Raw genomic sequence first — 72,089 nt, forward strand, 5'->3', positions numbered from 1 at the left:
TACTATAAACTAATTAAAGTAAATTTATAGTAATTCAAAATATAAATTTGAACATACATATCATAAATATATATATATATATAATACAAATATTTATAAAAGGAGGATTAAAATAAAACAAAAATCTATCTTCCTCAAATGTTTCTCATATACTTCTACATATACATCTTCGTATATATAATACAATCATCGTAATTCATAATACAAACAAATATATACACTAGTTATTGAAATAAATTTCTGATATACAAACATATAAATAAAAAGAAACAATTAGATTAATAATTCATAAATAATCCAAATTCTTTTTCAATCAAACATAGACATGCAAAATACATGTATCAACCACATTAATCCAATTTCATTTCATTACCAATATACAACAATCATACATATTACACTGATCAATACATCAAGAACATTCAACAAGCGTATAGATCATACATGGATCTATCCATCAAGGATACTCCACAAGCAAAATATCAGTTCATCCCTGTCGAAAGATCTGTATTAAGTGTGTCCTACTAGAGATTAACATTTTATACAATTCAATTAGGGGTGAAAATGTGGGGTGGGCCGGCCCGCGGTAAAAAACGCGGGGCGGGCTGACATTTTCAACTCGCATTAGCTCGCCCCGCATAATCCGCGGCCTGCGCGGGGCAACAACACTGAAAAACACTTAAAAACCTAAGGGTTTAAGCATCACGATAATTGTGACTTAATGTTCTAACATCAAGTCTAGTGATATAACACTGTTATGGTTAACTATCATATTTGAGGTATCATCTGTTTTAAAGTTCAAAGTTTCGTCATGATTTTATCTTTTAAAGGCATCTCGAAGATGTATTTAAATTATTTTTTATCTCAATTTTTAAGCATGTAAGATTATTGGGTGTACTAGAATAGGCCTCTGGTAGAGGTCCAAAATTTATCAGTTATGTCACAAATTGTGATAATAAACTTTCTAAATTTTCTAGAAGCTATTGTAAGTTAAATAGATTGTTTTTATGAGTTAAATATTTTTTAAAATTCTTAAGTACTATTTTTATTTTAATTTATTAAATTATTTCTTAAAGGCTAATTGATTTATTTTTTATTCTCTAAACTTTAGCGTTATAAAATACCATAATTTTTATGTATGTACATTTTTTAAATATGAACTTACAAAGGAATCTAGCTCTTTAAAAAGTAAACTCTCTAAATTCTTTAACTTTGTGAAAATACCTTTACTGTTATATCTATAAAGGGAAAGGGAGATAAAATAATTTATGTTATTATATGTTATTTGTCCTCACTACCATGGAAATCTTGATTTTACAAGTATATATTTGATATTTTGTAATGATCTTATTTAGTCTTTAAAATTTATTTTGATTTTGGTGCTTTATACTTTTAAAAAACAGTCTCTAAACAAATAAATAAAATAACATTTTAATTTCTAAATGCTAAATTCAAAATAACTTAGCCATATATGACTATAAAATTAGAACTACACTTTCCAAAGTTGCTCTCAAAGTTGAAGTAATGTCTGCACCAAAGGTTCAACATTATCCCCAAAAATGGTTTCTTCACACACTTTCTCCTAATTATAAACAAGGGAAATGTCTATTTACAATGCCACAAGCATGCCCACAAAAACAGTGGTGGCCAAAGACCACAACAAATAAACTTGGTTGCAATTTCTAACACCAAAGCTACTGTCACGTGCTGCTGCAGGGGAAGGAGTTGTTTCAGCCTCAGGTACCTCACAAGCTCCAAATGTCATGTTAGCCTGCACAAATCCAAATTCGTTATTACTATAGAGAGGGAGAGGAAATTTAATGTGTAGCATGTTTGATGCAAAACCTTGCAGATGGCCATGTTTTCACATCCACACACTAGATGACCATTAGCAACATCTAGTGCTTCTGAAGCTCCTCCTCCATCACTCCTCTGAAACATCAATGTAATGAAAAGTTTACTATGTTAAATTCAGCCTATGTACAAATGAATTTGTAAAAACTGCTATGAAATTTTACTTTTAACTTTGTCTAAGCTATGTTTATCTTACAAAAAACAACTTATTTCATTTTTTTTTCTCGTTATTATGGAAAAAAACTGGTACAAATAGTTGCTCAGTCTATAAGTTGGCAATGCCAATCATGGCTAATATTGTAACACCTTGTAGAAGTCGACAGTAATGAAATTAGGCCAACGCTTGCCAGCTGCTCCATAGCATGTATTGACCATGTCAAGCAAAGGACCTGAATTGTCTTTGCAAGACTTGGTTACATCAGGAAGATCTCTAAAGAAGTTCAACAGAACTAATGATCTTGATGTTGTGTTCATAGATGGTGACTCTGCACGATTTGGACATGAACCAACCTTCATCCCTCCATTTCCATCTGCAAATCGCATTCTCAAAACCCCATCAGTATTTGCTCAAGAGGGTACTAAGAATGCACCATTTTTAATATACTCGGTATCATTGATTATAATTTAGTATGATTCATACAAATTTATGATTTTTCATGAAGTTTAATCAATGATAAAATTCTATTTCAAATAATGTGTTAGAGGGTGTGTCGAAAATGGTAAACTTAAATTATAGGAACTTGTACTTACATTGGTTTTCTACTAAATATCGCCATTCGTAGGCTATCCCTTCAGAAGATTCCTTGGATGCTTTTGAAGTGAAGACCACTAAACGCTGATTCTTCTTGACCATATCATCAATTGTTGGCCAATTTCCACCATTTTTGGGCATTCTAGACACTGGAAACCAGTATTTTCTCAGTCCAGCAGCATCAAACACCTTTGTTAGGCCTTTTGGAGATGTAACGTAATCCTCAATGAAAATAGTGACAATCTCTGATGGGTTTGCGTCTAGAAATACTTGAATCTCTTTGAGAACATTAATGGCAGGTTGCTGTATTGTTCATATTTCAGACAACTATTGATTACCAGATTTCATGGTCACAGAGAATACAAATTTTTAATTGCATTATCATTAATTCGGAACACCAACAACTAAGCTATTTCCTACTTACAAAAGCTGTGTAGTTGTAGCACTGGCCACCAAAAGAGTGACACAGCCAAACATCATTCTCGAAGTCATACATGTCAAGCATCAACCCTCGTACTCCATTCTACAAGACAAATGTGAAATATAAGCATAAGGTGCCAAAGTTCTTCAACTGAAATCAGTTTAGATTCCTTCTACTTGAAATGTGAAATGAAATGTAAATTCACAAGGAATAGCTTCTCTTTCATCCACTTTGAACCATGTATCTTAGATTGTAGAGTATTTTAAGAATGATGTTGTTTGATCTATTATATATTATAGGTGATCGATTATGGATCGTCTATAAGATAAATTCTCGTTAAGATAAACTTTGTCGGATATCATAATATTAAATTAAGAAGTGAAATTAAGTTTAATTCAACCTTATAAAACCAACTTATTATAAAACGAAGTTTGCATTGCATCTACTTAAATAAGATTTGAAATGTTCTTAACTTTTAACTTTTGTTGGGTCAATGTGGAATCTACCAACTCTAACCTCATTAAAAAGTTATATTAAAAATAATTAGCTTTCACACAAGGGCCATAACTAATCAAGTTAAACTAGAAACAAGTTGCAATATTGAGAGGGAAAAACAATCCTAATTGTTTAGTCAGATTAAAATATAACTCCCTCTTGCAAGACATTCTTTGTGTCTAGTACAACCGATAAAGCCATCCTCGTCACTGGTGGGCTTCAACAATGCAAGTATCTCATTAAAGAAGTAAAAAATAATCCATTTCACATAATGTCACTAACTAAACTAGTAACCATTTGAACTATTCAACTGTGTAAACAAATTCTAGTTGCTCAATTTATTTAAAATGCAAATTATCGCGTTAGAAAAATCCTGTGCTGTTTTCAAAAGAGCGATTAATAGCCAACCACTTTCTGACTTTTCAGTTTTAAAGAATTGAAAAGAAACATAGTGGGGACCCTCCTCTGTTCTTAGAGAGGAGCAGAAGGCAGAAACTTTACTTTCTAGGTATGTAAAATGGACACAATGAGAGACACGACAAATGCTCTTCAAACAACTGCTTAAAGTTTCAAAGATCTTTCCCTTTCTTTACTTCAACGTTTCTGTATTTCAAATTTTTTTAGTATCCAAATACCATCATCTAAAAATAAAAGTACAAAACTTAGATACACTTATTAAATGTCTCTGACATTGTTCTCTCTAAGTAAAACAAAGATTGATATTTTACTCTATCAATTAATCAAAAATCATTTTCAATATAAGTTGTTAGTATATTTATCTTATTTCAGACCATGCACAATTTATTATAATTACAAGTTTTTAAAACCTTTTTTCTATATATAATCTTTTCATAGTAGCTGTATGATTTAAGTCAATTAATAATATTGTTTTGATAAATAATTAGATAAGAAGTTCTATTAGTTGATAATGGATGGAAAAACATGAAGATATAAGCAAGTTCATATAAAGTTTTTCAATTAAAGAAGAAAAAAAATGATGTAACAGAAGAGGACTCACATGAAGTTGGCTAGTGATGGAGTCCTGCTGATTGGTGGGAGCAAGAAGAACAGAACCCTTCATTGGTTTCTGACCCAAAATCGCAAATGAATTATGCGTGGTCAGCCATGAATACCGATTAAACGGCAACCCTTTTACCTGTTCAAAAAACTGAAAACTTCATCGCACACCACTTTCACGCCACAACAGAACAAAATTCAAAAAGCACAACGACAGCAACAAAAAGGTGAGACCTTTGAAGAGGGGTTGATGGGTTGAATGCGAGTGCATCTTGGTCGCACGTTCCCATTGGCCACGCACGTTTCGCAGTGCAGACCCGAGTCGCAGTTCCTGTCTGCCACGCATGTTTTTCCTTCCTGTTTAAGAGAGTGGAGTTGGGAGACAAGTTTATCGAAGTTAGAGGCAAAAGGGGTTATCGAAAAGGTTAAATAAAGTTGGTGTACCTTGAGAGCGAGTGAGGAGTGGACAAGGAGCAAAATGGCTAAAAGGGTTGTCGCAAGTGTTGGATTCTGCGAGAAAGAAAGAGAGGAAAGTGAAGTCTCTGTTTTGGAACAGAGGAAGAACAGAGGATGAGGAAGAAGGAAGAAGGAAGAAAGGGAATTAGATACCTGCATGATGATGATGATTATTTGTTGTGTTGATAGTGTGAGAGAAAAGATGAGATATTACGGCCTTTATCTGTCAGTTACAAAGATTGAAGGCGAAATTTGAATTCCAAAGAGTGCAACATTTGAGCTGAACGTTAACCATTTTATAGCAGCTTTACTTGCTGCATGCTGTTACAAATGATCTTCCTCTAACCAACCTACACCCTTTTAATAACACAGCAAAAATATTTGAGGTAGATAACTTCATCTAATGTCAAAATTATTATTAGATGTATTTTAAAATATAATTATTTTAAAAAAATAAGTTGAGAGAATGAAAATAAATTATTTCTTAAACATATTAATTTAAAAAAATATTATTTATTACTTTTTAGTAATACTTAAATATTAATAATTATCGATCATTATTTGTTAATAATTAAATATTATATTAATGTTATGCGTAGAAGTAATTGTTGTTTCTTTGCAAAAGAAATGAGAATAAGTCAAGAGTTTGTTTTGTTTCTTGAAGCAATATTTTTTTGGAACTCTCTTTTGAAACGGCATTAACTATCTCAAATATATGAGAGAGCTACATTGCTTCATTTCACACGTGATTAAATACGTTTACTTTACAAAATTATCCCTTAATAAAATATTATATTATAATAAAATAATAATATATGTGATAAAGATATTTAATAGTATATGTCACAGAATAGGTTTTATAAAAATTGAATTAAGTTTAAAATATTTTTTAATATATAATTTTAACTTATATTTTTAAAAAAGGTAAATAATTTCCATGACGCTACACAAATTTATATTCATCTAAGTCTTTCTATAGAAATGTCATTAATACCAAACTCATTCTGGGTTTTTGGTTCGGGGAATTTTTAAATATTAATTACATTAATTTTCTAGTAATCAGATTTGTTTTAAGTAAATTATAAAATTGGCTTCTCAACTATCACTTTTAAAAAATCATTAAATAAAAATTTATTTTATAAAAAAAATATCATTTTTAAAAAATTATTAAATAAAAATTAATTTTATATAAAAAAATAACTAGTTGTTATATTGACTAAATTAGATATTAAAAAATTATTGATATTTAAATTAATTTTTATTATTTATAAATATTTTCTAAATTGGTATCTATTTAGTTACCAATTGTTTAGATTCTAAAATTAGTAATTAAAACTTTACTAGCTAATTAAATACTAATTTAAAAATTATTTATTAATAATAAAAACTAATTTAAATACTAATAATTTTTTAGTTTATAAGATGGTATCTAATTTAATTAACATAGTAACAAATTAGTTTGATTTCTAAAATTAATTTATTTATAATAATTTTCTTGTAATAATTAAATATCAAACAAATAATTTAGATACAGGATTATTTAGGAATTATCTTCACTTCACAAACACAATTAAACTTTAGCATGATTTTGAATTAAAATATAATACATAATTGGATGACTAAAGTCCAGAAAATATGTAAATTACTTTAATATTTGTTTTTTTTTCTAATTGTAATCATTTTTATTATTTTAATATTTATTATTTCATGATATATCTCAAATATTATATATGTTTATTCAATGGAAGTAGATAATGTTTCTTTCTTCCATCTCTAATATTAGAGGATCTAGTAAATATTATTATATATCAAAAGAAAATTTAAGAATGTGTTAAAGTTAGTTCATGCTAATAATTTTTCTAATGAGGACTATCAATCTTGTAGGTTGTTATGTTTTACTCTAAGTTGGATAAAAATTAGTTAACCTATACCTCATAAGTTATGTCATTGAACAAGAGATATACAATGATGTATGAAAAACATTTAATACATCTTTAACTTGAATGTGAACATACAATAGATAGAAGAAGACTTCTCTATGATAATAATTACCCTTTATAACACACACAAAAAAAAAAAAATTACATTATACTACTAATTTTTTTAATATTATAGAAATTTATAAAAATATGGATTCAGATTTAAAATTCAATCCAAATATTTAGATTTGAATTTATAAAATCCAAATTATTTTTAAAAAATATAAATATAAATTTTATATCTTATTCCAATATTTAGATTTGAATTGGATTTGGATTAAATCCAAGATCACCTTTACTCATTTTTACTAATCTAACTATATCTTTCTAAACTAGTAAAAGTTATCTTTTGAAAAATTTGAAAATTTACTTTGCAGAACTATGATTTGGCATCTAGAAACTTGTTCAACAATTTTTTTTCCTTAAGCATTTGAAGAAGTCTTTTTTTTTTTTAACTCAATTTAACAACTTAAACTTGTTTGCTATTTTTTTTGGACTAAAACATTCCTTCTTTAGAAATTATAAAATGTTAGTTACTCATAAAAATGATTAATTTTTAATGATTAACTTTAGCAAACATAAAATAATATCATAATTAATTAATTAATGGGAACATAGCAAAATTATCATAGAAAATTCACACCCATCAGATAGTCTTTTATAAAAAAAAAAATCTTTTAAGCAAGTTTCAACTATAACATTAATTTGTGTGTGAAGTGGAAATAGACAAGCTTTCTAGTTATTAAGTATGATATCTTCATCATATCCAACAAAAATCCCAAGATGATTGCAACTAGCTTCTTTTCTCATGTCTGAAACAAGTTTTTATTTGCCACATCTAATGCTTCTGGAGCTCCTCCACCATCGCTTCTCTATATGTTTCACCCACATAAGCTCCGTTGAATAATATATATTGAACATGAACATGAAATGGTTTTCAAAGTGTTATGAAAATTTTACCTTGTAAAAGTCAACAGCAACATAATTAGGCCATCGATTACCTGCAGCTATGAAGCACATATTCATCATGGTAATCAAAGGAGATGAGTTATCCCTACATGTTTCTTTAGAATTTTGGACATTTCGAAAGTAGTTCATCAAGACCAATGACTTTGTTGTTGAGTTCATTGGAAATGATTCAACTCGATTTGAACAAGAACCTCCCTTCATGCCATCATGTCCATCTACATAAAAAAAATGTATAAATTATTAGACCCATTTCATATAGATTTGACCTAGAAAGAATGGTATGAGACTCACAATGATTTTCTACAACATAATTCCACACAAAAGCAATTCTTTGGTAAGTCTCCTTAGTAGCATTTGAAGTGAACACAATTAACCTATGATTCCTGCGTATCATATCTTTGACTATTGGCCAATCACCACCATTTTTGGGCATTTTCGACACAGGAAACCAAAATTTCCTCAGCCCAGCTGCATTAAACACTTTATTCACACCATTTCGTGATGTTACACGATCCTCAATGAATATGGTGATGATTTGTGTTGGATGTGTTACAAGGAATGTCCTTATCTCTTTTAGAACATGAATGGCAGGTTGCTGTTAAATCATACCTCGTATTTCAAAATTATAGGATCCTTAAGAATGTCAAATAAACACATACCAAATCAAACAAAACTAACACACTTTAACTTTGATTTAGAAACTTTTACAAAAGCCTTACAAAAGCTGTATATCTAGAGCACATCCCTTGACATAGCCAAATGTCATCTTTGTAATCATCCATGTCCAACATTAATCCTCTTACACCATTCTGCAACAAAAATTGTCTACCAAATACTATAAGCATATGCAGTTGTCTTGAAAATTTTAAACGATATTCATCTTAAAAATCATATTGTTTCTCACATTTTGAAAAACATATGAATTGTCACGGTTTGGAACATCTGGACTTTAAGAAACAATGTCATTTTTAATAAACACATACCAGATAATCAACAAATTTTCCTGATGGTTCAGGTAAAAACATGGACATGATTAAATGCTAAATTCTCATGGGTTTCATTCTCTTATTCTGACTGGTGTTTAAACCCTATTACTTGCATCCAAATGTTAAGTTAACATCATCAGACCATCAAGTCTAGATTCATGATTTTATGTTGTGGGTAATATGAAGGTGACTTGAACACTCATAGCAAGAAAATATTATGTTGTAAAAGGATCCTGTGATGATTAATGAAATCAAATAGGAACTGCAACAGAAGTACAAACTTCATACTGATATGTTTTCTCTCTGGAATGAAGGGATCTTAATGTAGATACTATAGGCATAAAAAAAAAAAAGAAATTAACTCTTTTAATTTTTTTTGTTACCATGTTGTAAAGCATTATAAAAGGATTTTATGTTTTTTGGGGTTTAATCTGGTTTTGATGCTTGTGAGTGTTTTGAGGAACTATTAGGATATGCACAAAGAAAAAGTTAAATTGTGGAAGAGTTTGTTATTGGTTCAAGATTGTTAGGCGACTAAAATACATTAAAACTTTTTGTAATGGGTTGAAACACTTTTAATACTCTCATTTATTTTGTTTTTTATTACTTATAAAAAAAATATTGTTTCTCACATTTACTTCATCTTTAATGAAAAAATTGAAATGCAACTTTGTTGCATACCTTGAGTTGATCTGTAATGGAATCTTCTTGGTTGATGATGGCCAAAATTGGAAAACCAATACTTGAATTTACTCCCCTCCATGCAAATGAGTTATGAGTTGTAAGCCATGAGTATTGATTAAATGGAAGATCCTTCACCTAGACATCATTCACCATATATACTCTTATACAAAATTTATTAAGAGGTATAAGAGAGGTTGATGAACATGGCAAGGGCTAATAAAGACCCTTAAAATAGGACTTATAGTTTGAATACGTGTACACCGATTTTTCGAGTTGCATTCTATGCACTGCAATCCCATGTCACAATCATTAATGTCTCGAGAACATGTTTCTCCCACCTATTACAAGAAGTTTAACACACACAAAAAAAAATTAAAATATGAATGAATTAGCTAATGATCCATGTCAGATAAGTTATCATAAATAACATCTAAAACATATAAATAAAAAATGACTTAATTTTGTTTTTAGTCTTTAAAATTTAAAATTTAGGTAAATCCAATTTTAGTTGTATAATTATGCTAATAGTTATATATATATATATATATATATATATATATTATTACAAGAAAATCATGAAATATAAATCAATTTTAGAGACAAAAAATAATAGTAGCTATAGTGACTAAAAATAATTTTTGGTTTCTAAATTAGTTTTTATTATTGTTAGATGATTTTTAAATTTGGTCTCTAAATCCTTGATTGCTAATTAGATATCAATTTAGAAACTATTTAACAATAATAGAAACTAATTTAGAAACTATTTTTTTTTTAATTTTTAAAATAATATCTAATTTAGTTATATTTTTTTTAGCAACTAATTATTTTGATTTCTAAAAATTGATTTCTATATATTTCATGATTTTCTTATAATAGTGACACAATTTCAATTAAATTTTGATTATACTGAAGTCTTGTTAAGGTAAATAAATGTTCTGATTTCTGCGATTATTTTTTAACAAGTATTGCCGAATATCAAAAACTTATTACGCGAAATCCTATTTTTTTAGAACGGGTTGAGGGCGTAGGTGTCGTTGATGTAACACAACTTCAATTCAAATACATTAAAATTGTGTTATTTTAATTATATTGAAATCATATTAAGATAATACATTAAAATCGTATTATCTTAAGATTAATTTTTTATAATGAAGTCGAGTTACTCCTACTACGACCTCAAATACTCTAGGCCAGTCCTATCGGTGCTTATCGGTGACTTACTAAATGTGATTTTTAAGAAACTTATGTAAAAGACTTGAAATATGTTAAATAATTGCTTTTCTTAAAAGGTAAGATTGATCATGTAGAAAGAAAAGGAAGTGTAATATAATACAACTGCTTAGATACTATATGAGAAAAGCTATCTGGTTTAGCAGAATTTTGAACAACATGAAGAAAACTCATTGAATAGTGTATGATTTTTCTGACAATATCCTTTATAGCAATGATCAATAACCATCACTTTTATAAATCACTGAAAGCATATTCAACATATTCATTTTATCATTGATAAGGTGAAGGAAGATACTGAGCCATGACTTTTTGTGAAGCTTTTTTTTCAAAATAAATTTTATATTTTTCAAATTGGCATGAAATTTTATGAAATATGAAGTACCAGGAGAATATATATTGTAATTAAGATAAAGTACCATGAGAACAATGTAGCAAGCAAATACAAGACTTGTGCTGATCAAAGTAGCGATGAGAAGGTAGTTCTGCAAAAGAACAAAGATGAAACTGTGAATATAAAGCAATATGCAGACCAGAAATTTAACAATGCAAATGGAACTGGAACAACCTCCATTATTTCCTGTTCTATGCTTTACTTAGACAACATACTCTAACATATATATATTAAATTGGAAATGAAACTTCGTATATTTGAATGGCTACGTATATTTTTAATCATATTTCGATTGCTTAGAGTAATTTAGGAATGTTTTGGTCTTATGATATATAGCAAGAGTATGTTGTAAAAAATTAAAATAGTTGTAACGAAACAATAATGTCATGATGGTGACCCAAGAATAAAAAAGAAAAAAATGAAAATGACTACAAAATGGGGAATTATTCAATTATTATATGACAATGTATCACAGATCTACAGGACTAGTATAGTAAGATGTTCCTCTTCTGGGAATAAAATGCAAAAAATAAAAGTGGTTTATGCAATTGTTCCTAATTCTATTATATGGAACATACAAATTAAAAATTAATTATTATATCAGCTTTATATGGAAATTATTTTATTTTCACTAAAAAAAAGTTATTTATTATAATGTACTGATCGGTTCATCTAAATCTTAGAGATTAAGGTTAAAAACACTTTAAATACATTTTTCTCTTCATTAAATATTTTTTTAAATCAGATCGTTTTTTAATAAAAAAGTTATGATAAAATTTGTGTTGAACAATATATTAAATATAATAATTAATCTTACTAATCTTATCTTAACATATTTGAAATTGTAACATTTATGTTTTTATATCCTCTTTCTATAATATATGATAAAATTGCAAAAAAAATTAAAAAGATATGTGTTTTTTTTATCTCTGCGTTTAAATAATACAATATTCATCTATGTAGGATGTTCACAAGCAAAATCATTTTAGCTTTTTATCACATGGATGAAAACAGTTGGATAAATCAAACATGATACGTCTCAAGAGGAAAAGAAAATTAGAACATGATATTTGAATATTAGAATTTTAAAGGAAAGAAGACGGGGTAAGAAGATGCTCAAATTATATGCACCCTTCAATTAAATAAGTTTGATGTATTAATTAATTAACTAACTCATAAATATTAAATGGGGGAGGCCGAGGAACTGTCTACTCCTACCCAAATTTGAGTAGGTTCCGATAGAGATATATCCCGAGAACAAGGTATTGCCTAAAACAGCCTACTTGGACCATGGTCATCGTAAGGAGTCCAGGTCACCCCAACATGGGTAACACCATCTATTTGGACGCACACATCGTTAACTATGTAGATATGGCATCCGGTAACATCACATGATGCCCAAGAGACATTCTCCTCATATGTGGGATTCATATCTCATTCTCACCATTGGAAAGTACTCATATATCCACACATGTTTCATCATGATCAAAACATTATTGATATGTTCAACTGAGAATAAATCTAAGGTTTTCAAATAATGTATATTATTTACCTATAAAAGTGTGGCATGACCTTTGAAATGCTTCGTTTGGGAAAAGGAAGCATCCCCTAGCTGGTTAAACATTTGGGTGAGTGCGACTGCTCTCCATAAATACCCACCATACATCCTCAATTTACTAAAAAGAGATAAGTACGACACGCTCACAAATGTTACACTTTTATCTATAGATATTGTGCATCCAACAAGGTGCAACAAATAAGACTGAGTTATGTACTCCCATCTCTGGTGAACAATGCACTCCTCGTACACCTCAGTAACCAACTCAATCTGACGTGAGCATCACAACATTGTCTCAACTTTGTTGTGCCATTATCAAACTCCATCCCAAGGAGTTCAACCAACATTGATGACACTGATGTGAAATTCAACGTCACTTAAGAACAAAAGTGTTCCGGAGATACAACGTTGGAGACCCATCCTCCAATGTGATAGTCATCTCACCCAAAACAAGGTGGAAAATGTTGGTGTTGCAGTGTCATCTTTTTATAAAGGCTGAAATAAGACTCTTATCAGCGGTCTCATAACTAATGTTGCAGAGTGGCAACAACTCAATGTTAAGCATCGTGGTGCTCATTTTGGGGATGAGGGATCCAAACTTACTTAACTCATGTTCATGAGATACCAACTTTAATTCGCCTTGATCCTCACTCTTCCAAAGTCGTATGGCAACATGGTTAGTGTTACTCACTAGAAGGGACGTATAATAAGGGATGCGAACAAATAAGGGATGCGAACAAATCTTGCAACTACTAGCAATACATTCACATTGGGTGTAGTGGTAACTTGTTCCCTATCTCTTCTACGTACTAACACCATCAATGTCTGCCAAAATACATTTTAAATGCTCAATCTAGAATATATTAGAAACATCAAATATGTTTCAGATCAAATCTTGCAATACTAGAAAAAATGAAATAAAAAACAAAAAAAAGGAACTTGTTCTATAGTGGCAATGGTGCGTTGAAATTGGCGATGATTCTTAGGAGGGCAATAATGGCCTGGCAAGGACTCTCACACTTAAGCATGATAAGAAAGGGGTGCACCAGCGATGGAGGAAGAATAAAAGGGGAAGATAAATGAAAGGTAGGGTTATATATAAATTGATGTGAGGGTATTCTTCCCATCATTTCAGAGCCCCATGGCGTGCACATTTAAGTGATGGGTGCAAAAGGAAGAGGCCTAATTTCTTTATCCATGTTTGATAGCCCAAATTCGACAAGCATTTAGCTCGAAGATTCATTTACGAGGGGACGAATAATGTTTTTAAAATAACTAGCAATGTCATAATTAAGATGTTTGATTCTAAAATATATTTTTTTCTTCCTGCATCTCCATGTCTTGTTACATCTCGTACTTCTTAAAATACCAAAAGTACCCTTTGTTTTATTGATATTTTTCATTTCGAAATGGATGATCTAGGAAAACTATGGATTATGAAATCTGGATGATATTTTCGGTCTGGATTCTATATTCCATAATGATTTTAAAAAAAATACATTTTGACTTATGAAATCCAAAAGTATTTCTGGATCATAGAATTCAGAAGGTATTTCCGAATTCAGAAATACCTTTTGAATTTTGTAATCCATAATATATTTTCTTAAAGAAAAAAAATTATGGATTGTATAATCCCTAAGGTATTTTGGATATGGAAATACCTTTCACGTGCTACAATCTAGAGGTGTAAATAGAAAAAAAAATACATTTTCAGATTATAGAATTTAAAAAAAAATTAAAGATAAAATAGTCTTTTTAGCCTAACCTATGGAGTACCGGAAGAAGCTACGGAGGTGCAAGAAGAAACAACCTAAAAGTAGTTGAATGTACATGTGTGATTTTGGTATAGGTTATAGTAACGAGTTTAGACTATTTCTTCCTGCACCTCTATATGTTCTTCTGTCACCCCATATAAAATATGAAAATACCTTTTTATCTTTCTTGTGTCACTCCCATAGAGTAGCTTTTGGATTATGTAATCCGAACATGCATTTGAAAAAAGACTTTTGGAATACATAATCCAGAAGCTAAAAAAGACTTCAAGATTATGTAATCAAAAAATAATTATGCATATGAAATACGACTTCCGAATTATGTAGTCCGAAAGTTAATTACGAATTTAACAAAAGACTTATGGATTATATAATTCAAAATATTACAAAAGAATATTTTTGGTAAAATGAAAATTTATGGATTGAGAGAACAACATACGGAGGTGCAGGAAGAAACAGTCATGGGTTTATAATACATTTTCAAAATTTGTTGGGCCAATTTAGGTAATTTTAGTCGTTGGGTATAGCAGGCTGATAGGTTAGGGATGGCAAAGCGGGGCGGGTCATGCGGGCTGACCCGCGGCCCGCAGGTAAAAAACGCGGGGCGGGCTAACCTTTCCAATCTGCTAACCCACATTAGCTCGCCCCGCATTAGCCCGCGGCCCGCACGGGCCAGCAGTGGGGTGGGGCGAGCTGCCCCGCTAACCCGCAAGAAAAAAAAATGTCATTGTTTTAATGTGTGCAGATGACGAAGAAGATTATAATTATGAAAAAATGAATGAAAGTTCTTCTAAAGCGACATCCAATGTTATTGAAATGGGAGAATGTCAATAATGTTTATGTTTAATGTTTTTTAATTAATGTTTATGTTTATGTTTATGTTTAATGTTTTGGAAGTAGAAGAATAGTGATATTTGATATTTATCTTAATGTTTAATTTTTTGATGTTTGACTATGTTTGAAAGGAAGAAAAAAAAATTGGATTTGATAGTAACAAATATATAGGTTTAATTTGACAATTTTTTAAGAACAAAATGTAAAAAAAAAAAAATATTTAATTTTTAAAAAAAAACGCAGGCTGACCTACAAACCCGCATGCCAGCTCTTTGCGGGTAATTCTAACCCGCAATAACTTTGCGGGGCGGACCAACCCACTCTGCATTTTTGCGGGCCAAGTGCGGGCGGGCTGGCCCGCTTCGCCACCCCTAATACTGGTACAGTATTTTTTCAAAAGAAAATTATTTTATAAACATATAAAAATATTGCAGTTAATTTGTATAAAACATTCATATAAACTTATTATTTTAGAGTCATATTCTATAATTATCGTTTCTATACATTAAAGTATTATTTATTATTATTTGACATTCACTATATTATAACGTAATGGAACCCATCGAAAATGTAAATTAATTTTAAATCTTCTTTATGATTATAATATTTAAATTTATTCTAATATACAATATTCAGTCCAGATAACTAGAAAATTAAAAAAGGAAAAGAAAAGATGAACCTCGTGATGGACTATCATTGTGCATTAGGCAGCGTGGGATTATGTTTTTCATATTGAACTAAATTAAAGGACTCAAGCAAAAAAATTGTTCAAAACTAATTTCAATTTTATTATCTACTATTTGAACATAGTCATAATATATGTACCAAGTAATTGAAATTAACATTTTAATTTGATCAAATTTAACAACTTATAGAAATAAAAGTAGTTCCGAAAGAGTTTATACATAGTTTATTTAATCTCGTGAAAATTATTTATATTCAAAAGAAGTTACGACGAGATAGTTTTATTTGAGTTGAGAATATGCACAGCATATTTTACAATTGTTTAAACCTATAACTTTCTTTAACTTACTTTGATAAGTTTTTGGTTAAAATTTTAAGTCTTCTTTAGTAAGGTTATTGATAAATTGTATATGTTTTATGTGTTGCTACTCTGAAATGTGTTTATGATAAACTTTAACAAAATTTCCAATAATATAGAATAAGAATATAAGAATAAAAACAATTTCCAATCACAAATTGAATTGTTTAATGAAAGATTTTCGAAAATTCTAGACAAGAATGAAGATTAATGCAGAATCATAGAAGAAGCGATCAGATCAACCAAAAAACAAAACTGTTTTAATTTGATTCCAGAAAATCAATCAATTGTTTATGGGAATCAACCGATTGTTTTTATCAGCACTTTGCAAAAACACATATTAAACAGTTTTAATAACAGTGAGGGATAGAGAGATTCAACACACAAAGTTTATACCAGTTCACTCTTAACCTGAGTTACATCCAATCCCCAGAAACCCCTGAGTATTTCACTAAGTAATCAACCACAAATTACACAACACAAACACCAAAGAGGTGATCTTGAACCCATCAAGAATACTCACCCTCTTTGAAACATAAACACTACAAGTCAGAACACTCTCTAACTGTAGACACCAGTATCTTACAATTTTAGAAATATGAATTGAAACACAAGTAAAAACAGGAAGGATCACACCTGATACAAAACGAATACAGCAGATCCTATTCCAATCTTAACCAATTCAAAGCTTTAAGAAATCTTACAATCTTTGGAAAACTTTTTAATCTTTTGTAATCTGATCTCTCTCTAATTAGAGATTTAAAAACAAGTTATATAGCCTAAAAAATAGTCGTTTTAGACTTTCAATCAGGGGCCAAAACATATTTGAATCAAGCAAAAACATATTTAACCACTTTTGTTAGGTTTTTAAAAAACAATCGATTGAAAAGTACGAATCAATCGATTGAATTGGCTTTGACTGTGAGACCAGCCAATTTCAGTTTTTTCAAATCTTTTCCAAAACCACCAAGTGTAAAAGAACTTATTGAAACGACAAATCAACAAGTTATATTTTTCACTTACTTTTGAAAAACACTTTTCTTTTAAAGAACTTGGTTGATTCAGTTTTGGATTAAGCTAAGAGTGGATTGACAAATTCTAATCTACCCAGAACCCATGCCCACAAGCAGCAACCTAGTCTTCAAGCAATCTTCGTGGATTTGGACACATCAAAGCTTCAAGTTCAACATTGACAACTTCACAAGAATATTGTACGTGTTTGAATAGCAAACTAGTAAAGTGTTTAAATCTTGTATTCATTGAAAGACACGTTTTCTCCACCTATAGTGAGCAAAAAGTTGTGATCTTTTATATCACTTCCTTTATTCACCAGACCCATAGTCAACAATGTTTTTTTTTTTCTAACAATACTCGTGTTTAGCCAAGAAGTTATAAGTTCCAAACAATACTCATGGATTTAGCAAGGAGAGATTGAGTTCTAAGAATACTCCGTTGTAGTTAGAAATGACTGCATTCCAAACAATACTCAAGACTTTTAGTAAGAGTGGTTGCATGATCAAATAATACTTGAATTGTTTAAACCAAAGGTGATTGGGGTCAAAATAATACCCAAATGTATCTTTGCTGCATTAGCCTACTTAATGAAACTTAACCAAGTTGGTCAAGAACTAAATATAATTTGCATTTACAAATGAACATGTATAAAAAAATTTCAACGTAAATCCTTCTTACCCTTAAAATCTTATATATTACATGTTACAAAATTTAAAATTTGAACTAACATAGGAATGAGAGTTTTTCAAACAAAATCTTTTGAAAAGTTTTAACAACAGGTCATCTCTTAGTTTAAAGTTGCATCAGACTCTACACTATTAGACGTAATAGGGCAAACAATTTTGTCAAAGTTTTTATATACACAATTTAATCATTTTTTTTTGTGTATTTCACATATTTTCACAATAATTAATATCTTAATTCAAAAAATAATTTTACTAAACATTATTTTAAAAATAAAAAAAAGGTAAGGATAAGTTAGAAAGGAAATAGATTAATCATTCAGTAAAAAATGAGAATATAAGTCAATTTATAATTATTATTTTTTTTGGAAAATTAAAAGTGTAATGATTATAAAATGAAATGAGTAATAGAGAAATACAAAGAAAAAGATCACAATAGTAATAATTTTAACATGACGATAACTATTACTATAATTATTATGATAATAAGAATAGTAGTGAGAAAAAAATAGTAATAAAGATAATAATAGTAATAATAATAATAATAACCTTTTTAATTTAGTTTTTTATTTTCCAAAGTATAAACTTTCAAAAACAAAACCGTTCTATAAAAATATAATTGAATTTATTTTTAATCTTTTAAAACACCGAGTCCAATTATTGAAAGTAGAAAATAGTTTAATTTTGAATTATTCAGCCAAAAACAGATAAGAATAGCTGGCACACATGTTGTAGTAGAATATTTTATTGATCCGGTCTTGTTGCAGTTTTTCTTTGCCTAATTTTGCACACTAACCTATATTAATATTTCTTAATTCATACTTTAGTATTTACCCTTTCATTTGCTTTGCTCAACTTCATTAATTGACAAATGCATAATGAAGTTTGTCCTTTCTTTCTCTAATTATTTAAAGGAAATATCTATTACCAAAACAGGTCCAATAAATATTGTTGAAAAGAGAGAACAAGTTAAGATGTTGAATTGAAGTTTCAAAAATTTCTTTGAAAACCAACTTAGAAGGAAGTTTTAAAAAAAATCAACTTATTAAAATATACTCAAAATATAAACAACACATTAAAATTGATATATATACTACAATAAAATCATGAAATAGAAACCAATTTGTAAAAATCAAAATAATTAGTTGCAATAGTAACTAAATTAGAGACCATTTTAGAAACTAAAAAGAAATTTGGTTTCTAAATTAGTTTCTATTATTTTCTATTATTGTTAAATAGTTTCTAAATTGGTATCTAATTAGCAACTAAGGTTTTAACTACCAATTATTTAGTTTCTAGATTTGGTAGCAAAAACCTTGGTTGTTAATTAGATACCAATTTAGAAACTATTTAACAATAATAGAAAATAATAGAAACTAATTTAGAAACCAATTTTTCATTTAGTTTCTAAAATGGTCTCTAATTTAGTTCCTATTATAACTAATTATTTTGGTCTCTAAAAATTGGTTTCTATTTCATGATTTTCTTGTAGTGATAGACTTATAGTTCATAAAAACAACAAAATCAATCAATTAAATTTGTCTGAAAAGAGAATTAGTATATTATTAAAAAATTATTAACTAAAAATTAATTGATTACTATTGAATAAATTAAATATTATTTTATAGATTAAAAAATTATTAATATTTAAATTAGATATTAATTTAAAAACTAATTTATAATTTTTTTTAATGATATGAACTATACTAATAATTTTTTTAGTTTATAAAATAAAATTTAATTTAATTAGTATAATGACTAACCAACTTGAAAAGATTTACAGGGATAGTAACACTTGAATTGTTATGACTTAAGAAAACATTCTTCAACCAAGAGTATGTGATAAAAAAATTCAAAAGATTATTCCAAGAATCAGATTTTTCACACAGTAAAGAACTTCTCTCAAAGGTTATGATTTTTTTTTTCAAACAGGTTTCAAAAAGTCTCACTAAATCATAAAAAAATAAAGTTTTATAAAAATTGAATTTATTAATTTTAATGGATTAGAACTTTATTTTAATTTATTAATTTCACTTAAAATGAAAATAATGAATTATTTTAAATTTTTAATATGTTAAAACTTAATACACAAAAAACCTCTTAAAAATTTAAGAAATTTCAATCTATTAAGAACAAGTTCTAACAGATTAAAAATCCTTCACCTAACCACTTTAAGTTTTAAGTGATTTTAACAAATTTATTCGATAAATAACCAATTAAAATATTTATTATATTCTTTAAAGACCCAAATTAAGAATATTTTAACATATTAAAATATCCTTTTAACCCATTAAAATTATCTTAACACCAACCATCAGTTCTAAATAGTTAAAAAATGATAAAATTTGTAAAATGAAAATAATTGAAAAGTAAAATATAAAATTAAGAAGAAAGAAATAAAGCTAAACAAAAATGAAAGTAACCCAAACTAAAAACACTAAAATTTAATTAACTTGTTGGACAGAGTTGCATATAACTTTAGTGAACAAAATAGAAAAAATGAGTGGCAAATACTGTATTTGCATGAAATAATTTGGACACATTTCATTTGGAAACCCTGAGCAAAGAGAAACAAATATTCTATATTCAAATTGAAATGTACATAGATTCCCAAATAAGTTTTATATTAGATAAAAGTGGATAAGAAGAATAATAAAAAATATATAGAAATCTAATCTAAGTGTGAGTTTAAAATAGAAATAAAAAAGGGTTAATAATAGTCAATAAAAAACAAAATTTATAAGTTTTGAGTTGAGAACACTCTTACAATTTCGAGTTACAGATAATGTTGTAATATTTTATATGAGTATATTCATAGTTTATTAGTTTTACACCTTTTTAGTGTATTTCTTTGAAAACCTAACACTAATATTAAAATCGATCATTTGTAGGAAATGACACAGTTCATTATTAAGAAACAACCAACAAAAATATCTATGATAATTTTTTTATTTTAATGGTTGAGTTGAAAGTAACGTGTGTGTGGTGGATGTTTATATTGGTTTGGTCATGTTAGAGTTGAATCTGTGATAAAAAAATGTCCAAACATGCTTCTTTTTAACACCATATACAGCCATTGGAGGATGGCATTCTAGGGCATTGTGTGCTGTAAGTGGCCACCAAACAGAAGACAACAACCACATAATATAGGCACATGTATGTAGGAAGTAACACAAGTCATAGGTCCCACACATCCTCACATGGTGATGCAACTAAATCCATGACACATTTTTTGCAAGATCTAGGAGATGATGTTGACTTCTCACTCCATACATTTAATACACAGTTCAAATTAAATAAAGAAACAATTTACACCCACTTATATATTATGAATTTTTTTATTTTTTAATACATTAATCTCCAACACCGTTGAGTGAGCTTAATCATGTGTTCTTTTTATGATAGTTGCTCGTGTGGATGTAGATTGCAGTTGTCGACCGAACCGCGTTAAATTTTGTGTCGTTTATTTTTCTGCAGTTGATTCATGATTGTGTGTTGCTTTTGCGTGCGTTTTTTTCCATCAAACACACCCCTCTCATGTCGAGAGTGAGAGCTCGTGCATGGAATAATATATTATGAGTGATCTGATAACGGTCCGATAGCGGGTGACCTAATAAGCCTAACAAACACTTGTTAGAATAAGCTCGAAAGGACTCTGATAGCATATTATAAATGGACTTTAAGTATAATTCAACCTTATAAAACCATCTTATGAAGTGAGGTTTACACCCAGTTATATACTATGAAATTTTTTAATTTTTAATCGATGTAAAATATCTAATATATACGATATTACATCACAATTATAAATTAATGTATTTTATTGTATTCAGTCTTATAAGATTTTTCTATTTAAAACTACTTCTCTTCCTTTCATATAAACAAAACCAAACCAAAGAAAAGAAAATGAGTAAGAAATCACGTAAAGAATTGTTAAGCTTTTACGTTCCATAAGAAAAGAATCTCACTGCCGACGCTCCACTCTATTATCTATCACACCAAACAAATCTCATCAAATACGTTCTTATCCTTCTTTTCCTTTCTTACTTTTGGTTTAACCTTTTTAAATTCACCAATTGCTCATTTGGTTTTACTTCTTAATTCAAAATTTCACTAATCTTAGTCACTAAACTTTTTTTTCTCCTTTAACACTTTTAGTTTTTATAATCTATTATTCCAACTAATAATATTGTTGGCACTCTAATTACTTGTTTTGTTACATCATCTAACAAGTTTGATAGACCAATCACATGTATTTTTCTACAAACTGTGATTTCAATTCTCATGCAAGATACCAAACTCGTTGATGATTGATTAAAGATAGAATATTAAAAAACAATTTTATTAAAAATATTAATAAAGAAAATATTTAGAAACTAAGATCAATTAACATTTTGATTAATTAAATAAAAAAATTAAAATTAAGAAACAAAAAAGGTAATAGACCTTTTAAAGTATTTATATTAAATTAAATTGGTCATTTGCACTTTTTTTCTAAAAAATATATTAATTTGGCTGTAGTAACAAATGCTTAGTTAATGTGATATTTTTCAGATTTTGTCATGTATTAATTATCAAATTACAACAATAAATTAATGAAATAATGAACTTCATCTAATTAAAATTTTAAAATCAAACTAAAATAATAATAAAAATATAATTATATTCCTTTCTCTCCTTTTTATTTAATGATGAAATCAAGAATTTTGAAAAAAAATACAAAATCTTAATTAAAAGGAAACAATATTATTTTCAGTTACATTGATTACTTTTTTTCTTTTAAATAAAATAATTTAAAATAATTCAATGTTTATAAATGATCATTAATCTCAACTCCTCATTAATAGTAATGTGAGACTATATTAGGCATACTAGAATAAGTCCCGGTCAAGGACGGAAGGAATGAGTGTTTGATTCCCATAGACGACGCCATTGTTTCGACTTATATATTGTTGAATTCGAAACTCCATCCTTAAAATGCGCCTCATAGATTTAAAGGAGAAAAATATATATAAATTATCATAAGCTTTGATTCCTCATCAATGTATCCCTATATTAAATATACCAAAACAAAATCTAAAATTAAAAATGATTTAGTAAGAAACAAAACTAAAATATAAAAATTATAAAAAATAAAAAATACACATATCAATTTTACTCAAAACCTTATCATAGTATGTATTGAACAAATCATTAATAAAAGATGCCATCAAACGTAAAATAATTTTTTTTTATTAAAAATCAAAATGAAAATAAAATTATGAAGCCAATTTTGCCAGAAAAAAAATATTTAAGGTTTTATTTGTTTTTCCCTATAAGCAAATAGTAATTTAGCCATTAGTAAAGTAGCAAAGGTGTCTGAATGATGCTTTGGCATTGGCGGCGGCTAAAGAAAGAAGCTCAAATGAGATGATGAAAGAGGAAATGCATTATCACACACATTAAATTAAACTAAAAGAAAATGAAAATAGTAAGCAAATTTAGCCTCAAAATTTTTGTCTCAACTAGTTAGGACACAATCACAGCATTGTTTCAACAGAGGTAACATTTTCATTCAGGTAAATTTTTTCTTAATTATTATTATATGCTCCATTAAGCACAATAAAGATTTCAAAGTTAATTTAAAAAACTCATAGTTATGAGTTCTACTATATGAAGCTCGGACACTCCTCTTAAATAACGTGTCGGTATCTGATATTTGTATCGGACACCGACACTCGTATGACACATGTAGAACACGTATCCGTGAAGTGTCAAATTCAAAAAATATTTGGTAGATTTCTGACAATTCTAGTACGATTCTAACACAATTTTAAAAAGAAAAAATACATTAATTTTCTAAAAATTCAAACTTTATTGTATAAATTGTTATTATAATTATAAAAATAAGAAACAAATCCTTGTGAATTAGTCATGAAAAAACATCTTTCTGCTCCAAAAAATAATCTAAAATACACATAAATCTTTATTATCAATTTATATAATTCATAATTATATAATATATAAATTTGTGTCTCCATATTTTATATTTTAAAAATTTTACGTATTTTCGTATTTTTGTCTGTGTCGTATCAATATCCGTGTCGTGGTATTTAGCTAGTAGTTAGCAAGATTGAATTTCTTTTTGGTTTATGCGTAGTCTTTTGCATTAGGCTAAAGCTTTGAGGTTTGAAGAAGAATGAGAAAAGTGAAGGGGTAGCCTCTGGTGTACTGTAGAATCTGAAACAAATAAAGGTATACCCCACCAAAGCATCAATTAAAATTGTTGTTCTTCCTCTTCAGTGCGCATTTATTCAGAGCCAAACAAACAAAAGTACAAAACCCTCTCTCTCACACTCTCTCTCACTCACGCACACACACACTCACACGCCCACACACCCACCGGTCTTTCTGAAAAGTCTAATAAAACCTATTGTAGCAGCCAGAACGTTGAATGGTGTTACCAAAATGGGTGGTTAAGACACACAATACACATAAACACACTCTTGTTGTACCTTCAAATCCTCATCTTTGTTCTCTACCAACTACTCCACCATGTTCTACGGGCTTGCACCTTTGTTGGGAATGTTGGCTTTTCTTGGAATGCAGCTTCCTGTCATAATGGCTGGTTAGTCCCTTCTAAAGTTCTTTCCTTTTTTAGCTTTGCTTCAATATCTTCCACCCTTGTGCCTTATAACGATACTGGGTACACAAACTGCTGCATTGATTTCTGGAATATGTCTTTTACCCATCACGGGTAAGGAATGGTGTCGAGGTAGGAATGAATGGTAACGGGTATTTAATAATGCTAATGTGAACACTTGGAACTTGTGTTTGATGTTCTTGGCGCATTTATACATTTTTGGTAGTTATGATTGCTTTCCCCGTTGCATTGCATTCTTGACCTATTGGGAAACTTGAATGTGATGAGAAAGGATTGACAGGTGTTAATGAATCTGGACATTTGTACACATTGTCAATGTGTTTCTAGCATTTCTCTCACCTTGTTTCCCTTCCCTTTTTCTACACCAAAATCACAGTTAGGAGCAATTATCTTGATGGAATTGTGGTACAACATAAGCTTTTACCACAGGAATGGCTGCAGAAATTAATACACAAAAGCTTCTATCTCAAATTCACAATTGCTCTAGGTTTGCCCATAGAGAACCCTGGCTTTTTTTACCTTCTAAGAGCAGAAAGTAGAAGCATTTGGCCACATTTAACCCATACTAGAAATAGATAAGGCTATCCTGCACATCCGACATTGTTTTGTACTTTTTACTGGTATATAAACTATATAAAATGGAACTGTTCTGAACTATGATGAAATTGAGAGCATGTTATGGGTGACACGGAATAGTTACAAGGCTTTACCGAATAGTACTTTTATGAAAGTTGGCCTTGAACCAATAGTTCATCATTTCTGCCCTTATTATTCTACTTCAAGTAAAGTAAAATACACCCCTAACTTCTCATTTTAAAAGTTACCCTCCTCTCTATTCAGACATCAAAAGGTTTGCACTTTACCCCATTTTAGTATAATGAGCCTGTGTGATGGTGATTAACTGTGAATTGGCCTCCAAAGAGTGTTTTTCTTTTTATTCCAATTTTTAAGATCACTGATAACTAGTTTTGAAATTGTTATGAATTTTTTACTTCAGTAAATGAAATGATGGTTTGTGAATTCATGTAACTTCCAATCTTATTCTGTTCCCCAGCAAAAGGATAATAAGTGAATTCATGTAACCTTACTATAAGAAGGCTCTCGGGTAAAAAAAATCCATAAAATCGTTACAAGTTCATTTTTATTCCATTATACGTCACTCAAATAAAATGTATGCCTATGGCTTATGAACATCAGACCCAGAGCTTTCATTGGAAACCTAAGCAGTATAATAATTTCATTGGGATAGATGCTGTTCCACAATATTTTGACATATTCATGATCTATTCAAGGGGAATCATGACATGGTCAGGGAGCCAAAAACTTTCATAATGCACATATGGTGACTGTAAACACTAAACAGTATTCAAAACTAATACCGCAAGAATGTCATGAAATGAAACTAAGATTGGACCTGTGTTTGCAGTGTAGTTTTCTGTCAAGCAGTCTGAAAACTTTCACAGAAACTGAATTTATAGTTTCTCTAACCGTTTCCTTGAGGGAAATGGTTAAGGTATCGACTAATTGAAAGATTTTATTTGAAATCATGGTAGAGATGCATTGGTAATATTTGGAAGTTATATTTTTTAGTAAAATTTTCACTTTTGATTCCTGAACCATTCATTTCCTTTACCGTAATGGTGAGCAAAACTGCTATCTTTATCTTGAGAATTGCAGCTTCTTAATAAATTTATTGGAGTTAACATGACTGATCAATCTTTTAACTGTACTATAGTAAATTGTTGGCAATACAGGTGAAGGATTAAATGTGATTTAATGGTCGAATTGCTGCTCCTTTTGCAGACTGCCCTTTGAATTTTACTGGTTCAAACTTAACACTGGCATCCTCTCTGTGCTCTAACCATGGTGACAGAGGAAAATGCTGCCGCTACATTAATGCTAATGTTGCAATTGCTATTTCTCGTTTTGCTAATGCAACAGGCAACCTTGGGGTCTCTCAAAATGCGTCTGACATCTGCCTCCAAACCATATTTCAAACCTTGCAACTTTATGGAGTTGCACAAAATGCAACAGCTTTCTGTGGTTTCGGAACAAAAATTCCTGTTAATTATGAATGCAAGGGGAGAACTAGTGTTGTCCAAATGCTGCAATCGCCCAGATTTTCAGAGGTCACAAAAAATTGCAAAGCGCCACTTGGAGAGGAAAGTAAATGTAAGAAGTGCTTAAATGCTGGCATTGGTTATCTGCATCATATCGGAATTGAAGATAATATAACACTAAGTACATGTCGTGATGCTACTTTTGCTGCACTAGCAAGTCAAGTTGATGAGATATCTACTATTGACATTGCAATTTGTTTCTTTGGGGTTCAAGGACTTCTCAGGCTTCCTGGTAAGAATTTTATAAAATAAAAAATGATAATCACTGTGATGCTCTCCCTCTTCAGGTCTGTGTGAATGAGTTCCTTCGTGTGTTAATGCTACTGCATGCATTATATGATTATGGCTTGAGATTTATTATGATGTGAAGCCATTCAAATGGATGAGATCTCTACTTCAGAATGTTATAGGTCTTCTTTGTAATTGCTTCTAACTAAATAAGCAATTGTTGCACATATCCTTTTCATTGGTAAATGACAAGAATAGAAAACAGTATAACTAAACTATGGATTGAGAAAACTGTTAAAGGCTACTAATTAGTACTTACAATAATTAATGTGTGCCAAATGAAATCTGTATTGTTTTCTTTTTACACTAATAAATATTCATTTCAGGAATGCAATGAAGTCTGTGTGTATTGTTACCAATAAATTAAAACAATTTAGCTGATCGTGCTTTTGCAACTGTGATGTCAGTTTCGGAGTCGATCCCATCCTTGCCTGCTCCTAAGGCTTCTCCAAGCCAACCTATTTCTGATGGCCCGAGTCAACCATTGTTAAGTGCACCTTTAAATGGAAAGCACCATTCATATCATTTGACATTAGTTCCAGGTATTGCTATTGCAGTTACAGCTGCTGCTGTTATCACACTCATAGTCTTGATAGTTCTAATTCGCCAGAAAAGCAGAGAGTTAGACAAGCCTGATAATTTTGGTAAACCCTGTTCGAAAACCTTACCTCCTTGTGCAACATGGAAATTTCAGGAAGGTAAGGTTTCGGTTGATCATCTTGTTCTGCTTATTTCTGTCTTAGCAGTCATAAATTGAAACTAGCACTTTTTTTTCTTATTTTGCTTCCTGGTTGGAGTGGGGGTGTGTAGGTTCTTCTTCTATGTTCCGAAAATTCAACTACAAGGAGATAAAAAGGGCTACAGAGGATTTTAGCACTATGATTGGTCAAGGGGGATTTGGAACTGTGTATAAAGCGCATTTTTCTGATGGCCTGGTCGCAGCAGTAAAACGGATGAACAAAATCTCTGAGCAGGGGGAGGATGAGTTCTGCAGAGAAATTGAACTTCTTGCCCGGCTGCACCATCGGCATCTTGTTGCCTTGAGAGGCTTTTGCATTAAAAAACATGAGAGGTATCTGTTTCTCTGTGCTTGTTGTATTCTTTGACATATATACCAATGAATCAAACCCTTCTGCATGTCTATGGCAGGTTTCTATTGTATGAGTACATGGGAAATGGAAGCTTGAAAGATCATCTTCATTGTATGCCTCTCGATATCTATAGATAGTTGTTCCTTAAAAAAACAAAAACATACACTGACGCTCACTGTTTTGAGTAATAAGATATTTTGGATAATATTTTGTCAAATTACAAATGGCACTTCTGTCTTCATCCCTTGTGCTTGTATCTATTATGTGGATCTTATGTGCTTTCTTTCCTGCATCTTTTTTCTAACTCAGCACCTTCAGCCATATTAAACATGACAATTAAACATGTCGTGCAACAAAATAATAGCATTTAAATAGCGAGGACACAGATAAATACCATTGTTTCTTTTCCCTATTAACCCCTTAATCTCACGTGAGATATTTTGTCCATTTGTACAGCCCCTGGTAAAACACCTTTAAGTTGGCGAACAAGAATCCAAGTTGCGATTGATGTGGCCAATGCACTGGTAATAACTGCCATTGGTTTAATTTCAAGCTTATCTCAATCGAGTGGCTGACTGTTTTTAATCCTTTATTATCTTTATTTTATGGATTTTACTTTTTAACCTCAAATTCTTTCATGTGCAGGAGTACCTCCATTTCTATTGCGATCCTCCCTTGTGTCACAGAGATATTAAATCTAGCAACACTTTACTGGATGAGAACTTTGTTGCCAAGGTTGGGTGATTTTCGCACTGCATGCCACCATTTCTCCCGTTAATATTCACTGTCTTTTTGTAGCCCGAGTTTGAAACAATGCAAACAATTTGTGATGTTATATATGGATAGGGCAAGATGCTGTTAAATTGTTAACTAACTCCTTTATTCCTGTATTACATCATTTCACAGATAGCTGATTTTGGCCTTGCACAAGCTTCAAAAGATGGATCAGTATGCTTTGAACCTGTAAACACTGAAATTCGGGGAACTCCGGGTATCAAATTCTTTTCTTCACTATATTTCACTTAGCTGATTTTGTCCTTTTATGTGATTCAAAGGATGGTTCTATAGCCAGGGAACTACAGCTACAAGCCTTCATCATTGACAATACTACTTAATTTTGGATGTTAAATTCAATTCCAGGTTATATGGATCCTGAATATGTTGTTACTCAAGAGCTCACCGAGAAAAGTGACATATACAGTTTTGGGGTGTTACTACTTGAAATTGTGACAGGAAGACGAGCCATTCAAGATAATAAGAATCTAGTGGAATGGGCCCAACCATACATGGAATCAGATACGAGATTATTGGAGCTAGTAGATCCCAATGTGAGGGAGTCTTTTGACTTGGATCAGCTCCACACAGTAATCACTATAGTAGGATGGTGCACCCAGAGAGAAGGAAGAGCAAGACCTTCAATAAAACAGGTACTTAGGCTTCTGTATGAGACATCAGAACCAATGCACAGTGAGTTTCTACAAGCTGTTGAAGATGAAGAATGTCAGGGAAGTCAGCATAGAGGCAGAAGAAGCAAGGGGAAAATGCTCAGAAATGAGGCATTGTTTCACAGCGGAGAGGGAAGATATCTTGCTTCATCTTCAAGTACATCCCGGTCATATTGCAGTAGAAGTTTTTTACTTGAGACTGGCTCTCCACAGTCTCCGCCAAATATGTTCTCTGTCTGAAACAATCGTTAGATTCTTCAAGTTGACTTGAATTTTGAATTTCTCATTTACTCACCGACTTCAAATTTGTGGATTGTTAGGATGTAGGGGAAAGTCTATATGAAAATCTTGGGAGAAATGAGAAATATAGTACTTCACTTGCTTTTATAAGAGAATCTTTCGAACCTACAGTGCCTGTACCTGAGGCTTTTAGAGTGACAGATTTCATTTTCATCGCCATTCATGCAAATTTCCTCTCTGCAAGGCATAGTTCCGAAACTAATATATTCATTGAGAAGCTGTAAACTTGAAATACACAAGTGTTTGGAAACACGAGAACGTAATTTTTCATGTCCAACATTAAAACAAATGTAAAAACAAGAACTGGTAGCATTGGCTATAACGTAACTCTTTTAACGTCAAATGGGCCTCTCAAAGCCATCTTTTCTTGACTACGATCCTCTCTCTGCCACCAGTATGGTCACCCATGCCACAATTTTTGTAATGGCATCCTTTAGTGACATTTGTAGAAGCATTGGTAAACATTGATATTAAAAGAACGAGTACACAGGTTTTATTACGATATTCAGTAACGACTCCCACCTAAAACTTCTAGGTACAGGAAGCATTAAAAGGTATGATGTTTCTACCAGTAATCAGCATCAAAATAAGTCAACATGTATGGAAGAATTGTATATTGAAATACGATACAAGATACAAGTACAAAAGCTATTACTTGTACACGTCTCCCGATTTCTGTAAGTAGGTAATCGGTTTCAGAGACTGAAAATAAACACAAATTGGAGGGAAGTTTCAGATACATGCAGGACAGTGACTAAAAAAAAAACACATACGTCCAGCGTATCGTTTTTACAAGTCTTCTAAGGAATAAATAACCTGAAAGGGCTGAGGTTGACTAATTCCTGAGCATAAGTTTAAAACATCAGAACGGTTAAAGTAAATAGCAATTTGTTGCCAAGTTTTCTAACCACCCACAGCAGCCAGGAACTTGCTCCTGCTTACTGGTTCCTCATGCAATACCACCACATCACTCACTTTCTCAATCAAATCTTCCAACTTGTCCACACCAAATCTCTTATATTCCAGTTGTTTTTTGTATCGCTGCTGGTATATATCCTCAAAACAACCAAGGGATATTCGACAAGAATAGCTTACTAGAATCTCTTGCAGCTCATACTTGAATTTCTCAATAACACAGTCATCAACTTCACATTTGGCTGCAGTCCCCTGATTGCCCTTGCCTGTGAAATTTCTTTCATCATCTTCTTCTATGACTACTCTTTCTTCATCTGAGAACTCATCTGAAGAGCATCCTCCAGTGACAACATTCACATTCTCTTCCTGGGTTCCCTTTCCCTTCTTATCTTTCTTTGCCAGGGAGAGAGGAGGAGCGCTTGGACCTGCCTTCCAGTTTCTGAGATACACAAATTTACGATTCCCTTTCCCTTCCACAGTCATGGCATTGCCCATCTTCTTGAAAAGATTGACCAACTTTATTGCCCCATATTCAGTTACATAAAGAGGTCTCCCATAAATTTTCTGGTACTCTGCCGGAACTCGGGCCAGAGGCAGGCTTCCCCCAAAAAGTTCAAGCAACCTTACCAGCTGCCCCTTGAGACCATTTAAATCCCCAGGTTGTACCCATAACTGGCATTCATTAGGATCACCAGAAGGCATCATCGACCCTCCTTGAACATCATTGAATACAGATGGAAGGCTGTGTGATCTCATAGTTGTTGGCAAGCAAGCCCCGTTCGATGTGCCACAGTTGTATTCAGACAGTGATTGTGACACCAATGAAAATTCCCTTGAGTTGTAATAGCTCTGTGACATACCTCTATAAACTATTGCTTCTTCTTCATTTAATCCTTCAGAATAGTCATTGATATGGCACCCCATCAAATATCCAGCAAGCTCAATTGGACCTCCCCGGGGTGGCATTAAAGCCTTTGAGGGAGGCACAAAGCCTTCCCCACGTGCCACACTAGGCCAGTCCCAGACAAATTTACCAGCATTGCATAGGGCAGACGAAACACCCACCCCAGCAGGGATGACAAGAATAACAGTATATCCTCGCTGACCAAGGATGTGGAGTGCTGGTGCAAAATCAACATCTCCAGATATAAGCATAATAGAGGATGGTGGAGGGTTGTCAAGAGCAAATAAGAACATGTCGACCAAGATAGCTTTATCAGCAGCATCTTTTCTCCCATTTGGAACATCAATAAGTTTAACACCAGTTCTCTGACAGCCCTCTCTAAGTCGCCTAGGGAAAGAATTGAAATCCCCATAAGCAGAAAACAGCATAACAGCTCCTTTAATTACTGGGTGCACCCGTAAAGCCATTCTTATATTACCTGCTACATCTTCAGGCCGTACATCATTTGGAACAGGACAATTCTCAATATCCCAAAGGATTGCTACTGGGCCATCTAAGGAGCTATGGAGTTGTTGGTTTAAAGGACATTGAAGAATGGTTGCATTTGACTCAGTAATAGTCTTCCCCTTCTGTTCAAAAGTGTCAGAAGATGTTATTGGTGTTGATTTACTAGGGGTAGCCATCAATGCACTAGGAATTCAGATGTTCCTGCACACATAACGGAGTGAAGACATCATTCAACAAAACAAATCCCTGAAACATCTTGTTGCAACACAGTGAGAAGGTAATACTATAGGATTGAATGCTCCAGCCATATGACCCAAAAATAGGGGCACTGGATGCAACAGCTGCAAAGAGAACAAGACCTACAGAACTCGGATAACGACACACTATTTCCCTTCAAAAAGAAACAGGATAGGACTTAAGAGAATCAATTCTAGGAACTATTAAGTATCAACGCAGGTTACTAAACAGTGATTAAACTGCTAGAGCAAGAAGCAGAACTGCCTGGTGTCAAAGAGAGTTCAATGCAAGGTATCTAATTCAGTGATTGCACTATGGAAAACAATGGTAAAGAATATAAAACTAAGTACTAACATGATTCTTGAAAAACCCTTCCCAAATTAAAGGTTCTGAAACATTTTCGAAAATTAAAAATACAAAATGATTTCAATCCATCGCCCCATTTTATACGCATCAAGGAATCACAATTATAAAACAAAGCCTAGTTCACCGTCACAGCATCATAAAAGTCTATCCCCACTGAACGATTGAAAATGAAATCAACAAAACCCCACAATGAATAATCATAAACCCCAACTCTTAGCCGCACCACCGCATGTATTGAACCAAGACTCCCTTCCAATTCCAATTCCATTAACATTAACATCAACAGCCAAAAAAAAAAAAAACATTATGCAATTTCTAACACTTACCCTATAAAAGAAACACTAAAGAAAAGAGAAATCCCCCCTCCCCCCCTCCCCCCTCCCCCCTCAAACCTAGGTCTTCAAAAACAAAATTCAAAGAACAGGAATCCATCAGAGAAAAACACATACTTGAACGGGTAGCATGAATATTCCTTCCAAATTGTTTATTACAGAGAGAAAATTGTTCTAATCATAACAAAGCCGGAATAGAATATGAGCTTCGGTAAGAAAAGAAAAAAGCATGAACTCGAACACAAAATCCCACAACGGTCCTGTCAGTGGTACACATATTTTTGATTGCATTGAAAACAGGAATAAGGGTAATTAAAAAAATGTAAATTAGAGAGATACCGATAATTATTGACAGTAATTGCAGAATAATTGAGACGTTGTGAATGGGAAATCAAATCGGATTCTGCAGGAACATGAATCCGGAGTCCTGATCCTGATTAGGTAGCAAAAGATGAATCCGAAGATGATTAGCGCGTGATTATAGAAGAATCAGTAGAGGAAGTAATTGAAGGAAGAAGAGTGGAAGAGGGTTTTGGTTTGGGTGTGTGTGTGGGTTTTTTTATTCTTAGATATTTACTTCAGTGGCAGCAGAAAGAGTGAAAGTGAAGATGAATATTTCTACTTTCCCAGGGCAATGGACCTTACCTTCTGTTATATATATTTTATTTGTATTTGAAAACTTAACAACAACTCTGCGAACTTCCTCAATTAACTCGCCAACAACCACCTGACCAACAACCACTAAGCTGTTTTTTTAATGACAATTAGGTTTATATTGTATGCACAGACAAATAATATCCGTTGCTATCAACTTCTCGAGTTCATCCTTCATCAACATTATCTCCACAAATCATATTAGAAATAACAAGCACAAAATATCTTTGAAAGTCTCGTTCAACACATGTTGGAGACCGAAAGTAATAATTGAACGAAGAATGATCAAAATCCATTAGATTAAGCTAATTAATTTTCGGTATAGAATAAATCAAAGTTAACACTATCAAGTCAAATTTATGTTTTCAATAACATTTGAATACTATGTATTCCCCCATTCCAACCAAGATTTCAGAAGAAATTGATAAGTAGGATAATCATATAAAAAGGTAGAGAAGACATTTTCCTAGTGCTTAGAATCGAAAATGAAGAATACCGAAGAATTTAATGGTATCTACAAGGAATGTGTCTAATGACTAAAGATCAGTAAGTAGACACGAGAGTAATCGAGACCTCACACATGACTATACTTTTGGCTCTTCTGAAGGAAATGATCGAAATAAAAAAAATGAATGCTGAAGATATTGACGCCCTTCAACAAGAAAACAGAGAAATAGGTAGGAGATTCCAGCGGGAAAGACTTATATTTTCATCTTGTGTTGCAGACAAGACAATAATTCCTTACTTCTTATTAGTCCATGTGATTAAGTTACCTCCAATAAAATGACAACCTCCACTTGTATTTTTTCCTTTCTACTCTGTCTCCCGTGTAATCAACATCACAATAACCTTATAATTTGAAATTTTCTCTAACCTTATAGCAAAGACCAAGGTTAGTAGTACCTTTTAAATATCTAAAAATACATTTAACAAGAAAAATGTGTACTTCCCTTGGATTAGCTTGAAAACGAGCATATAGATAAATGTTAAACAACATATTTTAACTTTATCTAGATTGAATCTTTTAAACAACTCTTTGATATACTTTATTTTATTTTATGTACAAGAATCAAACCATCAACAAGATCCCAAGAAGAATCTTAGTTCTTCCATCATGCTCATCTCAAAATCATTTAATATAAGATTCAAAACTTCTTGTAGAATAGTTCATCAGCATAAACAAGTATAATGTCATTAACATAAATTTGAACTATATATAGATATATATATAGATACTTATTAGATAAATGTTGTCAGAATAAATTTGAACATATTAGTTCTTCCAATAATAACAATATTTGATTTTTTTTCAATTAAAACAATTGAAAATCTAAAATAAATTCTATCAACTTTATTTGTCAACTACTAAAATTTATTTTTAGGAAAATAAATTCGAACTTTGTGCATACTAAAAACTGGTTGAAATTTGACTTTTCTGACATGATTTTTTTTTTAAATTACAGAACAAAGAGTTTAAAACATAATTAATAAAAAATAAAAATAAAAGATTGACACTTATGTTTCATTATTGATTTTTTTAAATAATAAACAAAATTAATTTAAATACTAAAATAAAAACAATCATAAAAAATGAATGTTAAGAATTATGTGTTATGTTATTTTTAATTTTGATATTATTAATTATAACTTTATTATATTTCCTTAATATTTATACAATATTAAACTTTTTTTACATATATTATATTAATATTATCTTATTTTTAGAAAATATAAATTTGAATTTAAGATCTAATTTTTTTTTTATAAAACATTAATTTGATTTGGATTAGGATTTAAAATTCAATTCAAATATTTGGATATGGATTTAAAATGCTCATATTACTTTTAAAAAAATTGAATTTGAATTTAAAATCTCATCTAAACATTTAAATTTTGATTGAATTTTTTTTTTATCGGCAATATTTGATTGAATTTAGATTAGATTTTAAAAAATCTAATTCATGACCACTCTTATGTTTTGTAGTGATCGAATCAAATCATGGGTTATTTTTTGCTTTCGCCATTGTTATGCATTCTTTTGTGGTTTTTGAGTTCTCCAAAATAATCCTCCATTTAAGGATTACATAAAAAAATAATCACTTAATTGAAAAAAAAAAATCTAAAACAATCTGATTTCCAATTTCTTGCATAATTTTTCAGTTGATTTTTTGATTGATTTGATTTTAGAACACATATACTTATTCTAGTAAGACTTGTTGACTTCATAAATCATCGTGTTTGACTTCGTAATAAAAATAAAAGAATATATAATAACATTTAAAATAATAATAATAATATATATATATATATATATTATTTTGCCTCTACAGAATATATACAGTGATTCTTATAGCATTTTTAAACAATAAAGTTTATTAAATTGTATTAATATATTTTAAAGAACCTTATTTACAAGAGGCGCCTGTGGCCTAATGGATAAGGCGCCTGACTTCTAATCAGGCGATTGTGGGTTCGAGTCCCACCGGGCGTGTGTGCTTTTAAATTTTTATTTAGCAAATTTTATTAGCATAATTATTATTGACATTTATTTTATGTTAATTCTCTCTACAATATTTTTAACAGGTTAAAATATAAAATTAACAATTGCAAAATAATAATAATACGAAAGATAGCATAAAAACACCTTAGACATTATTTGGGTATACTTTAAAGTTTGAAATTAATGCATTTTGTGCTTAGGGCCATAAATTGTTTCCATTTAGTAATATCTTTGTATTTTAAGAGAAGTAGTAGAACATCTTAGACGTCAAAGAAGTGATTTAGTGGGTGTAATACTCAAACTACCTGAAACTGAAAAATAAATATATAAATTATGAATTTTAATTCCAAATCAAATATGAATATTTTTAGATCAATCAATAAAATTCATGAGGGGTTAATTCAGCTAAGTTTAGATTGTTATTTTTTTAAAAAAAAATCAAGAGAGAATAAGACTAAGAGAAATTTGAGGAAGTAAAAATAATTACTAATTTATCCTCACAAACTTTTATTTGTTTGATATATATGCTTTGATTTTGGTAAAAGGTATTATAATTACATAATTTTAAATTATTCTACGTCTTTTTTTTTGAATTACATATATTTAAAATGTGACAAGAACTTTAAACTTTTTAATTTGTTACGTATTACATTTTGTACCTTTTGACTACGTATATTTACAACAATGTAATACCTCTACAACATTTACAAAATCATTAATGTAAACTATGAAATAATATCCATAATACTTCAATTACATCCGTTTCCCATATCCTTTTAACAAAAACTAAAATATAAAAATAAAATAATGGTGCAACTTTAAATTATAAGATTTAAATATCCTTTTAACAAACCTTAGTGAAAACTCTCTTAGATTTTGAAAATATATAAAACTCATATTTTTGAATTCGTGCTGTTATGTTAGGGAGATGAGACCTAGAGAACTATTGAAGACTTCATCTTCTTTCTTCTTTCGGGAAGATTGTTAAAGTTTCGCTGTGATTCTTCTGGTCTTCACGCTTCTCCTTCGGCTCTTAGTCTCGGGTGAATGCCAAATGGGGGAGGTACCTGCAAAAGACAATCCGACGCTCAAGTCTATAAAAAGGGTGTTTGGCACTCAGGTGTGTACGGTGATACTGACATAACTTATTCCTTGAAATGTGTGTTATTTATATTATTTTAATGGGCTTACCTTATTGGGTCTGATTAGTGGAATGGATCACACTTATGGTTGCATTACCTAATTCTCAATGGTAATTTAGCTTCACTAACCTTGGTTTGAGCGTTAATAGTTGTATGTGTCGGTCGGCCAGACCGTCCGTGGGGTCTCGATCATCTCGGTCAGGGAGACCGAGCCTCAGGCAGGGAGACCGAGTCTCAGGCAGCTCGGTCTCGTCCCATACCAATACACGTGTCAAATGAGATGAAGATGAGAGAGTTATATAGAGTATGTTCTGCCAATTTAAATGGATTAAAACTACATTTGAATATGTTGATTTCACTTACAAGTAAAAATGATGGATTGAATAGTACTTTCAACTTGTTAAAATAGACGGATCATATTCTTTTAAAAACACATGACAATTTTAATATATTGAAAACTCATTTTAATTAATTGAAACATGCCTCCAAAAGTATTCAGTAATTTTAACAAATTGATTCGATAAAATAATATATTAAAATGACAATCTTAATATATTGAAAACTCATTTTAATATATTGAAACATGCCTCCAAAAGTATTTAGTAATTTTAACAAATTGATTCTATAAAATAATATATTAAAATATTCCTTACATTCATATTAGACTTCAGGTAAGAATATTTTAATGAATTAAAATATATTTTAAACAGTTAAAATTATCTTGTTATCAAGATATGTTCTAAACAATTTTAAATCAAGTTTCTTTTAAGGGAATAAAAATCAAACAACTTGGAAAGAGAAATTTTCATACAAATCAAAGACTAATCACACACAAACACACAATAATAGATATATCTTCAATAAGCTTCATTGATTGGATTCATCCAATACATTAGCAGCAACAAGTCCAACAATTCAAAGGTATGTTACTCACTTCGAAGATATGCATAGATAACTACCTATAATCCGAATAAATTGGATGTTTATGTAATTGATTTGTTTAAACACACTAAAAGTTAGTACTTAGTAACAACTCATCTTTTGGATATTTTAACATTGATCCAAAAGCCTATGAATACATATTGATTTTCCAGGAAGTACTCACTTAATTATCTCATTCTTTAGTCATATACTTATATTCTTAAACAACTTTAACTTTCTATAAGTGAATTTTCACTTGATATTACTCAACAACTGAGTAACCATTCTTCAGAGGGTCTAACTTGGCTTCCTCAAAATCTTAACATCCCACCTCAGTCTATTCATGTTCATTCTTGATAAGAAACACTCACATTTACTTATGTAAAAATGAAAACAATTCATAAAAGATATAGATACTATCTAGTTACTCATTTTCTTAAAACATAAAAAAAATCCTTATTAGTTATCCATTTGAAAAATATTTATATCTAGGAATATTCATAGATCTGGTAGACAATCTTAAATATAATTTTATTTAAAAATAATTTTTTAAATATAAACTACTATTAAAATCTCAATCTCAAAGTAAATCTAAATAATTACAATGACAAAATATTAATACAATTTTTTTTTTCTGCAAACAAATTCAAATATATTACACCATTAAGTATAAGTTTAAATAAAATTAATATTTTTAAGAAACAAATTTAATTCCATTAGTTTAGATAAAAACCATAAACCTTTAAAATTAAGTTTTGAATTATTTTTTCAATCATCAATAATTTCATTTTAACTACTTGATTAGGAGATATTTGCATTCTAATACTTATACTCATTTCAATAATTAATCAATAGGTCATTGTTGTTATATATACTAGTGGAAATTAAGGCACAACACCACACTTGTGTATCCACATTTTCCTCTTCTATTCAATTTTCACGATGATAAAAATTTAACATACATACAAAAATAATTTTGGATAAGTCGAAATTGAAAAACAAAAAAAGAGCATGTAAAAGAAAAATGATGAATTGATTAATCAACCTCATTTTTCTTCTTCTCTAGTTTGAGTTTCTCTTCTTCTTCAAGCTTTTTCTCTTCTTTCATTGGTAGTTTTGGTATCAGAGAATATGATGATGTTCACATTGGTTAGGATTAACTTGATGGTAGATATAAAAGAATAATAGATTTACCAAAGAATAGAGTTTCTTGAAATACATTGGAAAGAGTGATTAAAAATGAAGGTTATTTTATTTTATATGTGAGATTTGGTGTGGTAACCAAATCAGGGTAAGAGTATTTGTCCATTATTATTAATTTAAAAAATTTAAAAATAATTTTATTTTTTAAGTAATTCATATGAAATGATAAAATACTCCATTGTATAAAATGAGATATATTAAATAAAGATAGAATCAGGAAAATTGTGTACACCAAAAAAGGTTATGAAGAGGAATTCTCTTTATATATTTTTTATTTTTATCATTTATATATAGTTATGCAGGCTTAATATTAAAAATTAAATAACATATGTCAAAAACCAAAATAGCGTATGTGTATTCACATTTTTTATTTTTATCATTTATATAAATTATATTTAATATTAACATTTAATTAAAAGATATCAATTAAAAAAAATAAGAAAAAGAGATAAAAATAAATTCTAATTGTTAAAAGAGATGAAGATATAAAAAAGAATTACTTCACATAAGAACTTTCGATCTCTAATAAATTATTCCACGTTTAATAAATTGGTCGTTCCACGTTTAATATTTAAAATTGATAATTATTTTTTTATGAAATGAAAGTATATTTTTTTTAAAAAGTAGTTTTCAATTAATTATAAGAATAATTATTTATTTAATAAATATTTAAAAAATTAAAAAAATAACTGGAATATTAAAAAAAACTATACCTCTATTTATCTTTTAATTCAAAACCATCCATCTACATGTACCAAATGTTTTAGAAAAAATAAAAAAATTTGCAATGTCCATAATAGTAAAATAAAATCAAATATTTATATAAGAATAAAATAGGAAAAAAATTTATAAAAAAAGTTATAAATAATTTCTTTCATCACTATATACTTAACTAACGAATTTTGCTACTTCTAATATGGTATTACTTTGCATATCTCTTTATATATTACAAAAGATGCTGAAATAGACATAAGTTATAAGTGTATGCATGATGGCGTGATTCTAACTAACGAAGATCTAAAACATTTAGATCCACAATAATAGATTGAGTGAAAAAAAATGAAATGTTGTCTGATGATACATGAGTTGTGAGTAATTGATGAAGAACATAATTCACACATCTCTTTCACTCACTCATCCACAGTTTTTTCTTCCCTCATGTCTTTATTGTTTCTGAGGCTTGTCTGTGCGGTCCCATAGTTTGTGTTTGTCTTCTTTAACTTGTCACTCTCTCTTTCTATTTCTCCCAATTTCTTCAATGGCTTCCTTTTCTCTCCCTTCCTCTCCTCCCCTTCTTTCCAAACCCAAAGACCCTTTTTCCCATGCCTTCCCTCACCCTCCTCCCTTTCTTCTGCGAATGCCCCACCAACCTCAACACCTTCAAACCCCTCTTCTTTTGCCAAAGATTCAATCTTCGCGTCACCAAACTACAGGTATCTGTCTAGTTGTTTATCTATTTGTTTCACGCTTCTGGGGTTTCTTGTTTAAGACTTTTGGGCTGAGATCGGGGCCAAGATCATGTTTGTGTTGTGGGGTGCTTTCGAGATTCATTCATTTGGATTTCATTGACAATGCTTAGTTCTTGCTTTTATTTTTTCCTCTAATCATGTCCCACTTAATGTATGTTGTTTGTCGCTTAACTTTCATGCTTTGTAGCATTTTCCAGCTTAGGTTTTCAAGAAGGTGTACCACGTTTCGAGTGACTTAAAAATATATTTTCTAGGTGTTAAACTTAAACAATATCTTTACTTCTGGGTAAATTTTAGGTAGAGTTCTGTGAAACGGTGGACGTGTTGAAATGGTCATTTTGGATCTGCTTGAAAATGGGATTATAGTTCTCCTTTCGTATTCTCTTAATCTTGTCTTTTTCAGAATAGTGCATGTGTCAAAAATGTTCAAACCATGGTAGTTACTAGTTAGTATAGCACGATAATATTGTTTTGATACGATTCGAAACCTGGCGATTCAAATCATGATGAGTTGGTTTTTGCGTCTGAATTGTCCAGCATATTGTACAAATCACTCAAGTATTGCATGAATTGCAATCTCCAAGTGAATTGCACCATGATTCTGGCACTGCGGCGATGCTATCACACTATTGTATCCCTGGTTTCAGGGCAATCGCCATTACCCATGAATTGCGATCTCCCAGTGAATTGCATGATTCTGGCACATATCACGCTATTGTGGTTATGGTTTCAATGCAATCGTGATGCTGTTGCGTTATGGAGTCCATGATAAAGGCAATCACTGCCACCTTTTGTGTCTTCTGGCAGGAGTTGCATCATTGTTTCCCGTGTTTTTGACCTGTTGCTAGGGAAAATCCGGTTAGTGTGTCAGGGACAGAAGGTGGCTTTCAGGGTTTAGAGTTTAGAGTTCGACAGTAAGGAAACATAGGAAAGAAAATCGGGTTAGGTGTCTGCTTCGGGTATGGGCTTTCTGCAGCTTGTCTGCACAATTTATATGCCTTTTTACAAATTCATATGTAGATGGTTAGGTGTGTCACATGAGTTTTTAAAACCCCTCTTTTGTTTATTTTAACTTGTTAATTGGGCTGTGATATTAAACTTAAAAGCCCAACAAATAGCCTAGATTTATGTTTATTTATATTTGTTTTCATTTGTCACATTGTGTTAAAGAATCCTAGAGATATTGATCATGAATTTGTGCTTTTGTAAGTCTTTTATATATTTGTTTGTGTGTGCTGTCTTATTGTTCATCATGAATATGACTATTATTCACAATACAATTCAAATTGTGATTCAAGAAATAGGCTTTCCGATTGACATTTAGTATCTCAATTTAACTACCTTGGTTCAAACCACTCACAGTATAAGTTGCAATTGGAATAGATTCATTCTTTTGAATTGTAGTTGTTTTGTGAAGCCTTTCCTTGTAAATAATTTGTAGTCAAAGTAACCGGCAGAGGCATGGAATTATGAAAGGTTGGCAAGGTTTGTTACTTATGATTATCTTACTTCCACCTGAAAGCCCAGCATACAAGATCCGAAGCATTATAAACCTCAGTATACTTTTCATCTTTTTATCCATATTTATTTAAATATCAAGGAAATGTGTAGCATAGTTGATCATTCATCATTGTATTGAATATTGATTCCTAGTTTGAGTTGCTAGCATACTCTAGTAGTTCCTTGTTTTTTCCTCTTGTTTTTGAGGACATTGTGGCCAACTTGATAATTTTGAACTGTCTTTTGTTTTCTCATCTGAAGTGCTTGAAAAGTTCATTCTTCCCCTCATGCTTCTTCTTCTTATGGCTATTTTATCAATAGGTTTGGTGGCTTGACCTCCATTGCTGAGTGTCCAAGTTGTTTATTTTCAGACTTAGTATGTTTGAATTGTATCATGATGGGATAACCTATACATAATATCCCCTCTGCCACAAAAAAGAAAGGATTGGAATCATCCATGTAGGAAGGCATCTAAAGTCATTTGTGTTTATTTATGAGTAGAAAGTTTCTCACTCTCTATGTAACTAGACAAGGGGTATTTATGTTGAAATAGTTCACCCAATGGTTAAAGGGTCATGTTTGTTTGTTTCTTACTTTTAGCTGGTCCTGGTTTCAATTTCACATTCATGATATGTGGATGTGTGATGTTGTGACTTGAATGAATAGATGGGCCTTAAATTATGTGAACTTGTTATGTGGCAGCTACACCAGTTACCAAAGACTTGTGGGATAATTCGATTTTGAAAAGTGAAACTCCAGTCCTTGTTATATTCTATGCAAATTGGTGTGGACCGTGCAGGATGGTTCACCGGATAATAGATGAGATTGCAACAGAGTATGCTGGAAAACTCAAGTGCTTCATAGTCAACACAGACACTGACATGCAAATTGCTGAAGACTATGAAATTAAGGCTGTCCCTGTGGTTTTACTGTTCAAAAATGGTCAGAAATGCGATTCTGTAATTGGTACCATGCCAAAGGAGTTTTATGTAGCTGCTATTGAGAGGGTGCTCAAGTCCTAATCATGGATCTTGGGGAGCAAAACTTCAAGTTGGTGAACCTTTTGTTCATTTTCAATTAAATTTTCTTTTAGTTTTTGGGACAATGCAGCATTGCCGAGTTCTTGTACATATTGTGTGGCTTTTTTTCCCATAATAGGTGCGGCCGTGTGAGACTGCTTTCATAATGAATCATAAACTTCCAATCTCTATAATCTCATTTCATAAGTGTTTTTGAGCTAGACAGAATATCTTAGTTAAACCATTTGTTTGACTATGCAATAATAATATTATATTCCACATTGTATAAATTTTTGTATAAACTATTATTCTCTAATATGTTTTCTTTGCAAAAAATCAAGTAAAATGCAGGGTTGAAATATTTTTGAATAGTTTCAAACATTCACATTAAGAAGTTAAAATCAAGAAGATTGATGCTAATTATTCTTATAACTAGCTAATAGTTTCGTATTATAGAGAAATGAGAAAGAAATCCATTGGCAAGTAGTGAAGTAGCCAGAAGTTGACATGGGGCAGGAGATGGTAAGAATTATTAGCATGAACAACGAATAATATAAATAAATAAATAAATGCATGATAGATTACATGAAGGGATTCTTGAAAAATAAATATTATTATGTATAATCATAAGATGGGTCCCAATTAATATACCAATTATCTCTGAAATAAGATAAAATGAAATAAAAAAAATAAAATATATACATGACTATTGTTTGTTGGTAAGGGCATTGTCGTGTTTGAGTGAGATTCTAGTTTTATGATTCCAAATTATTCTCATTGCATCAATTTTATATTCATCCCTTATCCTCATGTCGGAAATCTCCTTCATTCAGTCTGACTTTTCCAAATCAGATACTAACAAATTATTGCCATTATGGATTATTGCATTTAAATATAAAATGCAGAAAATATTGAAAATCCTTAAATTACAAAAATGTGTGTTATTTTATATAAATTAAAACACAGTCAAAGGTTTCTGACAAAGACTTTTTTTATATACATATGTTATAGTTATTATATATATATATATATATATATATATATATATATATATTAGTTAGGTAGTAAACTACTTTTTAAGATGAGAGTGTAAAAGTCTAATAACTTATATTGTCTAATAGAGTGTTTTGTTTATCAATAGTGTCTATTAGGTTCAACCATGTAACGGTATTACTTTTATGAGATGGTGTACTAGTAGTATATTTTGTATAACTATTTTATACTCAATTAGTAAGAAGTTTAGGATTGTTTCTTATATCATTTTTGTAACATGATTTCGAAGAGCTTCTAATTTTTAGGAGAGAAAGGAAGATATTTGTATATTTGCATGAAATAATAATATAAGAAGAGACATTCTTTATATCTTTATTTGTATTCTTTGTTCATTATCTTTAGAATGTGTGTTTCATAATTAAGGTATTATTATTCTTTTGTTGTTCCAAGACTCATTTTTGACTTGTTTTTGTACAACAAGTTTAATGGGAATAATAGTTTCAACCTTTGGAGGATCAAGATAAGAGTATTGTTTAAGGAGTAAGGGGTGTGTGAACTATTGTTCAGTAGTATGTTGCACATAGAGAGAAATGTGTTGGAATTGATGGAGGAAAATACTCATTTTACTATCTTTCTATCATTGTCAAACGAGTTATTCTATGTTGTGACTGAAGTTAGGGAAACTCTTCATGACAGAGTCAATTTACATTCAAACTTTATATGAAGGAGGGAAAACAACTAAAAACTCATCTTGATTAACTCAATTCAATATTGATGGAGCTCCGAGACAATGTTGTCAAGGTAGATGTTGAAAACGCAACCATGATTATTGTATCCTCTCGCCCACCTTCCTCGGAGAACGTAGTAAGTTATTTAAGTATAGAATTGCCTCACATTAAAGAAAGTTAAGTCAAGCCTCTACACGAGGGAACTTCGATTGAGAGTGTTTGAGAAAGTTAAGGTGCATCATCTTTTGGATTGATAACTTTCAAGAAAGACAAGAAGGTCAAGTAAAAGGCCAATACTAATCATAAGGACGTTTGTAGGCATTGCAATTAGCCAAGGAGGAGGGATTGTCCAAGACTGGGGAAGTAGACTATGACAACTACATGTTAAAAGGATGAGTTTGAGTTAACTCGACAATAAGCGTTTCATAGGTGGGTGTTAGACTTTTGGTGCTCCTTTCACATGAGTCCTAAGAGGGAATTATTTGTAACATCAGAAGAGTTGGACGATGACAATGTTCTAATGGAAAATGGTCTTCTCAAAAGATTATTGGTAACGACTTTGTACGAATAAGGATGCATGATGACATTATTCGCACATTAACATATATTAGGTATGTCTCAGAGTTTAAGAAGAACCTTAAATCCATTATGATGGAGGACCATCCTAGGACTCATGGAAGACCATCCCAGCTACCTAAATCATCAAGCTCAAAAGAGAAGAAATGTTGAATAAAATACTATTTTCTAGAAGATTCTCTTTCTGAAGCCTTGTAAATTTGTATAAAGTAATTAAGAATTTCTAATTTAGTCTTTAAAATATTGTATTAAACTTTTTGGACCTTGTATTTGGGCCAATTTTATATTAGAGTCAAAGAGGTTAAAGGGAACTTTACTTGGCATCCACATAGGTGCCACATGAACACCTACATATAGCCTTTTCCTTCATTTTCCCAAAGTGACTATTCTTCTTCCACATGGAATAATGAAGCGCCTATTACTTGCCTTCTCCTCTTCCATATGCCACTTGTCACATCTTGAATGGGGAGGTTTGGGATACATGGATTGCCACATGGCAACCCATGAATGGAGGGATACATGGATACATTGGACAACATTTGATCCTCCAGAAATCATCATTTAGGCTCAAAAGTCAGAGATACTCCTCAAGATCTATAAATCCTACAAAACATATGAACTTTGACAGCATGTACTGAGGTGACACTGACTCGTCCATAATCTATGCTATGACGAAATCTAACACATCCTTTCTTGGACTAACTATCTACTTCGTATCATTTGTTTCAACTTAGCATTAACTTTATACATTTCTTCAAGGGCCTTCATGGCCTTTTCCAGTTGGTGCCTATATTCTTTTGCTTCCTATCAGAGAGCTTCCCTCTTGAGTTCTTCTTCTACTAGTTGTCGAGCCTCATGTTTTGCAGATCTTGTATAATCTGAAGGATTTGTTGGAGATTGTGGGTGTCATTTTCTGTTTCTGGTCGAGCCATCTATCTAGGATTTCTCATCTGGGTTAGAGGAGAGTAGGTAACAAATGGTTGGTGGTGGGAAAGTTTTACCTTACCCCATGATAAACATCAATGTTCTGGTTAAAAAACAACTATAGGAAAGTCATTCCTTTCTTATCAGTATTTATCAGTATGTTTGTTGCTTAATGTCACTTGAATCCTCTTGACTAGATGTCCCATGTATTTATATAAAGATCGTAATTGACTAGATGTTGGAGAGATTCTTGAGTACTAAAAAAATAACTTTTAATCCAAAAATGAAAATTGAAAGATTACTTTATTAATTATGATATTTGACAATAAAATAACGGTTAAAAACCTCGTTAATTGACTTAGAAGAATACCCATAAGACCCTTTAAGATTGATCTAGATAATCATATCAATTTTGAATTTAATGATCATATACCAACATGATAAGTTATTGAATTCATTTTTGACCAATTCAACTTACCTTAAACTTTGACAAAGAACCTTCGTACCAATACAAATACTAATAATATTTTTTTTTTCATATTTTTAATGAATTTATTTCGTAACCATGTAATCGGTACAAAATATTCACCTACAACTGATATTTGTTGATCTCGGGTAACAATTTTGAGTTGGGAAGTGATATTTTTTTATCCACAAAGTTTAAATTGAAAACCTCAATTAAAGGATGAAATGTGAAAGATGCATTGATTTTATAATTGAGCTGAGAGATAGTGAGAGACTGTGAAGGGTAGCAATGTAATTGAATGAAAAAAAAGGAATTAAAATAAGGGGATAGAGGCGGCACGTGCGGATGAAATGGAAGGTTCGGAAAGTTGAGGTGGGCGCCGAAATGGAAGGTTGGTGATACGTTGAGAGGCAGTGAAAGGGCAGGTGTGTCAGAGAGAGTGAGTGAGTGAGTTGACTGTAAAACCAAACCTTTTATGCTCTCACAAAAACAATACATACAAAACAGAACAGGGGCAGGGCACCTCGGTTTTCGTTCCCCCAAATTCCCTTTCTCTTTTCTATGATCATGGAATCTCGGAAATTAGCCGCCATACTTTCATCCCTCATCTCGCAGCTCCTCCTCTTGCTCCTCCACATTCTCCCACGCAATTCACAAATCCCCAATTCCTCCCATTCGCTCCTCCCTCTCCTCCTCTTCTCCCACCAACTCACCACCACCCTCTCTCTCTCACTCTCTCGCAAACGCAAACGCAAACGCGATTCCCAACACGCAATTCCCCTCTCCCTCACCCTCACCCGCACTCCCGACTCCTTCCGCAACTCCTTCATGATGACCTCCTCCACCTTCCAATGGCTCTCCGGCCTCCTCGAGCCCCTCCTCGACTGCCGCGACCCCGCTGAACTCTTCCCCCTCAACCTCTCCCCCGCCCTCCGCCTCGCCATCGGCCTCTCCCGCCTCTCCGCCGGCCTCCACTACCCCGACATCTCCTCCCGATTCGACGTCTCCGTTCCCGTCGCCAAATTCTGCGTCAAGCAACTCTGCCGCGTCCTCTGCACCAACTTCCGCTTCTGGGTCTCCTTCCCCAACCCCTCCGACCTCCGCTCCGTCTCCCACTCCTTCCAATCCCTCTCCGGCCTCCCCAGCTGCTGCGGCGTCGTTTTCTGCACCCGCTTCCATGTAGTCAACCCCCACACCAACTCCACCTCCCGCGTTGCCGCCCAGATTGTCGTCGATTCCTCCTTCCGGATTCTCACCATCGCCGCGGGCTTCCCTGGAGACAAATCCGATTTCCAAATCCTCAAATCCTCCACTCTCTTCAACGACATCGAACAGGGAACCCTCCTCAACGCACCATTTACCCAGTACCTCATCGCCGATTCCCAATACCCTTTGCTCCCTTGGCTCGTCGTTCCCTTCGCCCACCCTCTCCCGGACTCCGTCCAAGCCGATTTCAACGCCGCCCATGCAACCATGCGCCTCCCTGCGCTCCGAACCGCCGCCAGTTTGAGGAATTGGGGGGTCCTCAGTCGACCCGTTACCGAGGAGCTTAAGATGGCCGTGGCGTATATCGGCGCGTGCTCCATTCTTCATAATAGTTTGCTCATGCGGGAGGATTTTTCGGCTTTGGCTTCCGGGTTTGAGGATTCTGACAGTGGCCCGTTTGATGATTCGTTGGAGGGTGAGGCTGTGTCGTCCAAGGCTTTGGCTTTCCGTGACTCCTTGGCTAAGAAAGTTCATGATTCGAGAAGCTCTTGATTGATGAATAATTATGAACGATGGTGCTTCAGGGTGTATGCTATTTTTCGGGTTCCATTGTTGTTATGGTGGACCCGAGAATGTGAATATATTTCCTACCTCTTGAGCATTGGGGATTGTTTTGTTTTGTTACTCGAGAAATATGGTTCTTTGGTTCTGGATTCATCCGCGTCTGCCATATCTCAGGCCCCTTCATTCATATGTTGATGTTATTCTTTTGGGTTCAATTTAAATGGACATGTGTTGATATGGATAGTTTTATGTTGACGAGGTGTGAACTCGTGGAGTTTGAGTTTTAGTTTGTGTTGCCCATGTGGGTATTTATCTCAAAAGGAATCATTGTGCACCCAATTTTGGTGTACATGTGAATGTATATCTCACCTTTTGTGACAGTAGTTTTTTTAGATTTGTTGGCCACATTAGCATCTATGCCAACTATTGCCTGTAAATGCATTCCTGATTGAATCATTGCTTTGCAACTGACCAGTTCATATTGTCATGCTGCAAATCGTTTTCAGTTTCAATATACGAAAAGTATGCTTTGCAGACTAACATTTGGTAATTCATTGGACTGTAAGATATAAAAACTTGATCCCTGCTAATGTAGAAATGAGACTTATAAGTGACACCCAGATGAATAGAAGGAAAAACAGCTAATGTATATGTTTGCTACCAAAAAATATATTTTTTCTTCGACCTCTTATCATGTTTGCTACCCTCTTATTATCTTTTTGTCCTTTGCTCGTTTAAATCTCTTCGAGGTTCCATCATACGTAGTTGATTGTTGTATTGATTTCTCGTTACAGTTGCAGCCTATATTGCCTTTGTAAATGTTGTAATGTTGTCTTGTATATAGTTGATGCTTTTCTTCAGTAAGTCTTTCTCAATGACATCCATTTCCTGGCCTTCTTTCCTTCTAGGCTTCAGGCACTCCATTGTTCTGACTATAATTATGAGATTGCAAAAGAGAAAGGTGCGTGATGTGAGTGTTTTGTACTCAACACATAGATAAGCTAAGTGCTGAAAGGTATGAAATTAAGGCTGTTTCAAAAAGGGCAGCAAATGTCACACCTGTGAGATGCCACACTAAGTTTACTGTGGTTGTTGCCATTGATATGAGAGGGTGAAAACGTAGATCAGTGCAGAAATGATGAGCCTTCAGACTTTTGGCTTTTTTTATCAGATAGTATCTTTTTGCAGCAACTAAGAGGGGTATCACAGAAATATAGTATTTGATAGCTCTTTGAGGATTTGAGCAGTACCTGAAAGGCCATTTTTATTACCATATAATCATCAGTTCACCACCGTTTTTCTATCCAATACTAGATGATGGATCTGTATAGATATATTTATGACCACGTTAGTATGATAAAATAAATGTAAAATTGAAAAACAATTAAATTTTATTAATACAAATGAGATAATAATACCTAGTCAAATATATAATAGATTAACTGCAAGAATTTCTTTTATAAATTTAAAAAAAAAAATTAAGAATGGAGAACAAATATTTTTTTTATATAGAAGTTATATATATATATATATATATTATATATATATATATATTTGTTTATTTGTTTTAATATTTCATCTCTTTAAATTGAGAAAATCTCTTAGAAACGAGCATATGTGAAACATCTCTAGTTATCTCTTCCTATTATTTTAATTTTATATTAAATGTGGAATAATTAATTATCAGATGATAATTTCATTAAAAGTTTGTTAAGAACTACATCAAAGAAAGAAAAACGCTAACTACAACCAAAGAAGAGAGGTTGCAGATTTGCTTTGACTTGGCTTGAAGCGAATCCCAAGCCTAAGAATTGTCCATGTTCAAGAAAGGATTTCATTGGGCTTAGCTTGGTGTGAATCCCAAAACTAAAAAGCTTATAATCTTCTAAAGCCCAAGAAAAAAGATTGAAGCCAAAAGTTTCCTTCAGAATGTAGAATGTCAATCCATTGAGTGGATTGTCTTTGCGCTGAGTGGAAGCTAAATTTGCTGAAGGTCCTCACTAAACTCTCTAAATAGAGAGGTCCTCGTACTTCAATGGAAGGCTAAAACGAAGGCATACACTAAGGTAGAAGACCAAAGCCTAAAAAGCTGGCACGGAACTTACAGGGATCCATGTTTATTGTGCTTAGCAACTCCTCTATAATTTTTATTGTGAAATTTATCATGAGTTGCTAAATATGTTTTGTTGGGATTGAGGAGCAATGTAATATATTTTGAGTTGTTATTATTTATGAATGCTTGTTTTCTTTAAGATTCATGTTTTATTGGTTTGATTGTATGTTTAATGCTTAATGATGAGAAACGACCATTAATGCCCATAGAGCATGAATGATGTCGCGAGACAGATTCATGTATCTGAAACCTTTCAAATCAATCAAGTATACCAATGTCTGGGGAAAAAAGTTGAGTACTTGGCTTGAACTATTCCATCTTAATGCAGAAACAACTTATTATAAGTCAAGAAATTGATTATGATAGTTCGTTGTTCTAGATAACCTTGATTAAGAAATTGACCTGATTTGGCCTACACTTGAGAAGAAGAGCTAGACCGAAATCTTGTCAATTGAAATAAGAACCAAAAACAAAGACAAAAACGAGTTAACAACAAAATTTTCTATTAGAAATCTAAATTTTTTGTGCAAAATTCGTTGTTAGCTACATTTCTATGTTGTAATTTCATCTTTTGTCACGAAATTTTGTATAATTTTTATACTTTCTTTGCTTATTTGTAATTTTTTTCCTTTGCTTTGGTGTCTTGGGGAAATGTCTTTGGTGTAATCCCATCTTGTTTGTCAAACTTTGTATGGTTAAGTATTTAGTTTGTGAAAGTGTGTTATGGGTTCAAAGTGTCACTTGCACTTTGACTTAAGAATTCAACTAAATTTTATTGTTTTCTTTGTGATATCATTACTTGCACTTTTATTTCTTGTAATTTTAAGTCTAAGTGACAATATAGAGTTTCATCTCTCAATCAAAGCAATGTTAACATTCTTTTAGTCCTTAAGAGTATGTGTACACATACATTTGGGAAAAATATTTTTGAAGTTTTTTTACTAAGAAATTTAAGTGTGTTCATTAGTGATCACTTTTTTTTTTTTAGTGTACTTAGTAAACTTTCAACATCTTTTATTCTTACAAGACTTCACTAAAAATTAAAATCATTTGGTGAAAATTTTTATCACTCATTTTTTAATTTTTTTTTGAAAAATGTCAACACCCAATTTCATTCGGATAAGTAAAGTTTAAAAGTTAAAATTATAGTTTTAAAAATAAATTAAAAAATAGAGAAATATAAATCTTTAAAATTATTTTCTTTTTTATTATAAAATTTTAAAATATCAAAATATTTTAAAATTTTATCATTTTTTGTATTTCTGTTTTTTTAAATAAAAAAAATTGGGCCCAACCCATTTTGATTTTAACCTAAAAATAAAATTGGGCCAGCCCATTTCCGTTATATATAACTTATATTTATAACTTTTACATGTGAAGCTGAAATATGGTTGTCCAATTCCACCTACAGATATATTGTGGGCATCACATCGTTATCCTACGATCCAATCTTGATCAACATACTACACTAGTCGGATACAAGTTTATACACAAATAATGTCCATTTGACGATATTTTTAATCTTAACATTTGTAATAGATACTTAATGTTTATGTTTTAGGATGTTTAGCCTCTTTTAATACATGTATTCACTACATTTATATTGCATATACGCGCTTACGAAACTATCATATACAACTACGGATAGCAAAATCCATCACACACAATGGTGCCTACGGATGCCAAAATTCGGAACACATAATGTTGCATATGAATGGCAAAATCCATAACACATGAGGGTGTCTACGGATGACAAAATTCGGAACACATAATGATGCCTACGGATGGCAAAATCCATAACACATGCGAAAATGCGAAACACATCATGATGCCTATGGATATGTAAGTCTGAAATTTAAATGCATGCTACGGATTTTGTCCATGCGGAAGACACTATCATGCTTCCGGATATAGTAATTAACTGTAATAAAAATTATTCATAGACATTAAAATTCAATCTTTTAATTACAAAAAGAAATTCAAAACAATTTTTTTCTTAAAAAATAAAATTTCTAATATTTTTTATCCAGATATTAAATCACATAAATTTAAAATCAATTTGAACTATGATTGATTGTATAAAGTCTCCTTGATCTAATATCGCACATCCAAACCAAACACACTGAGAAACCAGGAAAAGCATGTAGCTTTGCACCCTTTGTCTTTCATGATCATGTGCATTTCTTTCTTTTGGAAGAAAAATATAGAAAACGGCCACAAAGGAAATAAAATAACAATAAAGAAGAAAGATTGCATAACCCTTGTCAATTTACAAGAAGCTTTGATCTTCAAAATGTAATTGTGATATGTATACTTAAATAGTGCCTTCATCAACATTGTGTTCTTTGCTTTTCTCACTATGCTTGAGAACTACAGTGCCTCCAATATGGATAGCTGAAGCACCAGGCTGCAATGCTTCTATGTACAAAACCTTGATTAAATTCCTGAATCTTCTTCTAAAAGTTGATAGTCAAGACATGGAAGCTACAATCTCCTGCAACCTGAAAAAGATGAAATGCATTGAGAAATAAAGGACTTAAGTTTGTGTTAGGGAAAGTTGTGATAATATTTTTACTTGTCTAATTTCTCTTTTCACTGCATTTTTTGGTTTTTGGGAGACTCAAATGTAGATAGAGAGGCATATCTGAACTTTGAAGGGTTAATTTATTGAGTACCCAATTTAAAGGAAAAGTTTATTGGGTAGATAAATCTTATCGTGGTGACATTTTTCTCTTTTTACACTTCCAAGCTTCCGCGCTGCCTCACAGTGACCACAGAAGAATGAAGGGTGCAAGATCGTTGGGTTGGATGCTCATTTTACCTAAACCCTAATTTTCATTTCATTAGGGGTATTTTGGTCTTTTCACTTATGCATATTGGGTGCAGTCCGAAAAGATCTGGTGTAGAGAGAATCTGCCTGTTCTAGCAACACGTGCTTTATACATGCATCATCAATTTTTTGAAACGCCTAGGCCCATTTGGCTGCCCAGTAGTTTTACTATTTAACATTTACATTTTCTGTATATATACCCTTCAGTTTCTTAAATATGGGTCCATTCATTAGACTCAACATTTTTAGGCTGTTTCTTCCTGCACTCCCATATTTTTCTTCCTGCACCCCCACACTCTTGTGCAAAGACAAAATTACCCTTTAAAATTTTTGAAATTCCAAAAATTACCCTTAATGTAATAAAACCCTAAAAACTTAAAATGGTTGCCATTTGTGCGTGGAGGCCGTCTTCTTCGATAGCACAACGTCTTCTTCAGCGGCGCAACACACATTGAATCTCGGTTTTGCAATAGCTTCTTCTTCTAAATCTCATCCATCTCTCATTCATAAAGGTAAGTACATTCATGTGTTCCGGACTTTGATATCCGTTTTTTTCATGGATTGTTGTTTCCGTAAATGTTATTTCACATTCCAAATTACAGAATCCGGTAGATTTTCAAATTTGGGGATCCGGTACTTTCCCGGATTTGTGGATCCGTTAGTTTCCTGGATGTGAGGATCCGTGACCTTTCCGGATTTGTTGATCCGGTAGTAGTCCGGATTTAGGAATCCGGTAGTATTCCGGATTTAGGAATCCGGTAGTGTTTATATGTAGCAAAACCCGGTAGACCTCTGTTTACTATTCCTCTATTTTTTTTCTTCGTTTTTTTTGCTTGGAACTTCTCCTTCACCTCTAAAAATAGCTAAGCATTTTCGGAAACCAAGGAAAGGTTCACCAAATGTTCATGTATACTTTATAAAAGATTAGAATTAGATGACATGTACACTATTAGTGCAGGGTACCACATGCAAATTTCTGCAGGTTTATGAATATAAGCTGAATCTAACTTGAATGGTGTAATTGAACAGAAATGGTGAAGATTAGGGGAGAAGGTTCACAAGGTGATCGTCTACGTCCCACAACCTCTGTTAGAAGAAGAAGAAGACATGTTAATGAAGATGAAGAACATGTTGAACATGAAGATGCAGAAGATGTTGATGTTGAACTTGAAGAAGCTGAACCCCAAATGGAGGTGGAGGATGAAGACGCACCTGAAATAGAAGGTGAAGGTTATCCTGGAGGTCCACGGGATGGGACACTATTGACAGGTTATGAAGACCATGTGGCCATGCAATTATGGAATGGTGTGGTAAGTAAATATATTGTAATATGATACTTGTTCATTGTTAATTTGATATGACTTTCGTTCATTAAATTGTATATGATTTTGGTTGGTTAAATTAGGATCGAGGAGGGTTAAAATTGGTGTCTCATGGCCGAAAAATGAGTAAGATGGGTGCTCCTCATCCTCGGATACTACCTGCAGTGGAGTTGTCAGGTTTAGCTGCACTTATTGGGGCAAGCTATGACACGATAGACAAAGGACTGTTGTGTGCCTTTGTAGAAAGGTGGCACCCAGAGACAAATTCATTTCATCTGCTTGTAGGTGAGATGACCATCACATTGGATGATGTGTCGAATTTGTTGCACCTCCCAATTATGGGGCAATTCTACACGTATCCGAGCTTGGATACAGCTACGGCGACTGATTTGCTTGTTGATTCACTTCGTGTAGATCGGGGAGTAGCAGCTGCTGAGACTCGTCATTGTCGGGGTGGACATGTGCGTCTAAGCTAGTTGAGGGAGATGTATGAGGACGCATGTACCATGAGACAATGGACTGTTGCTGCACGGGCATATTTGCTACACCTAGTAGGTTGCACCATCTTTGCAGATAAGAGTGCTACGTCGGTTAGTGTATCCTACTTGGGATTATTTGTAGATTTAAGGCACACCGGAGGATACTCGTGGGCAGCAGCTACTTTGACCCACATGTATGAGCAGTTGGGAGATGGTTCCTATGCAAATACTAGATAGTTAGCAGGGTATGTCACGTTATTTTCATCATGGATATATGAGCACTTTCCGAGTATTGGACACCGACAGCTTTGGGATGCCTATGTTGAGGATGAGCCGCGGTGTATGAAATATGTGGTCGGGAGTAGGTTGTCCACACTTGCCTCAGTTCGGATGCAATTAGATAGCCTCTGTGTTGGTGTTGTTCAATGGATGCCCTATGAAGAGCATAGAGCGGTGCGTCCTTTTGAGTGGATTTCATTATTTTCAGGGTACATTCGGTTGAGGGGTTGTAGGCAGATGCATTTGATGAATGAACACTTTGGTTATGAAATTAGACAATTCTTCTTCCGCATTTATAATAGTCAGAATGTTAACATATTCATTTATCAATGCAATTACAACTATAAATGTCGTCTAATGGACATAATTTGTGTAAACATTTGCATCCGACTAGTATAATATGAACACCATGTTTTGGTAATTGGATAACAATGAGTAGACCATAAAATATCTGTTGGTGGAATCGGGCAACCTTCTTGCAACTGAACCTGTTAAAAATTGTAAGCAATGTCATTAATTATGTTTTTCTATGATTCCTAAAATTCATTGATAATGAAGTTTAACAAACCTGAACAAAATGATTTCCATGAACATGTCCAATACAGATGATGCGGTGATGATTAAAATCTGTTGGAGGTTGAGATCTTAATGGAAAAATAGTCAATGATTGTTTAAGAGATAAACACACAACAATCACATTATATCGATTTGCAATAACGTATCCCATATCTGGTATTGTCATCCACTTATATGTACTTATCTGCAAACAGAAGAAAATGTAACAAGTTAATCCACTTATACACCTTTTTACAATTAATAACATCATTTAGAATGAATACAATTACCATGTGGTCAACTAGAAGTGAATTTTTCAAAAATTCAAATAGTTCATCCCCGCCAAACAAATCAATATATTCTTGACGCCATTGACAAAGTTCTTTATGCAAGTTCATGCGTACAATAGCCCATGACTCCTCTCCCACACCCAATAATGCACCAACCGCACGATAACCACAATGACTGTCAGCCTTAACATCAACAATATCAACAATGTAAGGATGAATTTCCACCAGAAATTGTTGTAGCATTGGTATTGATTTGGTCGAAGGAGTCTCCGAAATAAATCCCTTGCTACATTTCAAACTAGATGAACTATCATGTTGTGAAAGAATGGCATCAACATGTTCAAAGTAAGAAGGAATTCGCTTCGTTGATCTACCAAATTTACTCTGACGCCCTTTTAATGCACCTTTTGTTTTGACTTTCTCCCTTGGTGGACATAAAGATGTGTTATCTGGATAGACAATCTCACGTAATTTGGCTTTGATGTTAATCTTACCAGCCATGTCAACCTCCTTGAAACGATTCATGATGACAGCCCACTCTTGTTGGATGGACAACTCTGCTGAAGTATCATCACTTGAAATATCTAAAAAGCTTAATCGTGTTCAAATGATATGCACTGACTGCAATGGTATGCTACCCACACCAAAGGAAGCCAATTCACAAGCACAAGGAAGGCCATGAGTAGATCTAATGGTGCACCCACAATGAGATATCTAAACCAACATATTGAACTCGATCACTCTCTTCTGCAATAAACTGCAAGGCATATTTCGATACGAAGCCAAGCAATTTCTTATATCTTGTTACATTGAAGACATGACTCACTACATGCAAACTCTTTTCAAATGAAGATTTAATTGCATTATGTTGCAAGATGATCATCTTATTAATGGATTCCCAACAAAAGCATTAGTCCCCCATTGACATCTCAAGGATCCTTTTTAAACTCCAATGTGCAGCCTCAACCCTATTACTTGTCGTGTTGCCTAAGTGCATGACTTTATCCGTCCAAGCCTTAACAAACTTTTCTTTATGTGGATTTAATCAAGTACTAATCACATATTCAGTAAATATAGGCCATGGTGAACAAACAACATTAAATGCCTCAACACGATGTTCATAGGACTCTACATTTTCACAATCAACAATTGCTCCCCAAGATTCCATCACTTGATCCCATGCCTCTTTTGGATGAACAATCATTTTACATTTAGCTTTAACATTTTTATCAATGTGAAAACGACATAACAAATTAACAGCTTCGGGAAACACAACATTTATTGCATTCATTAGAGCAATATCTCTATCACTAACCACAACCTTCGGGTATGAATCAAATCTCAAAAACAAACCTTTCAGCTTCTCAAGGGCCCATACAAAGTTATGATGACGTTCTGATGCGAGTAACATAAATGCAACACTGAAGGTCAATCCCGTTGAGGTTACACCAACAACTTCAAACAAGGGCATCCTATACCTATTAGTTTTATAGGTACTGTCCATCATCAATACAATGTTAAAGGCATTCAATAGCTTCACTGAATCAGGGTGTGTCCAAAATAAATCTTGCACAACATTCGTCCCTTCTTCAAACCTAGACCAATGGACATACATATCACGCTCAAGTAACATCATCAATTATTGCATTTCAGTTCTATCACCTCGTACTGATTTTTTGTACATATATCGTGCATTATAAACTTGCTTTATTGTGCTTTCATTTTTCTCATTATGCTCTTTCATTGTCAGCAAAATATTTCTAGGCTTCACCGAACTGTCTGTCATGTCCATAAGCATTGACTTCTCACTACATGTGAACCTACCAGCATATGGATGACCAACCAATGTATTTGCCAACTCATGATTATGAGACCCACAAATTAATTTCAATATCCACCCTTCACCACTCTTTACTGGATACCCTCGTAATCTGAAAGGACAACCACATTTCCTAGTTCCACTCTCAGTAACCTGTAAATCCTTCTTATATCGTCTGTATTGACCTCCTCTCTCACAACCTAATAACACAAATGTTTTCCTTCCTCGTTGGCCAGTTGAAGTATCCGATCTCAATATCACAATACAAAAACCAATGTCAAACGCAACTTTTCTAACCCACTTTAGGAGCTCATCCCGAGTACGAAATACCTACAAAAGTTATCATAACAAATTATTTACTAATTAACAAACAACTTCAAAATACTTTACAAACTTAACTTTACCTCATCTGTAGTAAACGCATCTGTACATTCATATCCCTTCGATTTAGATAATGACTTCTCAATATCATCATCATCCCACACATTCACACCATCATATAATTGTTGTTCAAATTCTTCACTATTGTCCATGCTTCTACAAATAAAAAAAATAAAACAAAATTATTGCATTCCGGATCCATGAATCCATAAGTGAAAAAAATCATTCCGGATCCAACAATCCATAACTCAAAAAGACTATTCTGGATTCAGGAATCCATAACACAAAAAAATCATTCCGGATTCATGAATCCAGAATGCACCATAACACAAAAAAACCATTCAGGATTTATGAATATGGAATGCACCATAACACAAAATACAATTCTGGATTCATAACTCCATAATGCAAGTAAAGCATTCCGGATTCATGAATCCATAACACAAAATACTGTACCGGATCAACCCATCCGTAATGAAATTTAAGCTTCCGGATTCAGAAATCCAAAGAACAACATATTATGGCATTTTACTTCCGGAACACCCCCTCATCCGAAACACATTATTTCATTTATTCCGGATTCATGAATCCGGAAGGTATTACCGGATCCCGATATTCGGTAATCCCGAAATTTCCATAACCACCGTGTTTCTTAAAAAAAAATTTACTCTTACCTCTATAACCCAGACAACACTTCGGCAACGTTGTGTACTCCTCCGCCTTGCTTCCAACAATTATGAAGAACCTCCACAACACTTGAAACCCAAGGATGAAGATGAGCAGTGACTTTGGAAGTGTTGAACGTTGCCCTTTTCATATTTTTGTTCAAGGTTAATGTTGGAATATTTAAAATTATGGGGGTGCAGGAAGAACAAGCCACATTTTTATTATATTTGCCACTTCCTTTTTTATATATGCACTACAATTTTTAATAAAGTCTAGGTCCATTCGCTAGCTCAACACTTTTACTATTGACCACATATTTTTTACATACATATTCACCAACAGTTTTGTTTTTAAAAAGTGAAAAATAAAGATATAATTTTTTGGCGCTATGTTTATAAGCCCGAATAAATTTTGGGTACTTTATCATCACACATGTCATTTCGTATATGATATTTTAAAAATAAATAAACATAAATTTTCTCAAAAAAATAAGTTTTCTTCAAAAAAATTCAGTAAAAAATTTAACAATATTGATGTATACTTTATAATGTCTCTAGTTATTGTACGGTTCGTAAAAAACATTAACCATAGTCGCTCGCACAGTATTAACTCACGTGAAACGTAAAAAAGATAAAATCTTAAAAAATAGAAATTTCAAGATTAAAAAATAACAACACTCAACAAACAATTCTTTTTGACCTTTAGAATTACGTAAATTCTATTTTTCCACTACGAATAGAAATATGTAGAAGTAAGGTCAATATTTATCATGTTCAAATAAAAATTTTAAAAATATTTTCTTTGTTTTTATTTTTATGTGCATCTTTGTTTCTTGTTTAGAAAAAAAATAAATGTTTTTAGTATCCTTTTAGGACGAATTTTTTAGGGTATTGGCACCTTCTCTACATAAATTGACTCTTAAACCTTAAATTCGGTTTCACATACAATTTCTTATAGTTTTTTTTGTAATAAACTATGGTGACAACTCTCTTTATTTTTTTCAAGGTTTTTTTTTGTCATCCATTGTGATCCCAATTGTAACCAAAAAATTTGTGAAAACCTTTTTGTGAGAAAAAATAAGTGATCATATCCATCTTTCCATCGTACATGGTAGTCTTACGAATCATCAGGATTTGAGAGATGAACTCTAAAACATAAACAAAGAAATAGTTGAGTTAAGGTACATGTTTGCTTAATTCATGAAGAATCAAGAAAATTCTAAGAGCAGACATGGAAAGGGGTCTAGTAGGAGAATGGACTATCATGACCCATATTCTCAAAGTGATTAGGTGTTTAATAGTCACCACAATGTTGACTACCACCAACAACCCTCTAAGAGCCTAAGGTAGACCTTCCCCCATTCTATGACAAAGAAAATGTAGAAGAATATTTGGACTAGGAGATTAAGGTGGAGCAAATTTTTGAGTGTCACCAAGTAAATTAGGAGATGAGAGTATCCCTAGATACCCTAAGATTTTAGGGGTCAGTTATGTACTGGTGAACCTCATTAATGAGAGACCTCAGAGTTCATAATAATCCCCAAATTTAATATTTGAATGAACTTAGGGTTTTCGTAAGGAAAATTCATGTGCCCTCTTAGTATGATAAGGAGTTGATGGATAAACTTCAAAGACTCCAATAGAGAGATGTGATTGTTGAAGAATGTAGAAAAAAATGGAGTTACATTTATTGAGGGCAAGAATTAGGGAAGAACCTCAAATAACATTGGTTAGGTTCCAAAGTGGCCTCAATTATGAAATCCAGGTTAAGGTTGAACTTCTTCCCTATAATGATTTAAATGATTTGGTTCAATTCTATGTGAGCGTAGAGCACCAGATTATAAGAAGGCCTACCTCTAGGAAAGACTATTCAATCACTTCCTCTCCTATGAGAGATTCTAAAAGGGAGGGGTAGCCCTCCAAATCTAAATATGAAGGGCCACAAGAAAAGGAAATGGAAAGGAAAAAAAAAGGTAAAAGAAAAAGAAAAATATAGAAAATATTCCTCTAAGGAGTCTAGAACTAGAAACATTCATTGCTATTGTGGAAAAAGCTCATTACATTTACACGATTTTTTTTTTAAAAAAAAAATCTATTATTTGTATGCATAAACATTTTTAGCATTATTATGAATAACTATCTGATATATTTCTCTAACAGAATGTTTGTCAAATAAATATATCTCCTAATTAGACTCTTTAACACTATTGTACATGGTGCATGCCATTAGATTGATATGTTCTTCTTGATTAGACTCGTCTCATGCATTGTCTTTAGCAACTTCAAAGGCTTCCACATGAGCTTCCTTTTTTTTATTCGTAGAATAAAGATAAGGTGTCTCATATATCTTTAACACTCACCATAATCTCAACCTTGGCCAACTCCTTACTAGTTAGAGTGTATATTAGAATATTTCTTGCATTGACATTCAGTTGATATGTGTGCTTTTTTTATTCGGTATAGGTACCTCGAGGAAGTAATTTGTGATTTGCATCTAGCACAGTAGGAATGCCATTCTCAATAGCATCAAGCAAATACATGTTATTGTACTCAAGAAAAGCAATTTCCACTCTTCATAATTTTTTCAAACAAATAAAGGTGGACGATTGATAGCACGAACTTCAAAGTCCATTGAATCAACAAGGATCTTTTCCTCTAATATTGTTAGGAACTCACCTTAGAGGCGATCTCTGATACATGTTGTAGGGTCAATTGACTCCAAAAGAAGGGAGGGGTTGAATGGAGCCTAACACTCAATTCACAACAAATAAAACAAGACGTCTAATAGACCGTCTAATAGAGCAAAAAATACAACAATCTAGAAAGAGTAAGGAAAAACAACAAAACATGTTTTACAATCGTTAACCCAAAATCTGACCTAGATCCAATCTTCTTTAAGAAGGCTACTTAAGAGGTTCCACTAATCAAGAATCTTGATTACAATGAATATATACACCAACCTGTGCAAGTTATCTCAAGTACACAAACCTCTCCAAGTTATTCATCTCAGTCTCCCTTAAGACTGAGAACTCTTAAAAGAATATGAGAAAAATCTAAAAGAGAGTACAATTAAAGCTCACAAGGGTATAACTTCACAAAGTGAAGTATTTATAAACGTTTAGCTCACAACCCAAAAACTATATGCTCTAATAACCATATGATACTTGTAGCTTGATTGGCTTATACCTCTTGCATCGTTTGTATTCTTGTTATTACTTTCAACTTCATCAAGGTTTTATTTATACAACCTTCATGTAAAGTATTGTTGAAGCTTTTGAAACTACATTACTTGATCTTATATCTTCTTCCATATGGTAGATGTTTTGATATGGAAATGTTTGATATATACTTTAAAGGTTTATTTTGAAACTTTCCTGAAAAGATAATCAAAATGCATAGCATATGCATATACAATAACAATTTATAAAAATGTATAATTTGTTTCTAAATTTTTTTCGTAATTAAAACATTTCTTTCCTTAGAAAACCTAGTCATTGATAAAACATTTTGGTACTTAAATTAATCTAGAAAGTATTTGTTCTTATATGGCTTATGTTAATTAATTATAGATAAAAAGAAAACACATAAGATATCTGAATTGTGATATACCATTTTGATTGAATTGTCTGACACGTGCTTTTATCATTTTAAAGGACAAATTTTGAACTGACTTTAACCTTGGAAATATTAAATAAAGATATTGAAGTAACGAAGACTGAAAACAAAAACTCAAAAAACAAAAATTATGTAGAAATCGGTAGCAAACGATCAATAGTTCTTAGTCCACCTACACTAGACAATCAACATTGCATTTGGAAGAAGAAGCTTAAGTTAGATAGTTTTAGAACTGGTTTTGGGCCCAATTGAAAAGCCCATTCATTTCTAAATATTAAAAAATCTATAAATAAATTGGAAGTAACGCTTAAGACTAACTTACCTAGATACTTAGTTAGTTAGTCAGTATGTACGCTAGTTTTAGATTACAACTTTTAGTTTTCTGATGTATGACGTTTTGAGCTCCATAGTAATCGATTCAAGTTCTTTTTCTTTGTTCATTTTCTTCTTCTCTTTTGTTCTCACATTTTCTCGGTTCATCTTTTGAAATTAATTCAATTTTGGAAATGGGTTTCAGCGATTCGAGCACCATGTCAGACGATGCTATGTTCTAGCATTTTTCTCTTCAAAATTTTGTTTTCGATTAAAAATAGGTTTTAAAGGACATACAAACTTATTGATTATATGTTTCTTCATTATCAAGTATTCTAGATTTAGGTCCCTTGCATTTGAAGTAGAAGAACACTAAACCATGGTTTCGGTCCTATTTTTCATTCTTGAATTGGGTTTTGCTTCTCTTTACTACATTTATGTTCAATTCACATTTCTTTACATTTCTGTCATTTACATTTGAATTTTACATTTCCCTTTCACTTTTAATACATTCTAAATCGTTCCTAGTTTACATTTCATCATTCTTTTTTTTGGTTCATAGTTTTTACATTTATGAAATTTAAATTTTCTACAATTTATCTTTCAGCCCTTTACGTTTCCAACCATTTACATTTCATGTAATTTACTTTTTTTATCTTTTACATTTCTTATAATTTAATTCTCAGTATTTAAATTTTCTCACAATTTACTTTTCCCATTCTCGCTTATATTCTTTTTTGTTTTCTCTAAGTAGAACTATTAGATAATCTAGTAAGCGACAGTTAACTATAGAGTTTAATAGTTGTACTTAGTGTGTTTTCAATTAATTTTAATTTCTTCTAGTTAGTTTGTTTTACATCAGACACTTTTCTCTTTTTATTTTCTTTGTTGTATAACTATCAGACGGTGTAGCAGATGATGGTTGTCTAGACTGTCTAATAGTTGTACTTAGTTATTTTCTTTACGAATTTTCTTTCATGTTTGTTTTAGAGTAGTTTTACTTTTGATTTCATTCATGAATTTACAATTCTTTGATGTTTTATACATTTTAACGTCTACTCCATATTTTGTTATATAGTTTTACTTTAAAACAATTTCAATTTCTGTTCATTTCGTGTATGTTTCTAGTTGATAATTTGGATTCTCTTTTTAGAACATTACGTTTTACCATTTACTTTCAAGTCATTTACATTTATGGTGTCATTAGACTGTCTATGAAATGATTGTCTTGTTAGATTGTCTAGTATACACTTTGTCTTGCATCTTATTTTCCATTTACATTCTACAATCTAAAATCAAACTCCCCCTTCTTAATCTGTGAAGAAAAAGAACATTAAAAAATTGATTCAATTGCAATGAAGAACCAAAAATAGAGTATGCATTAGACGCATAAAAGAAAACTTCGTTAAACGATTCAATGAATACACATGAATGCAAAGCGAATTAAAACTATAATCAATTTTTTAAGAAAAATTAAAGTACAAATGAATTTGTGCAAAACAAAAGTTAAGTACAATTATGAGATCATCTAGTAGACAATAATCTACTAGACCATCTAATAGTTCTACTAAAGAAGAACAAAGTGTCTGATGTAATTGTGAACGACAAAAATGTAGATGATAGAAATTGTAAAGTGTAGAAACATAAACGTGAGAAACAAAAAATAGAGCCTGATTGGAATTAAAAGTGAAATTAAAATTAAAATTAAATAAAATTCAATTGAATTAAGTGAGTAAACTAGAAATGTAAAGTGAAAAAATCCAATGAACGATAATTAAAAGGAATTGTAGTGAAACAGAGAACGAAAATCATGGTCAATTCACCTTCAACTTCGAATGAAAGAAACACAATTTTGGATTCCTTATTAATAAAGAAAATACAAACCAATTGGTTTGTATGTTCAAAAGACAGTGATTTTCAATCAAAAACAAAATTCCAAAATGATTTCGATGAAGAAAATAACTCGAACAAAGCATCATCTAACATGATTTCGTATTCAATGTTACCCATTTTCATAATCCAATCAATTTTTAAAGGTAAATTCATAAAATGTAAAACAATAATGAAAGTAAAGCGTAAAGAGAAGAAAAAGAATCACAAGAGAAAGAAGAAGATAAAACGAAGAACTTGAATGGACAAAATTGCAAATTGAAATAAACTAAAAATAGAGAAAACAAAATTGTAAAAACTGAAATGTAAAAGTGAGTTTCATAATTACTAAAAATAGTAAAATGTGTATGTTTCTCTTCATCTATTTCCTATTTATAAAGGTATGAATCACTACAAATGGGCAGACATTAGCTAAAATAGAAAATTGGAGCCACCATAAATCTAATACAACACTATCTATACTACATTATGTTAAGTTATTTGATCATCTAATGTTTCTTTAGCTCTTTGATGGTTTTAATCCTTCAAGCTCTTCTCTTTCCATTCTTCATGATCCAAATATATTCATTAAATTTTCATAAGTCAAAGATTAACTCAAAAATATTCCTGTAAACATAAGCAACGAATTAGACAGTCTAGGCAAAATTTTAGGTGAAAAATACATTTTTATACCAAATTTATTACAACACAAATTTAATATCGAAAATGAAAATCTATGATAAGAACAAAAAATAAGAACAAAAGAAATCTCTAGGAGATACAATTAGTCTAAAAAAACGTAAAGAAAATGAGAGTTATCATATGGTTGACTTTATACATAGGTGGGAGATATAATCTATATGCATTATCATATTATAGAGGACTTGGAATGGTTCACCTCGTCTTGAACTAAGTTTGGATTGCTTATGAGAGGGAAACTTGTCCTTTCTCAAATGAAGTCAAATCTAGGCTCCTTCTTAAAAAATAAGTTTCTTTCTCTCTTTGTTGTTGTATTCAACATATTTTTGAATTTGTTTTTCAATATGGTTTTTCACCTGGTCATGGTACATCTTGATAAACTCAAATCTAGACATTATATAAAGAAGTTGTATCCAAAAGTGAAAGTAAATCAATAAGACTGATACGGTCAAAACCACAAACAACCTCAAAAGGAGAAAGATTAATAGTTTTTTGGACTACTTAGTTATAAGCAAAATCTACATGAGGAAGATGTTCATCCCAAAACTTCTTATTGCCCTTTAATATTACGCTCAATAAAGTGCATAGGAACCTATTTACTACCTCAATTTGCCCATTAGTTTGAGGATGACATATGGTAAAGAACATAGTTAGTTCCAAATTGTTCCCCAAGCGTTTTCCAAAAGTGACTTAAAAATTTAAAATCTCTATTAGACACTATAGTCTTGGGTACACCATGCAATTTGACAACTTTAAAGAAAAGTCTCAATATGTAGCTAGTATCATCTACTTTGGGTTTCTTGAGATTTCAAGTTCAAGGATTTGTCAAGGATTGGCTCCAAATCCTACTAATCCCTACCAAATCTTAATAATGAGGTAGGTTATGCTTAGCCTTGGCTCCAAGCGAAATCCTCATGATCCCAACTTGACTAAATTTGGCTTGAGCCGTTTCTGAGCGATTTTGGGCTTTCTTCATGGTTAAGTACTCTATTAGCTCAACCCTTTTAAATTCACTTAGCGCTTTTGTCTCTGGATGCTTCTTTTGTTATGGCCTCAATTCGCTTAGCGCATGGTGATGTGCTCAGCGGTTTGGAGTTTTCCATTCTGCTAAGCCTTTCTCCCTGAGCTGGGAAAATTTACTCGAATACTTCATCCTTGATTAATGGTTTTTCTACACTGTTTTGCACAATCTCCTTTGATTTCCTTCTTTTCTTTATGTTATTAATGTGTAGTTGTGGTTGGATTGATTTAGCATGCTTCCTTGTTGATATCTACACATATTCTACCTATTTTGCATGCCTTTTGACTATGAATTTTTGCTATTATTTGACACTTATTACTAATATAACTCGAAACAACCTAAAAAGATTCAGAAATTCAAAGCTAAGTAATACATGTGAAGGACCGAATCAAACTATGACAAAAGAAACAAACAAAACATGTTATACAGTTTCTTAAACACATGCAATTGATTCAAGACAATTGGAATAAGTAATTGAATCAATTAAGAAAAAAATTAGGCATAGAACATAGAAGGAAAGTAAATTAACTTAAACTCAAAGGAAACATGAACAAGACTTAAAACTAAGATAAGAGAGAAAGAATGAGGACTTATCTCTTGAACACCTCCAAACTTAGCTTCGGTGTTAAATGATGAAAACCACATTTTCCCTTGCAGCAGAACACCAATGAAAGTTCTTAAATATTTCTAAGTCTCTTATAGTATTTTGGATTGCTCTTCCAAGGAAGGATCCTTGAAGGAGAACTAGGAGAAGAGTACTCCCATGACCTCAAAAATAAAAAGACAGGTATTTTAGCTAAATCAATTCTCATTCAATCAAGGTAAGTGTTACAAGATGTATGTGGTCTTATTTATAAATATGTAAACCCCTTGCGCCTAATGCCACAAAAAATGTGGGACTAAGATGTGAGAAAATCGGGGCATCAATGGCTGAATGGAAGCGTCCAATTTTGGCCATGTGATATGGGACTTCTATGCTCCAAGTTTCTTCCCCCTTCTCTTGGCCAAATTTGACTATGGTTGCTACCATGGATTGGCCATCTAATAAGGCCTAATGGGGGTCCAATTGAGACCTAATTACAACCCACTCAAATCTCTACAAAATATATATACATATACAATTTGTACAAAACTAAGAAAGGAGAAAAATCCTAGTAGTCTACTCTCTAAAGTAGGAGAGTCTTCTTCTTTGAGACCTCTTCTTCTTTAATCATCCTATCCATGAACCTGGTCAAAGGCCCAATTTGATGTCTCTCATATGGTCTTCCATCACAACATCTCTCATTCACACAATATGACTTATGAGGCCTAAGATAGGTAGTTGTTTTCCTCTTTGGTGTAACATGCAGGGCTTGACCCATCTAGCTAACTTTGTAGTACTAACATTCCACCTTTTCAGTTTCTTGTGTGGAATATTTTTAAGCACACTCTTCAAGAGGTCTTGATGATGACAAAGTGTTATAAGATCCTCTTAATAGAACAGTCTCTGCATAAAAAAAAAAGTACTTATAAGTCTTTAATGTGTATTATAAAATGTTTAAGACTTGTCATTTGTCCAAACAAAAACTTCTCAGACAAAATATATGTATTTAGTTCTATTCAAGAAAAAACTTACAAGACAAAGAACATAAACAACGTGTTTGCGTTAAGTAGACTAAACAAGACACTTTCATCTCAAAGATATGAAGCTCATAAAGATAAAGATATGTTTTACACTTTACAAAATCATAATAAAACAAAAATTTTGTTAAATCTTTGACTTAACAAATCATAGTATTAAAATATTCTTAAGTAAAAATAAAATTATAAAGAAAACACTAACACTTTTAATAAATTAAAACTTTTCATTTTAATATGTTAAAATCGGTTGAGTGATTTTAATATATTAATTCACCATTTTAATAATTTGTATAGATCGGGCTCTAATAATTTTAATCAATTATAACTCTTAAAAAAAACTTAACTACTCAAAGGTTTGTGTAATTTAAATTAATTAATTAGATATTTTGATTCATCAAAACTGCTTTTAAGTGTAGTCAATAACATGTTTAATTAGGAAGCTAACCAACATTTGTAATTGTAGAACAGGTATGATTAGTCTAGGGATTAATTAACCGACTCTAAAATTCAGAAAACAGGCAAAAACAAGAAATTGATAAAAAGGAAAAACCCTAATAATTCATCCCTATTTAAAGACCCCACCTTTCTCTCTGAAACACCAAAACAAGTCTCAGGGCTCCCTTACCCTTCTCTGGGATCCCTTACCGTCGTGAATGGTGGAAACCCTTCGTAGATTCTACTTCATGCGCTCCCGTTTGCCGTCCAGGGCGAGCGCATTCGGGTCTTGCAAGCGAGCTTGGTACTACCGCTGCCTCGGCCTTGACCCCTGAACTAGTACTCGTCTTTCTGCATCTCTATTGCACCGTCTTGGCTCCATTGCCGCTTTCTTTCCTGTTACCATTCCTTGTTTCGTTTTCTTTTTCTTGTCGTTGTCTTTTGTTTCGCTCGGAACGATGTTGACGAGCAAGCAGAAGAAGAGCCAGAAAGCCAACGCCAGGAGGCTCTTGATCAGCATCAATGTACTGGGGAGTTCGGGGCCGATTCGGTTCGTGGTGAACGAGGAGGAGCATGTCGGAGCGGTCGTCGGCACCGCCCTCAAGTTCTACGCGCGTGAGGGCAGGCTTCCCATCCTTGGAAAGGACACCACCGGTTTCGCGCTCTATTGCCCTCATCTTGCATCTGACGGTACTTTTTCTCTCTTCACCTCCTTCCCAATTTCAATCACGCTCATTAATCCAAAATAAACACCCATGCTTTGTAGTCCTCAATTTCGATCGCAGAAACTGTTTTTCTTCGCGGGTTTTGTTTGAATTTGATTACCACGCTTTTGATTGTGTTTGTGTTTTTCTTGATGGTGTAGTTTTTAGAAATTGTTGTGTTTTTGTCGCAAGATAAGTTTCAGAATTGAATTGAAGAAATTATCCTAGGTACATTCACTCGATTTAATTGATTTATATATATGTGTGTGTGTAGCTGGAGATGCTTAAGGAACAGGCAAATCTTCTTCATTGAGTTTTTGATCGGGAAAAACTTGATACCGAATTAAGATATTTTTGTTACTATTATCGTATTATGCATTCAGTAATTTACAGTATTGAGGGTGGAATTAAATAACAGTGTAGTTTTGTAGTATAGTTGTTCTGATTTGCGCGTTTGAGGTGTTGCAGCTTTGAGTCCATGGGAGAGAATAGGGTCGCATGGGGTTAGAAATTTTATGCTGTGCAAGAAGGAGGCAGAGTCAGATTCTAGGGGTGTGGCTGAGGAAGATGGAAGTGAGAGTGGGAATAGTAATGGCAAACATTCGAGCAGCAGCAGGGGAAATGGGAGCTGGAAGGGTTGGTTCAACATATCCCTGAACCTCAAGATCTCTTCCCAGTGATTCATCAATGGAATAAAGGAGAATTATTAATGAGTATTTCTTATGATGGTGCTTTTTTGTTGTGAATTCAATGCCCCTAGTTCTTTGCTGTTCTCCCAAGGCAGAGAAGGGTCTTTAGAAATTTGGCTAACTTGAGATTTAGGTTTTCAATTTTTGTAAATTGAAGTTTGATTCTCACTTCCTTCTTGTCTTTTAAGAGGGTGAATGGAAGCTAGCATTTCTGAATATATGCTACTGGTAATTGCTGCAAGGAAAATGCATTTCAGCAGGAACCTAGGTTCCTAACTTGATTTGTGGAACTCACTAATAGTTTCCTTTTTAAATTAAATTTATAGATGCAATTTACTCAACAAAAGGTATTCTTAGACTTAATAAGTTTTATGGTATTTTTTATTTAACGACTCTTTCTCTTATTTTATAATTTTCTTAAATTTAATTGATAATTATAAGTATTAAAAAGAATGTAGTATTAACAAATTTTTCTTAAATTTAATTAATAATTATAATTATTAAAAAGAATGTACTATAGGTTAACAACCTATATAGCATTGACACTTATACGGGACACAAAGATACATAAAATTTTTAAAATGTAAGATATGGGGACACGAATCTATATATTATATAACAACCTATATAGCACTGACACTTCTCGGAACACAAAGATACATAAAATCTCTAAAATGTAGGATATGGGGACACGAATTTATATATTATATAATTTATATATTATATAATTATAAATTATATAAATTGACCATAAAAATTTATATGAACAAGTATGTTTCAGATTATTTTTTTAAAATAGAAAGATATTTTTTTATGAGAGATTCAAAAAGATTTGTTTCTTATTTATATAATCATAATAACAATTATTTATATAATTATAATAACAATTTATACAATAAAGTTTGAATTTTTAGAAAATTAATGTATTTTTTTAAATTGTGTAGTAACCCTACTAGAATTGTTAAAAATAAATATTTTTTGAATTTCTAAATTTGACACTTCACGAATACATTTTCTATCGATGTTATACGGGTGTGTCGGTGTCCGATACAAGTATCCGATCGACACACCATTTAAGAAAAGTGTCTGATACAAACATCTGATCGACATGCCATTTAAGAAAAATGTTCGATCTTCTTAACTAACAACACTTTTATGATTTTATTCTGAAAACTAAGAAAAACAATAAAAGTAAGAAAAACTTGGCATACACCACTGTTTATATAACAAGGAAATGATT

The 72,089-nt window shown here is 32.0% G+C and overlaps 6 protein-coding genes, 1 non-coding gene and 1 pseudogene across 9 annotated transcripts; 4 read left to right on the forward strand and 4 right to left on the reverse strand.

Annotated features, from left to right (window-relative positions):
- Positions 1–1,407: 1,407 nt before the first annotated feature.
- LOC137806428 (PI-PLC X domain-containing protein At5g67130) lies at positions 1,408–5,359 on the reverse strand. The gene is made up of 9 exons (XM_068606547.2): positions 5,148–5,359; positions 4,983–5,048; positions 4,773–4,895; positions 4,540–4,677; positions 3,030–3,128; positions 2,605–2,908; positions 2,161–2,384; positions 1,846–1,932; positions 1,408–1,771 (listed from the first exon to the last, which is right to left on the reverse strand). Exons 1-9 carry the CDS (start codon positions 5,151–5,153, stop codon positions 1,610–1,612), a joined length of 1,209 nt encoding a protein of 402 aa, XP_068462648.2. The 5' UTR covers positions 5,154–5,359; the 3' UTR covers positions 1,408–1,609.
- Positions 5,360–7,648: 2,289 nt separating this feature from the next.
- On the reverse strand, positions 7,649–11,418 carry LOC137805786 (PI-PLC X domain-containing protein At5g67130). Its single transcript, XM_068605710.2, has 8 exons — positions 11,411–11,418; positions 11,262–11,327; positions 9,837–9,950; positions 9,610–9,747; positions 8,662–8,751; positions 8,234–8,537; positions 7,934–8,157; positions 7,649–7,845 (listed from the first exon to the last, which is right to left on the reverse strand). Exons 1-8 carry the CDS (start codon positions 11,414–11,416, stop codon positions 7,780–7,782), a joined length of 1,008 nt encoding a protein of 335 aa, XP_068461811.1. The 5' UTR covers positions 11,417–11,418; the 3' UTR covers positions 7,649–7,779.
- A 12,838-nt stretch (positions 11,419–24,256) lies between these two features.
- Positions 24,257–30,132, forward strand: LOC137806429 (Protein kinase superfamily protein). 3 transcript variants are annotated; one of them, XM_068606548.2, is made up of 9 exons: positions 24,257–24,746; positions 26,586–27,134; positions 27,598–27,888; positions 28,001–28,262; positions 28,340–28,392; positions 28,738–28,805; positions 28,927–29,016; positions 29,188–29,272; positions 29,422–30,132. In XM_068606548.2, exons 1-9 carry the CDS (start codon positions 24,674–24,676, stop codon positions 29,964–29,966), a joined length of 2,016 nt encoding a protein of 671 aa, XP_068462649.1. In that variant the 5' UTR covers positions 24,257–24,673; the 3' UTR covers positions 29,967–30,132. The 3 variants fall into 3 exon arrangements, 2 of the variants coding, with proteins under 2 accessions (XP_068462649.1, XP_068462650.1); XM_068606549.1 differs by having other exon boundaries at positions 24,427–24,746; positions 26,537–27,134; XR_016519379.1 differs by lacking the exon at positions 28,340–28,392 and having other exon boundaries at positions 24,455–24,746.
- A 493-nt stretch (positions 30,133–30,625) lies between these two features.
- Positions 30,626–34,083, reverse strand: LOC137806430 (Putative endonuclease or glycosyl hydrolase). The gene is made up of 2 exons (XM_068606550.2): positions 33,627–34,083; positions 30,626–32,553 (listed from the first exon to the last, which is right to left on the reverse strand). Exon 2 carries the CDS (start codon positions 32,526–32,528, stop codon positions 30,930–30,932), a length of 1,599 nt encoding a protein of 532 aa, XP_068462651.1. The 5' UTR covers positions 32,529–32,553; positions 33,627–34,083; the 3' UTR covers positions 30,626–30,929.
- Positions 34,084–36,359: 2,276 nt separating this feature from the next.
- Positions 36,360–36,432, forward strand: TRNAR-UCU (transfer RNA arginine (anticodon UCU)). Its single transcript has one exon. It is a non-coding gene; the product is annotated as a tRNA-Arg (tRNA).
- Positions 36,433–40,691: 4,259 nt separating this feature from the next.
- LOC137806431 (thioredoxin M3, chloroplastic) lies at positions 40,692–43,894 on the forward strand. The gene is made up of 2 exons (XM_068606551.1): positions 40,692–41,140; positions 43,379–43,894. Exons 1-2 carry the CDS (start codon positions 40,966–40,968, stop codon positions 43,696–43,698), a joined length of 495 nt encoding a protein of 164 aa, XP_068462652.1. The 5' UTR covers positions 40,692–40,965; the 3' UTR covers positions 43,699–43,894.
- Positions 43,895–56,503: 12,609 nt separating this feature from the next.
- LOC150028645 (uncharacterized) lies at positions 56,504–59,372 on the reverse strand (annotated as a pseudogene).
- Positions 59,373–69,618: 10,246 nt separating this feature from the next.
- LOC137806433 (uncharacterized protein At4g22758) lies at positions 69,619–71,067 on the forward strand. The gene is made up of 2 exons (XM_068606553.2): positions 69,619–70,146; positions 70,629–71,067. The coding sequence occupies exons 1-2, from the start codon at positions 69,915–69,917 to the stop codon at positions 70,838–70,840; spliced, it is 444 nt and encodes a 147-aa protein (XP_068462654.1). The 5' UTR covers positions 69,619–69,914; the 3' UTR covers positions 70,841–71,067.
- The last annotated feature ends 1,022 nt before the right edge of the window (positions 71,068–72,089 follow it).

The sequence above is a fragment of the Phaseolus vulgaris genome, chromosome 3 (assembly GCF_051622355.1).
Source record: "Phaseolus vulgaris cultivar YP4 chromosome 3, ASM5162235v1, whole genome shotgun sequence".
Taxonomy (NCBI): domain Eukaryota; kingdom Viridiplantae; phylum Streptophyta; class Magnoliopsida; order Fabales; family Fabaceae; genus Phaseolus; species Phaseolus vulgaris.

Excerpts from the sequence above, each read along its gene's own strand:
- LOC137806428 (XM_068606547.2), bottom strand. Across the intron at positions 4,896-4,982 it reads ACTCCTCACTCGCTCTCAAG|GAAGGAAAAACATGCGTGGC; the intron begins GTACACCAACTT and ends TCTCTTAAACAG. Across the intron at positions 2,385-2,604 it reads ATATTTAGTAGAAAACCAAT|ATGGAAATGGAGGGATGAAG; the intron begins GTAAGTACAAGT and ends TGCGATTTGCAG.
- LOC137806431 (XM_068606551.1), top strand. The coding sequence starts at position 40,966 with ATGGCTTCCTTTTCTCTCCCTTCCTCTCCTCCCCTTCTTTCCAAACCC. Across the intron at positions 41,141-43,378 it reads TTCGCGTCACCAAACTACAG|CTACACCAGTTACCAAAGAC; the intron begins GTATCTGTCTAG and ends GTTATGTGGCAG.
- LOC137806433 (XM_068606553.2), top strand. The coding sequence starts at position 69,915 with ATGTTGACGAGCAAGCAGAAGAAGAGCCAGAAAGCCAACGCCAGGAGG. Across the intron at positions 70,147-70,628 it reads CCCTCATCTTGCATCTGACG|CTTTGAGTCCATGGGAGAGA; the intron begins GTACTTTTTCTC and ends GAGGTGTTGCAG.
- LOC137806429 (XM_068606548.2), top strand. The coding sequence starts at position 24,674 with ATGTTCTACGGGCTTGCACCTTTGTTGGGAATGTTGGCTTTTCTTGGA. Across the intron at positions 27,889-28,000 it reads AACATGGAAATTTCAGGAAG|GTTCTTCTTCTATGTTCCGA; the intron begins GTAAGGTTTCGG and ends GGGGGTGTGTAG. Across the intron at positions 29,273-29,421 it reads TGAAATTCGGGGAACTCCGG|GTTATATGGATCCTGAATAT; the intron begins GTATCAAATTCT and ends ATTCAATTCCAG.
- LOC137806430 (XM_068606550.2), bottom strand. The coding sequence starts at position 32,528 with ATGGCTACCCCTAGTAAATCAACACCAATAACATCTTCTGACACTTTT.
- LOC137805786 (XM_068605710.2), bottom strand. Across the intron at positions 8,158-8,233 it reads TTATGTTGTAGAAAATCATT|ATGGACATGATGGCATGAAG; the intron begins GTGAGTCTCATA and ends TTTTTTATGTAG. Across the intron at positions 7,846-7,933 it reads TTGCTGTTGACTTTTACAAG|AGAAGCGATGGTGGAGGAGC; the intron begins GTAAAATTTTCA and ends TGAAACATATAG.